The sequence below is a fragment of the Podarcis melisellensis genome (assembly GCF_964234715.1).
Source record: "Podarcis melisellensis genome assembly, chromosome: 4".
NCBI lineage: Eukaryota > Metazoa > Chordata > Lepidosauria > Squamata > Lacertidae > Podarcis > Podarcis melisellensis.
In genome coordinates this window covers 29,318,220-29,379,167 of record NC_138531.1, presented here as the reverse complement: position 1 = coordinate 29,379,167, position 60,948 = coordinate 29,318,220, and the positions used below count along the sequence as shown (strand labels likewise).

At 45.3% G+C, this 60,948-nt stretch overlaps 1 protein-coding gene and 2 long non-coding RNA genes across 5 annotated transcripts; 1 reads left to right on the top strand and 2 right to left on the bottom strand.

The window, feature by feature from the left end:
* Positions 1–1,053: 1,053 nt before the first annotated feature.
* On the bottom strand, positions 1,054–28,843 carry LOC309367863. 3 transcript variants are annotated; one of them, XR_014167391.1, is made up of 4 exons: positions 28,597–28,843; positions 28,307–28,445; positions 2,933–3,023; positions 1,054–1,768 (listed from the first exon to the last, which is right to left on the bottom strand). It is a non-coding gene; the product is annotated as an uncharacterized lncRNA (long non-coding RNA). The 3 variants fall into 3 exon arrangements; XR_014167392.1 differs by having other exon boundaries at positions 28,307–28,352; XR_014167390.1 differs by having other exon boundaries at positions 28,307–28,843.
* A 13,929-nt stretch (positions 28,844–42,772) lies between these two features.
* POU3F3 (POU class 3 homeobox 3) lies at positions 42,773–44,349 on the top strand. The gene has a single exon (XM_081907443.1). It carries the CDS (start codon positions 42,872–42,874, stop codon positions 44,237–44,239), a length of 1,368 nt encoding a protein of 455 aa, XP_081763569.1. The 5' UTR covers positions 42,773–42,871; the 3' UTR covers positions 44,240–44,349.
* An 8,590-nt stretch (positions 44,350–52,939) lies between these two features.
* LOC309368128 lies at positions 52,940–55,463 on the bottom strand. The gene is made up of 3 exons (XR_014167565.1): positions 55,199–55,463; positions 54,391–54,553; positions 52,940–53,332 (listed from the first exon to the last, which is right to left on the bottom strand). It is a non-coding gene; the product is annotated as an uncharacterized lncRNA (long non-coding RNA).
* Between the last annotated feature and the right edge of the window lie 5,485 nt (positions 55,464–60,948).

Genomic DNA, 60,948 nt, shown 5'->3' with positions numbered 1-60,948 from the left:
GCTTTTCAGCTGGGGAGTTGTTCTGTTCCAGTTTCACAGGTGTGCACAATAGCGTCACACTTTTGTGACAGTCTAAAAATAAGAGACTTACTTGGTAGCCCAATTCATCCAGCCCACTAAGGCTGCACTTAACCATGCACACATTTGATTTTGGGTTGTTGTTTTCAGAAAAATTTATTGATTTTCACAAAATTATAAACACACAAACATACAAACAGACAAACATAAATCATAACCTTATTAAAACTAATCTTATTAACATTGTTAAGTGACTTCCTCGTATCCCCCAATTGGATTTCAGTGCAAATCACTTTAATGGTTTTCCAAATCAAAATTCTTTTAAACTTAACATTTGATTTTGTTGATGCTTATGGGCTGCATGTTTTTAGTATTATATGGATTTGTTGTTGTTTATTTACTGGTTTTAAACTTACAAAATGTATAAGTTTATAATTTTTATTTTAAAATATTTCTTTTATACATTTTCTATTTCTGCAAGTTGCCTTGGGGCTTTTTGAAAAAGGTGACCAAAAATTTTAAATAACAATAATGTAATCCCCATTGAACACAAGAGGACCTGCACATAGGAATACACTGTAGAAACATGAATTATGCTTATCCCTGTGTTATGTAATGTTGCTGTTCCAGGTGATTAATGGGTTCTTGCCCTGAAGATTAAAGCATCTTCATACACACAATGAGTGGTATTTAAATACACTTTACTCAGACTTGCCGATCGAAAGGTCGGCGGTTCGAATCCCTGCGGCGGGGTGCGCTCCCGCTGCTCGGTCCCAGCGCCTGCCAACCTAGCAGTTTGAAAGCACCTCCGGGTGCAAGTAGATAAATAGGGACCGCTTACCAGCGGGAAGGTAAACGGCGTTTCCGTGTGCGGCTCTGGCTCGCCAGAGCAGCGATGTCACGCTGGCCACGTGACCCGGAAGTGTCTCCGGACAGCGCTGGCCCCTGGCCTCTTAAGTGAGATGGGCGCACAACCCCAGAGTCTGTCAAGACTGGCCCGTACGGGCAGGGGTACCTTTACCTTTACCTTTAGTCATGTTCAATGAGTCTACTCTGAGCAAAACTTAATTGATTATTCCCCAGTATGTTTGACAGACATGTTGTGAGCGCAATTATTCATACGCCTTCTACAAGACTTTCCATACGATTTTCCAAAACACATTTGGGATATTACTACCCAAAAAAAAAAGGACTTTATTAAATTGCATAGAAAGAATTTGGGCTGGAAGACTGAAACGCTGGCAGATTGAAATGACAAATATGAAGAAGAAAGACAAGAGTTAGGTAGGAGTTCAGAACTCTTGGCTAAAATTCAGGATTGGCCAATTATTTCCTCTCAATGCTGCATTCCAAAAATACGCAGGCCATAGCCAAAAATGATGCAACTTTGTGACAAGGAGGAGACGACTCATCACACAAGTGTGCCTATGAAAGGCCTTCTGGCTTCCGGCATCTAGTTTCATGCAAACATTTCTTGGATCTGCTTAAGACAGATAGTTGGAATCAGTTCTGGGTTTCCCAGAAGGCACAGCTCTTTTGAAAAACGAAGTACATATTATAGTGGAATTTAAGAATAAATTGCCCAGTTCCAGTTAGACTGAAAGTATATTCTCGATCAAGATTTTAATAATGCTTAAATGGAAATCATTGTCAATGGGACAGATCATAATTCTAATTACACCACAGGTAGCCTTACTTTTCCCCGTTCTTCTATTTCTGCAAGTCCATGAAGTTCATTGACACCAGGAACCTAAACATATAACAACGAAGTAAGTTTTTATTACCTTGGACCACAAGTGTATACTTATAATTCTGTACTAGACTGGGCACACACAGACATTTATTTTCAGGTACATGGGTTTACAATTGCAGTCAAAGTCTAGGTATTACTTCTAGGTGTGTCATTAGGTGTTATTTGCAACATTGCTGAATGCAATAGCCAAGCTAGACATAACACCAAGAAATTATTCCCCTTCTTTGCTTATTTGTTTTCCTGAAAAGGAGTCTTGGGGGTGGCTACAGACTAGAATGGAAGAGTCACCAGAGAATAGAAGATGACTGTTTGACTTCCTTCCATCCTGCCATTTTTACCCTCAAAATTGCACACATACAGTTATTTTTCCGCATGTGGGGGAAATGACATATTAAAAGTCACAAGAGAATACATAACCTATTTTCACATGCATCCATAGGAACAGTAATAACTGCCACTGAAGCAAAATGTATCTTTAGCAGTGACTCACAAGTACATTTTGTAAGCTATTAGAAATTTTAGTATATATGTCCTGTATTTTGTTTTGCCACTAGTTTCTGATGTTATTGATGTAACCCATCCTTTACCCTTTGGGGACAAGATGGGATATAAATCCAGAAAATTAATTGGTTAGTTAGTTAAGATGTATATCAAGTTTAGCCACACAATGGCAACAATAAAGTCTACTTATTGTTGCCACTTCCATATAAAAGGTTTCATTTGAACTTTCTGGCTTTTGACTCAGCATAAATTCTTTGGGCCTGTGCAGTAAATCATATACTACTTTCTGGACCTCAGTTACTCTGTACAATGTAAACACCAGTATTCTCCCTGACAATGTTAGACTTAAAAACCTTCATCTACTGCACAGAAGCTTATCTGAACTTCAAGGACACCGGTGATGATCTGGTTATCTGTGTCAGTTTCTTATCAAAGGAACAGTACTTTGGTTTAGCTTTGATGAGTAGAAGTGAATTTCCTTCTAATTTCTTAGTTATGTAACATATTCTGCTCTATAAAGAAAGCTCCCTTAATACATTTAACAGGGTCTTCTACACTTTGCCAAATATTCATATCCCCTCATGTTTAGGCAAATTCATCTTTCAAAAACAGAACAACTTAAAAAGAAAACATGTCTTAGAGAATGATCAAGATGCTCACACATAATGGATCCACCAACGAGGTTGTGAATGTTGAATAACTTTGGAACACACAGGACTTCTGAAACTTCAAAGACCCCATGATCAGAAACCTGGAACGAGTCTACAAGGAAACCATAGATCATTAACAGCTTTGATTGGAAGATATGGGTATTATAGGCAGAACTTTATCAATTTTGTAGGTCAAATATCAAACTAAAATGGCCTTGATTTCAGAGTTGCCATTCCTCTCCGTCGTGTCTTGTTTTAACCATTTACAAGTGTGCCATATCTCTATTTGGGAGGCAGTAGTTATCTGAGAGTGGCACTCAGATGCAATCAAGGGGGATCTCAGCTTCACTGAGCTCTCACATGACAGCTTGGATCATTTCGGATCCCTTCCAGCAGAGACAAAACAGCATCAAAAGCAGGAAGGCTTTTTCCCACCCTCTTATTTCCAAGGATGAAAACACAACATCATTAGTCAAATTTACTCTGAACTTCTGCCTCCTTGTGTTGATTTGTACTCAGGTTGAGTAAACATATATTTTCATCATGGTAAATAATGTAAAAAGCCTGTCAGTAACTTAATTGCTTAACGAATACTGCATTGTAGGGTGTAACCACTTTTTTTAAACTATAGTGCCGAAGTGAAGAGTCTCGCTTAATATATATATATATATATATATATATATATATATATATATATATATGAAAGAAAAGAAAAACACCCATTATATCTTGGCAATAAAGAAATCTGTTCCTTGTGGAAACTTTCGTTATTAGAAAATGTCAATCGCGTCTTCCCTCCCAGTTTTTGAAAAGCAAAAAAGAAAAGCCATCAAACAATTCCAAAGACAGACAAACATGAATTCTTTTTGTTGGTTGAAGATACTTTCTCTCATACTTATGCATTTTTGGAAAATTCAGTCTATGACAAGTGATGACTCCATAATAGGAATGAAGGGCATATGATAGGCTTGGAAGCCCTGACAGTAAAAACAGCAGGTGGCCTCAAAAAGTAAGAAACAAATTTTCATCTGCAGGAGGAAGTATTTTGCATTGCATGTACAAAGAATCTCCAGATATACCTGTAAAGATGACTTTTTTTGGCGGTGGGGGTAGTTCTTGCACATGTAAGGACTTGACTTGGGAAAGCCTTGAGGGGAAAGTTTTCTTCTTCAACATATATTCTTGTTACTGGTGAAAAGACTGTGAGAGGCAGGGCTGCATGCAATTCAATTTGTTTCTGTTCTGAGGCAAAAAAAAACCATCTACAGTGGTACCTCGGGTTAAATACTTAATTCGTTCTGGAGGTCCGTACTTAACCTGAAACTGTTCTTAACCTAAAGCACCACTTTAGCTAATGGGGCCTCCTGCTGCCGCCGCGCTGCCGTAGCACGATTTCTGTTCTCATCCTGAAGCAAAGTTCTTAACCTGAAGCACTATTTCCGGGTTAGCGGCGTCTGTAACCTGAAGCATATGTAACCTGAAGCGTATGTATCCCGAGGTACCACTGTAATCTGATAAGAACCTAAACTACTGAGACAAAAAAAGTGGAAGAGAGATTGTGGCCCAGCGGTAGACAATGTATGGCACATACAGAACATGTCAGATTCATTTCCTGGCTTCCTTTGATTTAAAAGGTATCTCAGGTAAGAGGGCAGGGGATGTGGGTAGCTGGAAAGCTAAATTGTGACATGATTTGTGTCTCCAATCGCCCTGGGACAAAATCTAAGAAGAGTGGATCCTTTGGGCATCTAAGCAAAAAGTTCCATGCAACCTCCGCAAGGTGATGATCCAAAGAATATGGGGACAAAAAGCAAATCTGCAGGGATCTTCAGGGAGAAAAATAGGCAAGAGGCCAGGAGAAAACATCTGCCTGGAGCCTTGAGAAGTTACTGCTAGCCAAATTCAACATGCCTGGGCTACATGGAATAGTGACCTGACTTGTACTAAGGACAGATGTTCATGTGGTACAACAGGTCAGCTACCTTTAAAATCTGTAGGTACTGATATTCCTGTTTATCACAGCATTCATTCACTATGACTGCCCAACATCATTTCCAATTCAAATGGCATTTATTACCTACCCACCAGAGCCAGAGCAATGCTTTACAACAGTGTGAAATTCAGCAAAGAAAAAATATCCATATATCAAATTTTAATTTTAATTTGTTTTAATTTCACTTGGCATATGAGGTGGCACCACTTTAAGCCATAGATCCCTAATAAATAAATCTAAATGAAATAAGTGTATCCTCACACACAGAAGGAAATGGACCCATCCTAACTTTCTCCCTCACATGTTAGTTATCTATTTGCATTGACTGCTTCTCTTAATGCAAGTTCCCTCCAGCATTTTGAGGAGGTACAGTCAATGCAGATTTAATCTCTCGGGTGAAAGTAAATGTTAAGCGGGAGAGATCCCTGACTGGAGACCTTGCTTTCCTTAAATGAAATGCAGTCACAGTGGACGGCCAATTTGATCAAAACAGCAGCAGGGTAAGGGGATGTCTAACCTTTTCCCCTGCATTGTTTTCCCCATCAAAATCTCTGTCTCTTTTATACACATAGCTGCTACCTCCCCAAGTTCTTTCCTTACAACAGAGAGAGGCATTTTGATCAGGAAAATTGTACATGGAAAGGGGTTAAACTCCCTCTCTCTCTCAAACTATATGAAAATAATGTATAGATGGTATGTTACACCAGTAAGGATGGCAAAAATGTATAAAACTGGGTCAAATACATGTTGGAAATGTAAAGAAAAAGAAGGTACTTTGTATCATATGTGGTGGGAATGTAGAGAAGTTTAAGAATTTTGAGAGATGATATATAATGAGTTGAAAAAGATGTTTAAAATGACCTTGAGGGGGGGGAACCAGAAGCATTTTTCTTAGGGATTTTAGGACAAAATCTGCCAAGAAAAACAAAGAACTTATTTATGTATGCTACAACAGCGGCAATAGTCTTGTTAGCACGAAGATGGAAGAATGAGGAAATCCCAACAAAAGAACAATGGCAAGAAAAACTGATGAGCTATGCGGAATTGGCAAAGCTGACATGCAAACTACGTGAGAAGGACAACAGTGACTTCAAGGAAGAATGGGAACTTCTTACAAATTATTTTAAAGGACAACAAAATGATTTGGATTCCTTGGCAGGTTTTGAATAAACATCCACATATTTATTAGTAGAACATACGGTGGATAAGGCAACAATATGTACAATTCTATAATATGCAGAGAAAATTATGTATAAACAAATCAGAGGAGTTGAGGGAAGTCTTGGGGGGGCTGGGAGAGGGAGGGGAGGGGAGGGAATAAAAATAGGGGGGAATGTAATTGGTGATGTTGATTGATAATTTGTGTTGTTAAAAGTTTTCAATAAAAATATTTTTCTTAAAAAAAAACCCTTTCTCTCTCTCACACACACACACACAAACACACACACCTATCAAGCTGCAACCATAAGAAGCTGCATAGTTTTTTAAGGAAGGAAGGGCAAGCAAGTGTGGGTGCAATAGGTAGTTTCACCATCTGTAAGGACTAGGCCATAGCATCCCTCTCTTAAAGCAATAGCATTACTTCCCAGCAGTCTTCAAATATAGATGTTCTTGCCTCACTTCACAGCATTTCTACCAAAATTCTGCATCCAAAATAAAATATAAAACCCAATAAATCCTACAAAGAGAAACTACAATTTTTCAAACTGGAACAGACTGGGCAAATGCTAGACCCTTCACTCTACTTTTCAGAATTTGGAATTTGGTGTTCTCACCTACTAGAATGAGTTGGAATTTAAGGGAAGGAATCTGAGTGGAAAAGGTCTATAAACACAGGGATCCCTGAACTGATGGCTTTGGTTAAGAGCCCTGCTGGGTTACAAAGCTGCACCCACAACTTATGGAAGATCTTTCACAGTAGTATGGCAGTGGTACTGCTAGCTATGTATGTCTTCTATCCAATGTAAATTAAAAATAAAAATTGTGGTCTCTTCCAATAATTGTTGCCCTGTATTTATTTGTGCACTGTCAACATTGGTACGTATAAATTAAAGGTTCAAGAATCAGGCTAATGGCTAAAGGTTCTGGATAAGATATCTGACTTGGACTAATGGAAGTTGCAGTCCAAAGCATACTGAGGGCCCCAAATTGGGAAAGGCTGTTCTTGCCACTGGGCTTTGCTTCAGATCTATGAAAGCCTGTCAGTGGAATGAACAGGTTTAACTTGAAATCCACAGAGTAACATCCAGACCTACACCTGTACATCGCATGCTCTCCATCTACACACTATACAAATTAGCTTGTTATTACATGGAAGCAAGCCCTATTTACCTCCACGGAACATTCATCTGAGCAAAGTGTTTACAGCGCCAGCTTTCTTTCTCCCTTGCCCACTCTAAACCCAGATTTATGTTTGCATATTTCACACACACACACAAAGATGCTCTTTGTGTGCCATTCTGCACGTGCGTAAATTGGGTGTGCATCTTTTGTAAGCTTCTAATGCAAGCATCGAACACAAAATGAAAAGCCTTTGGCAACTATTCCCTGGAGAGGAACCACAGAAATAAATTATTAAAAATCCATCCATGTTTAAGCAGCACAGGGAAGTGAGGAAACACACAATGCTTTAGGCTGATTTTTGCTTTCATTATTTTAGCGCCCAGATGATGGATTTTAAAAAGTATACTAGATCTCATTAGCTATTAAGTCAGATTCATTTGGGTGCCCACAAATCCAAATAAGATATGATACAATAGGCTTAACAGAGGCATATATGGACAGGAAAAAAATATGTGTTAAGCTACAAATTTCCTGTCTCGATCTGCTGTTACAAATTAAAATATGATTTCCCATTTATTTATTTCAAGTACTACATGACTTTAGGGGAATGTGATGGGGTAAGGACCTTTTTTAAAAATAAAAAAGGGAAGAAAAAGGAGTCATATATATCAGCTGGCTACATTTATATCCCACCTTTCCATCCAAAATGCAGCTAACAACAATAAAATCTACAATTAAATACATAAAAAAACAGATTGCTTTGTCATCATGCTCTGCTGCTAAAATTAACTGATCATCTGTATTACAATTCCTGCCCTCCCTTCCTTCCTTTGGGGTGTTGGTAGTGCTTCAATCTGAGCACGTGAAAGTGAGCACAACGTAACCTTCCTTGCAAACAACAGCAATCTCTACCTACTGGCATTGCAAGAGGGAAGTTTAGCCCTCCCAGACAACTTCTTTCCATACAAGTGATCAGAGTGTTGAACTGTAAGATAATACAGCAACAGCAACTACGGTACTCTCCTGAAAGGATGCTCCACCCTCCACTCACAGGCAGTGGCATAGCACTGGTTGTCAGCACCCGGGGCTGCATGGAGGGGTGGACGTGAGGGAGGGACGTCATTCCATGGAGGGTGAGGTCACATCCTGGTTTGCATGGAGATGCTGTTTTCAACAGAGCCCAGCAACAGAGCCCAGGAACAGAATCGTGCAGCTGTACTGAGACAGCACTGGGAGTTGAAATTTTGTGCCCCAAAAATTTTGCGCCCAGGGCAACCATCTGTGTGGGCCCCATATACACTACACCACTGCTCACAGGGAGCCAATGGAGTTGCTATGTGTCCCACAGCAGAGATCACTATAATATACAGGTCTTCTTTCAACACATGACTGCTGAACATAACAAAATGTGACACACACTTAGACACGCCGTCTGTTATTTACTAATGATAAAGCAACCCTGACTGGATGGAGGCCTGGGGGACTTAACAGTGCTGTTTCATGACCAATCGCCATAGGTTTAAAACTTACGACGAATGTTCCACCCTACCTATGTGCATGCAACATTTCTTGAGCAGTGACTTCATAGTTGGAAGTTACAGTGAAGGCCATTGCACACAGCCCATCTGCTCTGTGTGTGCGCATGTGCGTGCACACACATGTGCATGTGCACATGTTCTTTAAATCAGTAGAGTGATTCCAGCTCATCCTACCCAGCTGGCGCATGTGGAACTTGGAATTCTGCGTGCCACCCTTAGTGTGCTTTGGGTGTGATGATCAGTAGTCCTCCAATTTCTGCTTGTACAGAGTGGGTTGGAAAGCATTCACAAATGAGGAAGAGGAGCCAGTGGCGTAGCGTGGGGAGTGCAGGGGGGGCCGGCCGCACCGGGCGCAACATCTGGGGTTAGGGTTAGGGGGCGCAAATCCACGGGTTAGGGGGCGCAAATCCACGGGTTAGGGGGTGCTAATTACTTGCCTTGCCCCGGGTGCTGACAACCCACGCTACGCCACTGAGAGGAGCTAAGGAAAACTGCCACAGAGCAAAATGCCCTGTATCTAACATAACTTTCTTATGAACCGCCGCCACCACTAAGGGAGATTCTGCTGCAAGGGAGACTCGTTGCACCACTGCCACACGCCAAAAGCAGGAGCGATGGCCCAGGAAGTACACAATATTTTTCCCCCAAGCAGAGATATTTTCCCCCACATGAATTCGGAGCCACAGTATCTGTTTCCTTTTTTATTCCTGCTAAGCCACCTGAGCCAGCAGCATTAACATCCAGAACCTGTGAGTTACAGATCTCCAAATGTCATGATTCAGAGCGCTTAACAGCCACATCTGGAAGTGTCCACAATGTTTCTGTAATATTTCATCTAAATCTGCCATTTAAATCCACTGCTTTTTCGCCCTATCCTCAATGGAGATGGGGAACGTTTTTCTGTCTCCCCTTTGTGACACCTTTTTAAGTATTTCAAAAGATGTCAACATAAACTCCTTTAATCATCATCCTTTCGTTCTTTCCCCCATGCTAAACATACCTAATTCCTTCAACTTTCTTTTCTATTTCACTACCCTCACAGACCTTTTATCATGTTTGTGATCCTTCTCTGAATATTATTCCATTTTTCATCATTGTTTTTGAACTGTTGTGCAGAGAGATGAATATATTACACGATGCCAGGGACTACCAGCCGTGCTTGCATCTTAAGAACTCTTCCTGAGCCCTGGACTTACACTTCCCAGGACTAAAATTGACCTTTAATACAAACCTCCCCATAACCTGTTTGGGATGCTGGAAACATTTGAAGCAATAATGATTTTATAAACAGTGCTATATTTTTAATATATGTACTGTAGTTGCTATCATATAACTATAATACACCCTATTTGCCAAAGAATTGATGCTTTTGAATTATGGGCTGGAGGAGACTCTTGAGAGTCACATGAACTGCAAGAAGATCAAACCTATCCATTCTGAAGGAAATCAGCCCTGAGTGCTCACTGGAAGAACAGATTCTGAAGCTGAGACTCCAATCCTTTGGCCACCTCATGAGAAGAGAAGACTCCCTGGAAAAGACCCTGATGTTGGGAAAGATGGAGGGCACAAGGAGAAGGGGACGACAGAGGACGAGATGGTTGGACAGTGTTCTTGAAGCTACCAGCATGAGTTTGACCAAACTGCGGGAGGCTGTGGAAGATAGGAGTGCCTGGTGTGCTCTGGTCCATGGGGTCACGAAGAGTCGGACATGACTAAACGACTAAACCACAACAACATCAACAATACATCCTAAGCATCAAAAATAGTATTTTAAACTGTGCTCAGAATCAACAGCCAGTTTATAACCGTGACAATGTATGTTTCAGTCTGCCTGCTCCAAGGGTGGGCTGATGTGCATAGCTAGATGCTTATGTATATAGAAATGTGATTTTAAAAGTCTGAAAGATTAAGAAATTGGCACCATACTTACACAAGCAGCTCCCCAAAATATTTTTCTGACAGAGTTTATTCACTCTTGTTTTCATTGTAGTTTTATGTTTGGCTTGCAAATTGGTAAAGTGTGTCTTATTAAACACAAGACTTGGTTCCGCCTATCTTAATAAATGAATAAAAAGTTGTTGAAAACCAAATGAAAAATCCTGATTTCCCCTGTTTATGATGATCAAATGAGTCTTTCATATTGCATCTTATACTTCACCATTTTTCGCATTGTGAAAACAAGTTACAGATACCACAACTTAGTAAGTAATCAAAGACTTACTTCATATTTATTTTACCAAAAAAAAAAGTCATGCCACTTATCTTGTATTAACAGTTCTCTTAGGTAGCGAGCATAAGCTTACTTAATTACTACTGAAGAAGATTATGGATGAAATAAAGAAAAGATTTTCTCTTTTACCCCTCCCCATAAAAAACAAAACAAAGGACAAACCTGACACTCTTCCAACAGAAAACAGGACGTTCTGATCCCTTTTGCACATGCAAAAATGGAATAGTTAATTTTGCAAATTTGATAGGAACTGATTACTTGGAATTACTCTTAGTATCCATTTCAGGCCCTAAAAAGGGAATTCTTTGGGGTGGGGAGCTTAGGACTGAAAAGAAATGCTGGAGTCTTATTATTCCTTAAAATCAGCTATGCACGCACAACATCATTAACAAGTGTACAAAGTATGCATGCATGTATTTCGACTGATGTGATAGACAATAGTAGTTGTGGCCTGTCATACCATCCGTCTGCATATTAAACAGTCCCCAAGTACACATTGACACAGCAGACCTTAATAGCTTGGAAGCCGTAACAATCTATTGAGTCAATAATTGGCATGTTAAAGAGCATCTTGTACTCCATCAGTGTTTTAGCTAATTTGCTTATCTATCTATCTCCTCACCTACCTAAATACATCGTATAGCTAATTTAGAGCTTATACTTCAGCTTTATCCTTTTACACGTTGCACTTTTTGCCTTCGTGGAATATTTCTGAATAACAGGAGTACGCTGCATGAGGATTTATATATAAAAGGGGAGCTGTTCTAACAACTTATATCACACCTACCTTGCTAGTAGTCACATTTGAGCTTTGTCTAGGCATGCATCCAGGCCATTTCTATTTTGTGGGTGGGATTCAGTTGCATACAAGAAAATTCAGGTTGCGCCGTTAAAATGGATTTGGTGTTCTTGCACAACATAGCTGCTTCCCCCACAAAAAAACAACAACACAACCTGATCTTTTACAGAAATTAAAATGATGGGGAAATGCACTGGAAAGTGTGAGGAAATAGTTGTATGGTGTGACATGGTATAATCTCTGTGCAAGCAAATCAGAGTTGATGCTTAATAAACAGCCAACATCATACAGCCTTCCTGCAAACTTTGTGCAAACAAAAACCAGGATGAATTCTCAATAAACAGGTTGTATGGAAACGGGCAAGGAAAAGGTTTCCTTTTATCATTTTCCTCACAGCTGGGCACTTGGCCTGATCTAAAACTCTGGAAATCAATAAGACATATCCTGTTCACATACATAGAAAGCAAATGTGCTGCAGTGGCTACATGTATTGATTTAGCAGGTGGCAACCTCATTCAGACCCCAGATCATCCATGAAACTTGATCCGTAGCCTTTTGCAAGTCCTTTCTCAGCCTAACCTACGGAAATGAGCAGCCTAACCTACCTCAAAGGCTTAGTGTAAAGCAGAAATGAGCTCTTGGAGGAAAGGAAGGATGCCATTGGGTAAATGAAGCTCGTCTTGGATCAGTCTTGGAGGACTGTGGCTCGCTAATTATTAAATATACATCCCGATAAGAAGGTTAAGCAAATGAATTTTGTTTATCTTTTCTGAATATAACAAACAAGAGCTAAGCAATTTCTGCAATATTCAAATGTAAGGGGAAATAGCAGTATGATTTAAAAGGAAAGATAAACTAAATAGAGAAACTATATAGCATTAATATTAAAAAGAAAGAGTGTCATTCCCCAACACTGCACCATGTTCAAACTAGCACTTATTGTAATCACAAAACATATATATCCTGCTTGCCGGTTGCAGAAGAACACACACGCACCCTTCTCCTTTGCATTGCTTGGAATAAGAGCAGCAATAATATGGGTACTGCACAAATAGACACTATCACTTTTCACACATACATTTCAAATTGCTTTTTTAGGTGCATAGTCAACCTATTATGCACATTTTGCCAACAGGAAAATAATAATAATCTCGGATACATTTTGTGACTTGTCTGGAGCTCGGAGAAGTGTTATAAGGATCCTTCATATCTTGCTTGTGTTGATTTATATTGTGTGTGTGTGCAAAACGTTTATGTACATTTTCCCCAATTTACACCACCCTTTGTGAGGAAAGAATCAGATGTAAATGCTTAAATCTTTCCCCAAAAAAAGAAATTCACACCTCTCTCCCCTCTCTCTCTTTCTTTCTTTCTTTCTTTCTTTCTTTCTTTCTTTCTTTCTCTCTCTCTCTCATTAAAAGTAAAAGTAAAGGTACCCCTGACCATTAGGTCCAGTCGCAGATGACTCTGGGGTTGCACGCTCATCTCAGTCTATAGGCCGAGGAGCCGGCATTTGTCCACAGACAGCTTCCGCGTCATGTGGCCAGCATAACTAAGCCGCTTCTGGCAAACCAGAGCAGCGCACGGAAATGCTGTTTACCTTCCCGCCGGACTGGTACCTATTTATCTACTTGCACTTGACGTGCTTTTGAACTGCTAGGTGGGCAGGAGCTGGGACTGAACAATGGGAGCTTGTCCCATCGTGGGGATTCAAACCACCGACATTCTGATTGGCAAGCCCTAGGCTCTGTGGTTTAGACTACAGCACCACCCGCATCCCATTCACTCTCATTAAAGCTACCCACAAAAACTTTGCCCAAACATGAATCTTGCCAATACTCCAACTTTCCTGCTGTGTTTTTGGGCACAGTTGACTCTCCAAGTTTGTAATTTTGTCTGTTTTGCAAACTCCTGTCTTGAATCCCTTCACTGGACCCTCCACCTTAGCCTCCTTTGCTCATCATAGTGGTTTGTTAACCTAGCAGCAGGGATGGCAATAGGATTCTCTTGGCATTTAGCTCTGGGCAAGGGTGACCTCAGAAGCCTGGCAGGTTGGAAGTAGCAAGTGTTTTTAACCTGGCTGATGTCCTGCCTGAAATGAGAACATACTCCAGGGTCTCTTGGCCACAACACAGGACTCTCTTCCTCTTCCTCTTCCTCTTCCTCTTCCTCTTCCTCTCCCTCCCAGTGGCTTAGTCAGGTTATAGACAGCTTACAAAGATGGTGACACTCTTGGCCAACTGGATGCCAGTCAGTGTTGAGCAAGAATCCTGCTACATCTTGCTACTGCCAGTCATTTTCCTCCAGGCCCAGATATTGAACTCTAGCATGGCATGTGTAAATGACTGCTATTGTGCTGAACAGAAGATGACCACATTCTCAAGAATAATGATAGTTGTTTGGCGAAGGAGTATAAAACTCACTCTAACCTAAGGGATGAGTTGACTCAGGATTACTGCATTCATAACCCACCGCCCATACTTGGACATCTGCCATTATTTTACTTATTTAAGTTTGTTCATGTTTCTGTACATTTGTACAACCTCATCCTACTTGCCCTGGGAAGACAGTGGCTTGCGGTACATATTAAATGAAACAATAGGCAGTCTGCGGTATATTGGGTGTGCATTTAAATGCAGGGTAAAAGTAGTATACATGGGAGACAGCCTGGGGTGGAGGGCTACAAGGCCAATTTGTCCTTGTTGTGTCAGAAGCTGATGGGGATCCATGCAATCTACTTTTCCATGGAGGAATGCTTGCAGTTCTATTTTTCTACAGGGCTTCATCATGCCTTTGATATTGCAAACTAAGCACAGGCCATACCTATGAATGCAAAAAAAAAAGTATTAAAAATTAACACATTGTCTGCATAATCTACCTTGTGCTTGATATGCCCAAAATACCAGAAAGAAAGAATTCAGTGCATCCATAATGCAAAAAATAATAATACTCCTTTTTCCCATTTACCCATTGGGCTAAGTCTGAACTTCACTCATCAGTGAAGCAATATATGGCAGAAGCTTCCTGTACGAAGAAGGCAGGCAGGCAGGTGGAGGGTGTTTCAATTAAGGGCCAAACTAGGCATGGAGCAGAAGGCACATGATTCGGTTCTCCCATGGTTTGTTTCTTTAAGGGCCTTTTGGATCTTTAATTCAGCCTCTGGTACTGCCAGCTAGGACTGGGAAACGCTTATGTCTGAGACTCTGTAAGTCAATATAGACAATAGTGAGCCACATAGAACCATGTTGTGACTAGGAATAAGGCAGCTTACTGTACCTATGTTTTTAAAATGTAATAGAAGCTGCTGGGGGGTGGGGGGCTGAATCCAATTAGGTCTATGACATGCCTGTGCTATTAAAAAAATCCATTCAGAAAGCATTCACAAAACAATTATTCTCACTTATTTGTGCCATTTTGTCCAATAAACACCCTCTGCTTCCAAGCTGTTTGCCCCAATGAGAGAAACTTGGGTGTGCTCATGTGGTCCAAAAGGCAGATCAAGAATGCAACCAAGTTTTATGTTCTATGGATAGCTATGCCCATTGATAATATATGTGAAGGCAACTAGATTATGGTACCTGCCACCAGTTCCCCCCCCCCCAAAAAAAAAACCTTTCTGAAATGTTATTGTCTGCCATTAACATCAATAATCCCAGCTGTAGTAATATTATGGCAATTCCCCACCAACCAAATTAAGGGGAAGCTAAGTATAATGATTTTTTTTTCCCACTGGTGCTTTTGAGATTGATCGTGTGAGATATCAAAAGTCAAAGTTCTTCAGACAGCTATTAATATGAAAATTGGTGCTGCATATATTATGGTAAAGATGACAGATTATTTCTGGTCGGTATCTCTAATGCTATAATACCTGGTCAGTATTTAACCTGGTCAGGGGGATTCCTCTGGCTCACAGGCCCAACTAGACCCAGAAGGGATCCTAATTTGGCCAAAGGTCATTATTCCCCAGCTGCCCTACACGTGACATCATATGACCCCAGTTAGAGTGGGTATAGCCACTGCTCCAAAGGAGCAATCAAGAGTCTTAAATGCTCCTCTGCAAGTGGGAGTTACATCCAGGGCTTTTTCAGATGGTGCCCAATGCAAGTCTTGCTGGGACTGGCGCCACTCAGAAGCTCAACTTGGAGCTGATCACTTCAAAGGCCCTTTTCCTTTTCAGTCTATCTTGAATTCAAGCAGGTCTGCAAATGGCAAAGTTCCACTGCAATCATGATGCTGCCAAGTGATTGACAGGTACAGGTGCCCCCAGCCAGCTGTGTAAGTGGCCCATGGGGCTGGGTGAAATCAGCATCCAAACTGCTGCCCCAATCCTGTTCCCATCATCTAAAGGCAAAGGCAAATAGTTATGTCTGCAGTTATCATGCACAAGGGTCAAGGGCATGCAGTCTCCCATACTTTCTCCTTTGGCTTGACGAAGAGAAGATCAGATCCTTTTACTTCTTCTTTTAAAAAAAAATATTATAATAATAATAATGGAGTATTATGTTTAAATACAGGCCTTTTGCTTAAACATAACTATTGTTTAGGGAAACAAGTCAGCACCAGCAATCAAGGTTTGAAGTTAGCTTAAATTTGTACAGCTTTTGGACTTTGTGGCTATGTTTGCACATAGCACTAAACCATGATTTAGTGCAGAGGTGGATACCGTAACTTAGAATCATAGAATTGTAGAGTTGGGAGAGACCACTTGAGGCCTTTGGGACTTCAACTGGTTGCTCTTCCCTAGTCTAAGGTTACACACACAAACATGAAGCAGATGATGTGAGTCTCAGGCTGGTGAACTATCCTCTCCCCTTTCCTTCTCCCACAAAGCTGAGAGAAGGCTTTTGACAGAATTCATTTCACAATCCCAAAAAAAAACACACCCTGATTTGTCATTGCCTATGAACCAGCGATGGTGGTTTAAAACAAATTCTGATTAATTAAATAAGCCAGACAGCCACAAATCTCTGTTTGTTCTGATCTCTGGTTCAGGCGTAATGACAAGCCAGCTTTCATGGAAAGTGAAACGAACTCTTTCCTTCCTGCTCATGTTTAGTGTCACATGAGAAGTGGGGCAACAAGTAACTGTGGTTAGTTGAAAATGGAAACAAAAGCTTCTGATCTCCTCACAGCCACATAAGAGGAGGACAAAAAGAGCCTGATGTTTATGTATGCAATGCTAAACCTCAATTCAGAGATGCATCTAAACAGAGCCATTACTAAATGTGCTAAGAGTAGTTTCAACACACATTCCATTCATTCTGAGGCTCCCACCCCCAAGGAAAGACAATGTGTGCTCATACCACTTCTAACATGCTGGGAAGGTCTGTTCTCCCACTAATCTAGACTAATTTGGCAAATTTCTCAATTTCTCTTTCTGAAAAATGGAAATTCAAAATTACCTTACCCACGAAACTGTTGAGGATGGAAATGATAAAGAATATGAAATACTTTGCAATTAAAAGGGCTCAATGAATTAATAACTTGGATTCAACAACAAAAATATCCTTTGCTGTAAGAATTAAATGTGAGTTTTGGACCATGGCATAGCTATATGCTCTACAGAAAGCTTAACCAGACCTTTCTCTTTTGTAAAAAATATTGTTTATTGGTCTGCATTGTTTTCCATATCATGCTAAAACAGCTTTCATATTTCACCCTTCATTACAGTTTTCCATTGCATGTATTAGATAAGGCAAGGACAATTTTTGCTGCTGTTTATCTGTCGATCTATCTATCTATCCATCCATCCATGATCCAACTGTCCATTCTGTACTAATAATCATGGTCACTGCACATCCAGTCTGCTTCACAGGGTGATGAAAATGAGTTCTCTAGCATTACTGTAAAACGTACGTTTTAAGTGGGTTAATAAGGACCGGGAGACAGTTTCAACCAGCAGGTTATTTGCCTTCAATAAATTGATTCCTTCTTCCTTTACACACCCTGTGCATTGGGCAAGTGTAATTGAAGGCAGCCCAGGCTGGCTGACATCTGTTTCGTTACTAGATATACATTTGCCAAGAAGCTGGACAGCAATATCCATTTGGTATTCACAGAAAGTACTTGCAGAACAATAATGACAATAATTGCCTCTGATTCTTGTGTTTACAACATTGCCAAAGAATCATTAGGGCCTTATTTATAGATAATGCTTATTAATCACATGGATTTGAATTCTGGAATGTATTAGATTAATATTCTTTTGTAGCCTAGTTCTGCCCTAATGCTGTGAAAAGCGTTTGCTGAAGGCAATTCACCGGAATAACTTATGGGGGGAAAGTTAAATACAGCTGGTAATCTGCAGGTGACAGATAAAGAGCATAGGTGTGTGTGAGAGAGAGAGACTGTGTCTCAGTTAGTACATCAAATGGTTGGTGTGGAATTGTCTTTACAAAGGCCTTCCTCTCAGAAGTTTTCAGGAATAGCAACTGGTGCATAACACTGTGGCCAAACTGCTTTAAGCCCATGCCGTGGCTTTTTTTTATTTTTTAGAGTACAATTCAAATTGCTGCTCGTGGCTTCTAAAAGCCCTATAACATTTGGGACCGGGATATTGAAGGGATAACCTTATGCCACATGAACTTGTCTACCCACTAAGATTGTCAGTGGAGGTCCTATTCCAAGTGCATCTCTCAGAGAGAGGATGGAAGTATGATGGTAAAGGTAGGGGGTACTCAAACCCAATCTGGACTTTGACCATGTTTTGGTAAAGGTAAAGGTAAAGGGACCCCTGACCATTAGGTCCAGTCGTGGCTGACTGGGGTTGCAGCGCTCATCTCACTTTATTGGCTGAGGGAGCCGACGTACAGCTTCCAGGTCATGTGGCCAGCATGACTAAGCCACTTCTGGCGAACCAGATCAGCACATGGAAATGCCGTTTACCTTCCCGCCAGAGCGGCACCTATTTATCTACTTGCACTTAGACGTGCTTTCGAACTGCTAGGTTAGCAGGAGCAGGGACCGAGCAACGGGAGCTCACCCCGTCGTGGGGATTTGAACCACCGACCTTCTGATCAGCAAGTCCTAGGCTCTGTGGTTTAACCCACAGCGCCACCAGCAGTACCCCATCACATTTAAAGAAACAGTAGCATAACGAACTCTCGCAAAGGTTAAGGATGCAGCCCCTCCCCACTCCCATTGCTCAGAGGGGTGCAGCTGGCAGTGGTATGAGATGGGGGGCTGTGGCAGCAACTAGGTTTTGGAAATCCATCCCCCAGGAGATTCTTCCTCCCACTTTACAGGCTTTCTGATATTCAGTGGAAACTTATGCTTCATCAGTAGGGCTGGTTCTTCATTATTCATAGGTGGCCCAAGCTGGGAGGCAGCATCCCCCTAACTAGCCTGCTGTCCTCAGATGCTGTGGAGGATACTATCCCATTGCCAGTGCTGAAGTAAGTAGCAGTCAAGTTAGCATATATACGTATGTAGAATGGGAGAGTACCATCTTCTCCTTTCCCTCAGGCAGCAAAATGTCTTGAGCCAGCCCTGCTCATGAGGACTTTGATTGGCAGGGAATTTCCCCTCATTCATTATTTTGATATTTGGGTTTGTTTGGTATTTGTGTGTGCGTGCATTGGTTTTTTGTTTGTTATGTTAATTTATTTTTGTTACTTTCTGATTGATTATTGTACTGCCTCTGTGTGTGTTTTAATTTAATGTTTGCATGCTGCTTTGAAGGCCTTCGGTGGGAGGGAAGCTGTCAAACATATTTTTTTATATATATGAACTGTTCTAAAAGCTAAAGACTCCTTCACACATTTCATTCTTCCTAATCAGAGGGAGAGATTATAATGCAACATCATGAATCAAGTCTGCACCGGCACACAGAATGGACTGCTAACTCGTGCATCAGTTAAAGAAGTTCTTGCAGTGCACTTTGTACAGAAGTGTGTGCTTCTTTTTTGAATGTAGAACTTATCTCTGTGTTGGAAAAATATTATGTATAAAGCTGCTCTAACCACATTGGACTGGATTCAACTAACAAATCCAACTAGCAGAAGCCAGAACACAGACTTCCACTAGTGCATTGGGGCTTACCTCACTTTCCTTCCCCCTCCCCATTTGCCACAAACACACACCACATTTTCTCGGGGGGGGGGGGTGTCCAGGAGAACACACACTCCCCGAATAGTTTACCCAGAGAGGAGACGGAGTCTTGTTCCATCTGGCAAGCTGAAATTCTTGTGCTAATGAAACAATTGTCATAGCACTATGGTGAATTCCTCTCCTTATTAATTTCAAAGTCACATTGTGTCGCATTGAACTTAATCCCTTGTAAAGTGTGCATTACAGCCCTAGAAGCCCAAAACAAGGCTATATTCCATGAAATAAAAGCAGTCCAAGAAGCCTTAGATCATTTATGCAAGTGAAGCCCCACCAACTGCTACTCTGGGACTTCCCTATTTAGAACTATATGACTATTTTATTGTCGTGGACTGAACAATTCTATATAGCTAAGCCATGGATAGGCAAACTAAGGCCCAGGGGCCGGATCCAGCCCAATCACCTTCTAAATCCAGCACGCGGACGGTCTGGGAATCAGCGTGTTTTTACATGAGTAGAATGCGTCCTTTTTATTTAAAATGCATCTCTGGGTTATTTGTGGGGCATAGAAATTCATTCATTTTATTTTTTTTCAAAATATAGTCTGGGCCCCCACAAGGTCTGAGGGACTGTGGACCAGCCCCCTGCTGAAAAAGTTTGCTGACCTTTGCTCTAAGCAATCCCTGTTGAGTTAAAGCATTGTATAGGATTGTAGTCTTAATTGTTCTCTTATAGCCTGATCCTATACAGGGAGTAAGCCTCACTGCATTCCGTGGAACTTATCCCTGATAATGTTTACTTGGGAGGAGTAAGTGTCATTCAACTCAATAACATTTGCTGATAAGTAAACATGCACACAAACTTATTCTGTAAGAGAAGTGGGAAGATCATGTTATTTGTACATGTTATATTAGGATCTACTTTGAAGTTAGATGTGTAAATGTTAGACAGTCAGTGAGGTGTGGTGGTTAGAGTGTTAGACTAGGGCCTGGAAGACGAGATTAAAGTCCCGACAGGAACATGAAACTCACTGGGTGAGTCCCCAGCTCTCAGCCTAAACTCTCAGACAAAGTTGTTGTGATGATAATATAGAGAGGGGGAGAGAGTTGTGTATGCCAGCTACCATGAGCTACTTGGAGCACAGGTGAGCTACAGATCCAAGAAAAAATAAATATATTGACTCAAGCTATTCTTTTAAGGATGACTTATCTAATATGTTTATACATTTATAGGGTACATAGATGATATATATATAAATTATCCTGCATATATTATGGACTGTTTTGTTTTTAAAGTGGTCACTGGCAGAGATGTCAGAAGTTTCCAAATGTAGACGCATACGGTGTCACAGCTCATGGGCTCTACTTGTTAAAAGTCCCAAACATTAAAAAAATAAAATAAGCATTACAAAATATGCTTGAATAATATCAGTGTCTGTTGGAGTGGACACAGGATCAGATATATATATATATATCAGATATATATATATATATATATATATATATATATATATATATATATGGGCTTGAATTTGAAATCAGTCATTGTAACCGAGTGGCAATGGGCAAGTCAAGGCCTCTCAGAGAAATGGACATAGTAAGGCTCTGTTTCACAGGTTTGCTGTTAGGATAAGGTTTTTGCATACAAAAAGTGCTTGTTAAACTACTAGCCATAATGAGTAAGGGAAAAGAAATAAGGAGGAATTAAAGCTGTAACATGCAACAAGCAATCTGAATATCAGCTGTGTGAATTTAAATTTTCCTTTGTCACTGGTTCTTAATATGCTGGGGGGGGTCTCTAACACCAGTGCTACTGCAGAACCCGCCTTTCTTTTTTTCTTTTTTTGGTGTTAAGTCAGCGCCTGAAATTTGCATTTAAACAAATGACATAGAGAACAATGTACCATGTCTTTTTTTTTCTCTCCCCCGTGAGACTGTTCTTCAAGTATAATGTAAAGAACTGCTAACTTTAAAATTACATTTCTGTCTGCCTTTTTAACCTACTGTTGTGACAAGTAATAACTGACTTCTTTAACCAAAAGAATTTGGGAAGGGGGGAAAATTGTTCTAGACCTGATTCATCTTGTTTACAGTGAGTGCTTTATAATGAATGTTTCACCTGAGTAGTCAGTCACATTCCTTAAAAAAGAATAAAAATGCAAATCTTTCAAAATACAAACATCGAGGAGAAAAAGAAAATGTTGTTCAATGCTTTCCTTTTTAAACTCATGATGCCTGCGGAGGATGTTTGTTATTTACCATATGCCCTAAATGACATTAACTTATACCATACACCTGGTTTAAAATATGTTGACATGAACGTAAGATCGATTAATTGAGTATAAGTTGCTCACTGATAGTCTAAATGCCTATGACCAGAATAGCTCAGTTGCCCCGAGGGAAAGTTCAGTTGGCAGAGCATGAGATTCCTGATCTCAGGGCTGTGAGTTTGAACCCCACATTGAGCAAAGGATTTCTGCATTGCAGGGAGTTGGTCGAGATAATTCTCAGCATCACTTCCAACTCTATGATTCAGAATGGGGAGCCAGAGACCCTCCAAACATTATTGGACTCCATCTTGCTGTATCCCTGAACATTGGAGAAGCTGAGGCTGATGGGAACTGGGAGCCCAACAACATTGGAAGGACCATTGCTTCCCAATCCCTGACATACGACATGGTGATCTGCTATCCAAACTGGAGGTGCCCACTGGGGAAGTACAAGGCCCTGGGGCCCCAGTAGCTCTCTAGAATCTAGTCTCAGGACATAGTTTCATGAATGCATTCAGGCTTCCTAGGAATCCCAGCCATTTTGCTTAGAACAAAAATGAGCAGTGGCGTAGCGTGGGTTGTCAGCACCCGGGGCAAGGCAAGTAATTTGCGCCCCCTAACCCATGGATTTGCGCCCCCTAACCCTAACCCCCAGATGTTGCGCCCGGTGCGGCCGGCCCCCCTGCACCCCCCACGCTACGCCACTGAAAATGAGTTTGATGAAGACCTAGAGCACACAACTCAGAGTCAACTCTAGAAAACAACAGTGTGGAAATATTGTTTCTTGATTACTTTCACACTCTTCCGATGAAGGTGAACAGGTCTGAAATTTTAGCCATCCTTCAGGTCTGGGTCTGTATTTTCATATATCTAGCTAGCTAAGCAAAACTCCATAATGTCAGTAAATACTAGGTGATTAATTCACATATTGTATGTGGCACTGCCTCCACACACACACACACAAACCTTGTTTTTGACTATTAGCTTCCCACCCCCAGAACGCACTGACACAACTGATAAGTAAAATTAACTAAAAATAAAAAATCCCGCACAGTTGGAAGTTCCACTAGCAAGCGTTCTGTATTCATTTCTATGTATGTCACCAACATCATACAAATGAGATTGACCTTGCAATCAAAAAGAAGTGTTCAGGAGATAGGATGATATTAGCAATGCTCTTTCATTATGTGTAATGTTAGCTTTTTATTCTGAAATTGTTCAGACCAAATTGGTATCCCAGACCAAACAAACATTTACTTGAAAATCAGTGCAACTTGCTTCATGTCTTAGGCTGATCATCAGTTGTTATATTCCATCAATATGTACTTTCATTATTTAGAAGACAGGAACAAATCCTGACCTGTGTGTTTTTAGCTTTCCCATGTGAGTACATGTACATTACATTACAACATCCAGGTTTAAGGCCCTATATAAGGTTTGCCTGCCTTTTTCAGAAATTTTAAACTGCTTTACACCCCATTAAGATTGAAATCTTATATCTACTTATTTGGGAGTGAGTTCCATTGAACTGAATGCCTTACTTTTGAGTAAACATAGATAGTATCCATGGGGTAAGGGGAAGTCAAAGCTTACATGTGAATTCTTGAATAAAGACTTGTTCTTAAACGCAATATTAGAAACTGATCTCAAAAATAAAATACTTTCATGTATGCTGATTTTGAGTCATTCAAATTGTTAAAATTGGTGCTAGATGGGTTCTAAATGGTTTCTGCTTGCATGCATGAGATGAGCACTGGAATAAACAGCAAACCAATTTGTTTAAGTGAACCCACAGTGATCTTGCTACACTTCATTTTTTATATAGGGATTCTGAAAAATTAAGCAAATTCTCTGTAACTGGACAGCCTGACATAAAGTATACATCTACCGATTTATCTATCCTAAAATCCCAGGTTGTCAAAATTATTGCAGTAACATTACAACCACAAAATAGAGGCCACAGTAAAAGCGAGAGAAAGTTAACCATAGCAAAATCAAATGGAATGCATTTTCAAATGAAAACTATTTCTCTGAATATTGGTAACACTAGGCTCTGAAGGCTTCTCAAAGTAGAGAACTTCAAAGAGCTGGGCCTAAATACAGAACACACGATGGAATTATGGGACCTGCAGTTGTCCTCTTTCCCAAATCTTAGTGGTCAGGAGGAAAAACAGGCCTTAAGATACACAGGTTTGAAACCGTTGTAGGTTAAAACCAATACTTCGAAATGAATGCAGCTAGAAGAATCTGGCATAAAACAGAATGGGCTTCAAATAAATGATTTATTTCCTCATAGTGATATTTTAGTATCTGACAGTGCAAAGAAGACTAATTCAGCATGGATTTGTATGTGTGATGTGAGACAGAGTGTTACTTTTCAGAATCAAGTTTTCCCCATAAAAAAAAAAATACACAATATTTCAGTTACTGGGGAGGAATCTAAATATGACTGCTAAATTGATGTTTTATCTGTAAAAGGGCAAAATAATTGTGGATTTAATCTCCTAAATGTATAAAGTGATTGCTTCATCTCTCTCTCTCTCTCTCTCTCTCTCTGTGTGTGTGTGTGTGTGTGTGTATTCTAGATGCTAAAATTTTATAATTTGTACCTTCTTTTATTTAATAGGTTTAACATAAATGGCTCTTTTTGTTGTTCCTTAATAGGATTTTCCCTGAATATAATATTATATATAATTTTACCATTTATAAGAATTTAAATAACTTTTAAAAATCACAAATAAGATTCATATTCAAAACTGATATTATGTTTTACTAATGGACGTAATTGTATTTATACACACACATACATATAGATGCTGAGAAGCTACAGATATGGTACTGCAAAGAGTTTGTTTTCTCTTCCCTCATAGCTCTCCACTTTAATTCCAAATCTGATGAACAGGACATTTGTGAGCATACTCTTTGACGGAACCAAGAAATGTTTAAATACAGAATGTGTTTACATCCTGCTTGTAGGTTTAAAAATATAAAGAACATTTTTACTGTATGGAAAATATAATCTGCACTAACAAGCAAGAAAATGTGATGTCGCTAAATAGAACGCACACACACACACATACATATATATCTACAAGCTAAAACAAACCTTGTTCAAATGAATGGGATTAAATTAGTTTAAACCCAAATACACTACTTTAACTATGCTGTGGATCTGGCTGTATGTATTGGTGAAGTGCAAAATAAACCACTAAAATGCTTTTTTTTTTTTTTGTCTTTTTCTTTATCCGAATTCGATCATGTTTTTGCAGAAGCAAATATTTCTTACAGTGTGCCACATCATGTGATACTATCTTAGATTTGAGTCCTCTGCCTCCTTGCAGCAGGTCTTTGCACGTGTTCCCCTTTCTATTGTCGTTTCTGCTTGCTTCCTAAATAAAACCTTTACGTAAAGGAGACGAGTGCCCAGGGCCACTCTTGTAAATACTTTCTGTGAGCTTAACACCATGACACTGAGTTCCTAATGCTTTGACTAAACACACTCACTGACAAGGAAGACAAACCTCAAGTGAAATTCTATGCACACATACGTGGAATAAAAAAAAATCTGCAGTGTTTATTTTCCAGAAAATATGTTTAGGTCTGAGAAGCCAGATCATCAAGGCATGATTCTCTTAGACTTCAGCAGGATAAAGATAAGGCCCCAACTGTGACCCTATTGAAACACTGTGGCTGGAGTGCTGAGTGGAACCAAAAGTTTCTCTTCCAGCTCAAAGAAGTATCATGTTGCTTTTAACAGTTAAGTCCAGAGGAAACTAGTCCTACCTAATGAATACATACATAAAGGAGCTAGGCTTAAATCTACAAGACCAAGAAAGGCCAGAAAGTGATGCAAATGAACAGTGATATCATGAGTACACCTAATAAGAACACAAGGCCATCCCACTGGAATCAATGGCAAAATTCTGATTGCCTTATGGCTGTCAACGTTCTGGGTTTAACCTTTGTGCCATTTTGCTAGAAGCTCTTGCTCCGATCACTTTGCTTCTATAAGGTGCACTAAATAGTAATAATAATTGCAAATGCACTTTTTTAAACCTCATAACCCAGATCCACATTTTGCTGTGAAATACGTTAACAAAAAAGTGTTCTCTTCCTTTGTGCTGGTTGCAACATATGACAGCATATTAAGCAATGTATTGTATTGAGGCCACCACTTACTGAGGAATTTCAGTTAATTGGTTTATAGCCGTAATGTACAAAAATAATGTGCTGCACTATAAATATATTACATATAGGAAGAGGGGGAATATTGGATATTACACATAATAAGGTGTATTTATATAGGTAAGATAACATGTCATCCCTTTCTACATAAGTCTAATTATAAAATACATTAGATAATAGTTGTTACATTATGGATAGTATAAGAATGGATTGGAGTGTTGTGTTTGTGTTCATTGACTCCTCCAAATTCTTTTCCTTTTAGTGAAGTGTAAAATAAAATTAAGCATCACCACCCAACACAGATTTGGACATGCTTTTGGCTTATGCACCCCAAATTCTGTGCTGGATTGTTGCTAGTTTTTACTGCTTCTAATATTGTGTCATTCTTACTACATTTGACTTTCAAAGGCTTGCGGGTTTTTATTTAAAAAAAAAATCAAGACTGTGATACTAAGCCACTCAACTTGGAAATAAATTTCATTTAAATCAATGGGAACTACTCCCCAGTCAAAGTGTTAAGATCAAGGTGTCAAGATATGGTTCCATATATCTTTTAAAAATATGGCAAAATGCTGAATCAAACTGATGGAATCCAAAGTGAGGTATTTACAGATAAGAGAAAGGTAGCTAAAGTGGAGTGGGGTGAAGTTCTGATTAATTTTAAATACAATACATTTCAAATATTAATATTTCCCATGACTTATTCACTGGCTTCCATGTGTCATTTCAAGTTAGTTGCACTTCATATTTCAAAGGGAAAATATGGGGTTCCGCCCCCTCAGTACAACTGTTCTGTTAATTCATTTTGTAATATCTGTGTGGTTAAAGCAAACGGATCTGCACTAAATTACTTATGCCAGAACCATGCTGAATGTATCAGGATATGCAAGTTTACATTATTGTCTTATGCATTATTATTTTTTCTTCGCACCTATGTTTTCTAGCCTAACTGGGGGATCTGCTTATTTATTTATTTTACATGTGTTTGGGTGTAGAATGAAGTTGGGTATATGTTTTTTAAGCCTTCTGTAAGTTAGCAGCTCTATTTAAATTAGTCATAAATATGAAAATGCTAGCCTCATTCTCACTTATCTTACTAAATAAGCACCTTGTTGAATTCATTATTAAATTTCTACTACTACTCCTTAGTGACTGTGTGATTGCCTCAAAAATATAGCTGGAAAAACTCAGTGAGATGTTTCATATATCCTTGGTTACCGAGATCAGATCATTTTTTTTTTCTTGATGCCTGAAGGTAAATTACTTCAATATAATTTCTAAATAAATGAATAAGGACTAACTCTAAGATCAGACCCTGCTAGGATATATATGCAGCCAAACATAATTCAAATATGGCTAGCCTTAAGTGGAAAATGGTCCTAAAAAGGTTGAAAAGTTATGTTAACCAGTGAACAAGTGCCAGGAACTTTATGATAATTACTACCTGCCAAATTATTTGCTAATATACACTAGAAAAAAATGCATTGAATAAATTTATAATTAGACAATGGGAAAATTACAAATGCATTTTTTTAAAGTATTTTCCCTCAAAGGTGGCATGCAAATAGAATTACAAAACTGTGATCTGTTTCAATGCAGAACTATATTTAATGTGTAACAGGTAAGTCTTTGTCTATCCTTCCCTGTATTTTGGATTTTAAAACAAAATAATACACATTATATATACTTATCTGGAAGCAACTCACAAATTATTTTCATGATTGAAATAAATCACAGATTTATTGGTAGGTGACAGTAAATGCAGTATTTCCATATATGAGCTACAAAATGTTCTCCACATTTCTACCAAGTCTTCAAACGCCACAACTTTAAAATGCAGATATAGATATATAAAAAAAAAACTCTAGCATACCAACACAAAAATCAAATGTCTCCTTTTCCATTTAGTGTTTTTATGTCATTAAAACCTCACAAGCAAAGCAAATGTACAACAAGACAGAATAAATTGGGGGAAAGGGGGGTTGTTGGTTTAAAAAAAAAAACTTACTGAGCACACAGGAAATGAAGGATTTTCTTCCACAATGATACCAACCTTCTAGGTAGTTCCTGGGTTAACAGATCAGCCCCTGTCAAGGAGAAACTAGTGAAGTCTCCTTTGATATATATATAGAGAGAGAAATAGATGCCTGCAGTTGGGGATCGGGAGAGGAGGAGGATGGCTGGGAGGCGGGGGGGGGGAGAGAGAGTGCAGTCAAACTTGGGTACCAAATTTTAGGGAAGGGCTGCTTTTTAAAATGATGCGGGGTGGGGGGTGGGAGGAGATGGAGAGGGGGATCGTCGGGATCAGAGGAGCGCTTCCCACTCGCCTACCTCTCCCGGTCCATCTCCATCACCATCTCCACACGCGCGCGCGCGCACGCCCCTCTTCCGCCACTGATCCGCGCGCATCCTCTGCTCTAAAAGAGAGGCGCCAGGTGGCGGGGAGCAGGGAGCGGGGGGGGGGGAGGACGGGGACGCTAAGGCCACTTCTTCTTAATGATCCGTCATCAGCCGGGGTGACTCGCGCGCGGCGGCGGCGGCGGCGGCGAGCCGAGTTCCGGGGCTGCGCGCCTCGCGCTTCTGCCCAGCCCAGCCTTGCCTAGCCGACGGCCGGGGTTAGAGGCAGCGGCGGCAGGCAGAAGCGAGCGGCAAGAGCGGCGGCAGGATTCCTCGGCTGAGGCGGGAGCGGAGGGGCTGCGGAGCGGAGGCAGGCAGGCGGGCTAGTCGGTCCAATGGTCCGGCTGGATAGCGAGCGGAGAGAAGGCGGGAAGGGGAACGGCAGGCTGTGTGTGTGTGTGTGTGTGTGTGTGTGTGTGTGTGTGTGTGTGTGTGTTTTCTTTCCCCCCTTCCTTCTTTGGTTCCGCTCACCCTCCCTCAGGTAAAACGGAGACCCCCCCTCCCCTACCCTCAGACCTCCGTCTTTCCTGACGGGGGGGGGCACCGCCAGCACCACCCTCGACCCTGAGGAAACCAAGCTCGACGTCGGCGGCAGCGGCGGCTGGGGGTGGGGAGGGCAATGGAAGGGAAGGAGGCGTCCGAGGCAGCGCGCGCGCGCGTGTGGTGGTGGTGGGGTGTGTGGCGGAGAGGGAAGGTGGCGGAGAATTGAACTCTGGAAAGTAAACCAGCCCAAATGGGAGACTCAGGTTGGCCAATTGGTTGCGTCGTCGCTTTGGGCGGGAGGTGCGGGGTGGGGGGGGGGAGAGAGAGCGAGGGAAAGATGCGTTGGCAACATCGCGTGTGGGAATGTGGGGTGGCGGGAGGAGGGGGCTCCTCGCCTTTCCTGAGGCGGTGGGGGTGGGGTGGGGCTACCTGGCACGCCGCGCGCGCTAGTTTTCCCTCAGCGAGGTGTTTAGCTTGACTGGACTGGCGCTGTCTGTCGGGGGAAAGCTTATCTTCCCGCTTGCCTGCCTGCCTGCCTTCCTCGCTCTCCCGCCCGCTCGCTCGCTTCTGCCTCTCTTTCCCTCTCGCAGCCCAGAAGCCTCCAGCAAGGGTCAGGCAGAGCCCAGGAAAGCAATTAAAGGCGCATCTGCCGCTCTTGTTTGCCTTTCCGTCGTCCGAGGAGGTCCGGCTACTGCCAGCTCCCTGAGGGATGGACGGCTTCCCTCCCTGGAGGGACGGGGGTGGAGAGACTGAGAGAGAGAAAGCGGAGATTAAATCCAAAAGATTAAAGTGAAAGTCTGCCTTTCCTTCCCCCTCCCGTCAACACACACACACACACGAGGGAGACACGGTTTTTCATTTCTTTATTGTTTAAAGAGTTTCCAGCGAGAAGACTCCACAGCTCTCCACATTCACAGCCCGCGCTCCTCTAATGTCTGGTGTTCGCAGAGGACTAGTCTCTTGGCGCCCGCCGTCATTCCCCTCATCCACCTTCTGGCAACTTCGCTGCGAAGAAACGCCAGCGGCGAGGCGTCGGTCTGGGGCTAGCTAGCTTCGCTCTCGGCCTCAGGACACCGAAGGCAGGCGGAGGGGAAGGAAAAAAAATTAAAAAGAGGAAGAGGCCCGGCCTTTTCGCCGCCGCCATTGCCCCCTTCCACGGTGGCACCGATGGGAAACTTCGACTAAATAACAGCTGGGGAGAAGGGAAGCCTCACAGAGAAGGCTGAGGGGATGTTATTTCCCGCCGCTTTGGAAGTGGGAGCTCCGAGACGTGGAGACTAATTGGCCCCTGACAGCAGCCCTTCTATAGAGAGGCTCTGTGGAAATGAAGGCGGCCTGTGGCAGAAGCGCGCGGGTGGGTATCTGTCCGCGCAGGGCAAGCGCTATACCTTTAAAAGATTTGTGAGCCCCGAAGAAAAAATAAATAACAGAGAAGAAAAGGAAGGCAGGCAGGAGGAGCAGATTACTTTAAGCGTTCCGTTTGTCGGCGATCCAATTTTATTAGGATTTACTCTAATTTGCGCCGCGCATCCCTGGGGAAATAATGCCTTGATTAATGTAATCCTGCGCTGGGATCCCTCCACAAATGCCCTTCTCCCTGGAGAAGCCTCCTGTTTGACAAACAAAAAACAGAGCAGCAACTCTTGCAATCTGCACTCACCTTTAGGAGCTGGGCGGGGATTGCGGGCGGGGGGGGGGAATTGGGCGGGAGAGAAAAGTCGCCTCTTCAGACGCGGTGGCAACATTTTTAGAAGAGGCGGCGGGGGGGGGGGACCGCAATCCTGGCCTCCTGTTTGTGCGCACGCCCGTCAGCGCGCCCAGGCGGCAACCCCAAGAATTGTGCAGCCCCAGAACGGCTCTCTTCTTCTTCTTCTTCTTCTTCTTCTTCTTCTTCTTCTTCTTCTTCTTCTTCTTCTTCTTCTTCTTCTTCTCCTTCTCCTTCTCCTTCTCCTTCTCCTTCTCCCTCTACCCCCAACCACACACATATCCCATATCCCCTCGCATAACTCTATCGATGTCCCTTTTGTCACACACACACATCCTTCACACCATTAGTTGGTATGTGGGTGTCCCCAGCACCACCACAAGGTCCCTCAGCAAAACGATCTCAGCTCTCCTGGTCCAGAAATCAGCTACGGCCAATAATACTTCCTGCCCTGCTGCCAGAAGCAGTAGTCTGTGGTAGAATAGCCTTCCCGGCAGCCTGCTCCACTGGCAGTAGGGCGGGTGGGTGGAACAAAACCGGAGGTGGGGGGGGGCGTTCAGGTAAGCTGAGGAACCCGTTCCAGTTCCTCCTGTTATAACACACAGAAACGCGCACAGGTCCACTGGGGCTCCCTCAACTTTCCAGAACAAGCTCGGCTACCGCCTCCTACACTCGCCAGTCATGGTACAGGCTAGTCGCCACAAATCGGCCTGAGGAAAACATTGGGCTTTTGTTTTCTGAGGGAAAGCAAACCTTTCTGAGGCTGCCTTCCACGCGCTTCTTCACAGAAGCCGAGCGCCAGTTGGGGTTTTTGAAATCTACCCTCTCACTCCTTAAAAATTAAAAAAGAGGGGGGTGGACAGAGAAAAAAGAGGAAAAGCCCATTGGGGCCCAACCCACCCCGCTTTGAAAAGGCTATTCTGGTGAGCTGGGAGAAGCAGCGCGCGGTTGGCGTTCATGGCGCCGTGACAAAGCCTGAGGAAGACGAGCTCCCCTCACAAAATGAGGTCTCTCTCTCTCTCTCTCTCTCTCTCTCTCTCTCTCTCTGTGTGTGTGTGTGTGTGTGTGTGTGTGTGTAGAGTTGCCACCCTGTCCAAAGCAACTCCAGGAGCGTGTGGGGAGAAGGAGGCTGAAGAGAGAGGACTCCATCGACTCCACCAGGTGGTCTCACATTGTCCTTCTCGTCCAAATGGGCCTTTCCCGCCGATTTGGCCCCTGCCCCGCCGCTCTGCTCGCAGCGCCTCCGCGGCTGCGCCTTCGCCCTGCCCGCTGCCTCCTCTGCTCCAGGCCCCCTGCCATTTCTGAGCAGCTCGGCGGGGCTGGAGGGGAAAGTGGTGGCCATGAGGAAGAGGAGGAGGAGGAGGAAGAAGAAGAATCTGGCCTTGGGGGGTGGAGAGGAACGTGGAGAGGCAGCAGTGGCTGCTAGCCAGAGAAAGACCACAGTCCTGCGCCTCTCTCTGTAGAGAGGCAGAAGTTAAAAGCAATTCACACAGATTCATCTTAGCGGGGGGGGGGGGATGGACTAGATTCGCACCAATAGAAACATGTGCAACTGCAAAAAAAATATTTTAAAGAGAGAGCGCGCACCACGGTAAGGCCCTGCCATCTTCAGGAGGGTGGTTGTTGCCTACTCTGAGTAAAAGCGGGATTGGCTAGCCATTCTTAAATCAGAAATTCAGAAAGCCGCTTGCCACCTCAGGTTCCTTCCTTTCTCCCCAGCTAGTTAGCTGCAGAATAACAACGTTTTTGTTCCTGGCCAAACTTGAGAAGGGCAGGAATCCGCCAGAGAGGAAGAAACTCTTCTTTGATCCTAACTTTTTGTTGTTGTTCCATAGGTCTTCTTGGAGTTCACCAAATATGGTGGCTAGTTGTTGTTTTTCCTAGCAGCGTTTATATTACCCATTCCCTACCCCTTCTCGAACTGTATGTACATATATATGCATTTGGAGGGGAGAGGTCAGGCTGAGAATCGCAGCCTTGTCCTGCTTTCGACTGGGGTGGCGGCGGCGCTGGCAAGAGGCCCCCCGCCCCCCATCTCCTCCCCAGCCCAGCAGCAAAGGCTACAGCTCCTCTCGCCTTCCCGGAAGGCGAGCAGGCGGCCTGAGCGCGTTCCTGTGAAATTCCAAAAAGAGCAGCCTTTAGCTTGACCTACTGCAGTCTGAACCGAGATCCTCAGACAATAGGCAAGTTCAAATGTCAAATTAAAAAGAAAAGAAAAAGAAAATCTAATAATAATAAGCGGGGCTGCCTAACTTCATCGGCGCCTCTTTTCCAATGTGCCACACACAACAACAACAAAAATACAGCATTTCATAAGCCCCAAACTGCCATCGTTCTGCGCCTTGAAACAAAACAAAACAAAATCTGCAACTCACCCCACTATGTAATGCATATTAATGTTGCTTTTTCCTTTTAAAAAAAAACCAAAAACGTGGGGGAAGCCTATTGAGGTGGCAGCTCCGCAGCTCACAATGATCTCCAGCCTCTAAGAATTCAGGGTTGCAAATTCGCTGCTCTCCCTTCGCCCCCGCCCAGCCCGGCCCGTTTTAAGGAGACGGATACTTTCAGCCTCCTTTGTATCACGTTCCTACCTGGGCGATTAGAAACGCCCCACAACCACCTCCCTTCCGTGGGAGTGGGGTGTGGGGAGCTTCCTCGCCCTATGGATTTTTATTTTCATTATTTCATTTCTTTGGAAGCGCCGAAAGGTTCATTTCCATCTCGGGCCAGGCGAGCGCGCCCGCCCGCATTCAGCCAGTTTCAAAAGCCAAGAGGAGGAGATATTGTTCCATCTATTCGCCGGCTAACTTTTCCATTCCGCCCGGCACGTTTGAGGTGGCGGCTTCATCAACCCCCCCACCCCCACCCCACCCCCTTGCTCGCCTCTTCTTCCCCACCCCACCCCCACCCGCGTTTGCCTCCCAAGGACAATCGCATTGCGTAATGGCAAGGAGCGAGTATCCCCAAAAAGGTGCCTTTTCTTCTCCTCGAGCCACATTCGTGGCCTGCTCAGCTCCTGCCTTCCTACTTCTAATTTATTACACGACCCGAAAGGCTTTTGTTGGACGCCAAACAATAAACAAAGCTCAGCCTGGGGCTCTCACAATGAGATGTATGGATAAAAAGAGCAGGCCTGTTGTTTTCTTATGGTGCCTGACACTCTTTCAACGTAACAGGGATGTATTTTTTCTCTCTCTCTCTCGCGCACACACACACACCCTTGCCCCAACTCCCTCACCCACCCACCCCCACCTCCTTACTTCCCCCAGATTAGCAACTCTCATCCTCCTCCTAGTCCTAAACCATCATCGACCAGCCCGGCTACGAAGAACTATGAACTGTAAAGTTGGGGGAGTAGCATCCCAAAAGGCCCAGTCTAGGAAGCCTAACCGGACACAGGCGCAACTTGACCGTCACCATCATTCACTCCGAAAGAAGATACTTTTTAAATATTTTTTTTTAAAAAATAGGCATTTGAACACTAAGAAGGAACTTGGCTCTCCGAGGCTACTGGACACCTCGTGGTCCTTGCATTTAAGGCTGCAATCCTAACGTGCCAGCACAGAAGTAAATCCTGTTGAATTTCAATGGGGCTGACTCCCGAGTAGGTGGGATTACGATTGCAGTTTAAGTGGATGAATCCTCAGCACGGCAAATACCTGCTACCAATGTGAAAACGCTCCTCCTCTATTTATGTTGTAAATGAGTTTTACAACCGGGTAAAATAATAAATACATCATTTGTAGCATTGGTATTTTCTTGATTTTTTTTATAGGCTCTCTCTCCCTCTCTTTGTGTGTGTATGTGTGCGGCACATGCATAAGTAACTCCTGCCAAATGGACTTGTTGCTGTGGGGGTTTTTTTTTTCCTATTTTTCATTTTTTGCATCCAGGAGGTTCTGTTTGCTTTTACCCTCTTTTGATGTCGGCGGCCAGGAATAAGGCTGAAGGGTTATGGGTTCCTCCCCGCCACATATACATGAGAAAGTTTCACTCGAAGGCGGGGGGAAAGGAAGGAGAAAAGACAGATCAAGAACTAAGCTGGGACAGGATGGAAGGAGGGGAATGGGAGGGGTGGGGAGGAAAGGCCAATGTTTTCCAGATACCAGATATTAAAAACTGCTGCTCCGATCCAAAATCGCGTGTTCAGGCACTCATCAGCTGCATAATTAACAGCGATAAATGATGCTGGCGTTTGTGAAGAAAATTGCGTTCAGGAAACACACCACAATAGTCTGGGGTATTGTCGTCGCTTCCCTTGCCAGATCCGTCAGTGTGGAAACTTGTGTGAGCGACCCGAAGCGCAACTAACAAGCCCATCCAAGAATTTTGAAATTCGACTTGGTCACCTTCAGCCGGGGAAAGGGCTGGTGGGGAACTATCTCAGACTCTCCCCATTAAGGAAAGCAGAGCAACGTTCTTTCCTTTCCCTCCCGCCTTAGAAAGAGAGTGGTATGCAAACAGTACTTCTGAAACACCCTTTCATATATCCGCACAGCAATTCCCGTTTCTGTTCTCTTAAGGAACCGGGTGGCAGATTTGCAGCGCACTCCTGTAGTAGGAAGTGAGTCCCACTGAGTCTAATGGGGCTCACGCCCAGGGGAATGCGCGCAGGGTCTTAGCCTTAGCCGAGGCCAAGACACACAGAGAGAGAGTTCATGGTACATATTTCCTGTCAGGAACGCGGTGACCCTACCAAGTGTTGCAGGTGTCGAAAGACAGCCTGCAAGAAAGTTAACAGGAACAAAAGTCACGGAGAGACGGCGAGGGTCTCAGCAGCCCTTGCCCAAGAGCCGCTTTCTCCAACCACCTGCCCTCGCTCAAGCCACTGGAAGTGGGAGGGGAACGGGCAGAAGGAACCAGGAACCGGACAGCACGTTGACCTTCCAAGCTCCGAGTTTTTATGGGGGAGTATCTGAACCCCAATGAGATGGTGCAAACCGTGTGCTCTGGATCGGGGCAGCCTGCGAGACCCTTCTGTGGGTTTTGCATCTACTGCTCATCTTAGCAGTGCTGCTTTCCTCTCTATCCTCAGGGACAAGGGAGGAGCCTAGGAAAACTCTGGGCGCCTGATTCATTTGGGAGAATACTTCTCCAGGTACAGAATAGCAAATAAACGTTACAATGTGTTGGGAAAAGCCCCTTCGATGCCTTTCCCAGCTCTCCAGGGGGCCTTAAACTTCCTGGGTTTGGTAGAACCCTGCAGCACACCTCTTTCCACCAAACATGCCCGCTTCCTCTTCATTCTTTTACCTCTTAATGTTAAACTGGTTCCTTTTATTTAGGTGAAACTGAGATCTCGGTTAGCAGCGTGCTCCAAATCACCACCTTATAGCCAGTGACTGATGACTCTCTGAGAAGTTTCCCACAAGTTTCCCATTACTGCTCGGTTCCTGGGTTTCCCGTTGCTGGGGGTTATGACAGCTCTATATAAATTCTAGGTTTGGGTTATTTTATTTTATTTTTTAAAAAAATAACAACAACAAAAACCCTGCATATTACTCTCTTTTTTTCCAGCCTCCTTTCCCCTTCTTGCGGTCAGAGGAAGAGGGCAGGAAGACGAACGCCCTTGGTGCTTGAGATTACGCACAGACACGGACGTAGAAATATATATACACACACATATATATCAGAAGCTGGGGTACGCGGAACCTACCCTTTCCGCTGCTTCTAACAACTTTTTGCTAGACCTCAACAGCCGCTCAGCAAAAGTGTCTTCGACTTTCCCCCGCTCGAGAGCCGCGTCAGTGCGCCCCCTGCCGACCGGATTCGGCCCTGTCTCTCTCAGCTCGAGCACTTCGAAAGTTCTATTTTGTTCAGCAAACCGTATCTTATAAAATTAACGACAACCAATAAAATTAGCGTATATGTTACGACTGTAAAAGTCCAAAACAAAATAAAGTTAGTTTTAGTTGAAGCTGGGGGGGGGGGGGAGGAAGGTGGAGGGGGGAGGGAAAGCTCCGCTTTTTGGCTTCTCTTCTCCTTGGCTGGACCGAGGCCCTTTTATCTAAAGCCCAGTGCACAAACATATAGCTTAATGTGACTAGTGTTCTTCCTTTATTTCTTTCTCTATGGCAACCAATATGTTCCGCTCAGAAATGTTCCCCCATCAAGGAAACAAATGATCTTGAGCGAGCAGCTTTACGCGGCATCTGTTCCAATGGAGCACACAGAGTTAACCCCAGTCAAAAGGGAAGCTGAGCGCGTCAACAAGAAGGGGGAAATGAGCGGTGCTTCTCCACCCCCATCTGAAACCGACACCTCCCCACTTCGACGAGAGCCCTCTCGCCCATTTGCTATCGGCAGTTGCGCTATTATTATTATTATTAATAATAGCAATAACAGTTGTAATAAGAATCAGAAAAATCCGAGTCAGGGCTTGCGTTGCGAAGGGGGCTATCTGGAGATAACAAGGCTTGGGGGGGGAAAGAAACAAGATTTAAGAAGAGGGCAATACATGAATTCCCGTGGAAAAGAAAAGAAACAAAAAATGGGGAAAGGCGGCCCCGAACTGGATTTATAGAAAAGCGAGTGAAGTTCTCTAGGACACCCAAAGCCAGCCATCTCCAACACCAACAACAAAAACAGCACTGTTTAAAAATAAAATATGTGGCACAAGAAAAAGAGTTTTTTCTAGGTAGTTAGATGGAATCCAGCCTAGGGAAGAAAGGCTAAAAAGGGCCTGGGTTGTGGGGTGTTGTTTTTTTTCAGGGAGGCCGGGCGGGGGGGGGTGTCGCCTGTATCAGGGGCAAAGAGACAATGTGAATCCTGCTTCCTTCTAATACTCCGGCCCCAGCCTCCTTAGAGAATAAAATGAAGGGATGTCCTGGTTAGTTTTGATTGATTATACTCTTTCTGATGGACTTTCACTACAGAGCTGTAGATGTTGTGCTTAACCGCCTGTTCCCTAGTTACAACATTAACCCTCTCGGCGCATCACCGGCCGCTGGCCTTCTCCTCCTCCTCCTCCTCTTCCTCCAACCCCAGTTTTATTTTCCTCTGGGTCACAGCAGGTGCCTATAAGGGGGTCTCTCTCTGCCTTGCCTGGACCCCTTGGGCGCAGAAGGAGAGAGAGGGGGGACAATAACAACATCACAAACAACAACAACCACGCTCCAAGTCAACTTCCAATCTCTTTCCCCCCAGAAGAGTTACACACCAGTGCCACACCCCCCCCCAAAAAGTACAGCAGTAGCTACCGGCGAGGGGTGGCTTCAGTTCGCTAGAATGACTCCAGGTTAATGTTCCACTAAGGTGTCTGAGAGGAGAGTATCTGTCTTTGAAACAAAAACAAATTGAGGCGAGGAGGGAGTTTTGTTCCATCCAGGGAGTTTTCAGAGGTTCCCAGTCTTGCACCAAACACAAGAGCACCCAGGCGCGCTTTCAGAAGACATTTATGGAAAAGGAACGGAGGGAGAGGGAGAGAGAGAGTTAAAACAAGTGAAAAAGAGGGAGGAAAAGAGAAACGCAAACTTACCGAAAGGAGCCCCGAGACTTGGAGGATTTGTATTTTAAGTGCTTGGGGGTGTTTTTCGGCTATGAGATTAGTAGACGAGGAGAAAATTCGTCTTCTCAACTGCAGCGAAAAGATCCCGGGTAAGATTCTCCTTCGCACTGATTCCACTAAGCCCAGCTCTCCACTAGTCTATTATTTTCACCAAAATATATGAAAATTTATGCAAATGAAAATCAGCACTAACTGTTCTCCCCTTGTTATACTTTGGATTTCCACCCAACCCCCCCCCCCTCAGACAAAGCAATCACACTCTACAAGGAAAGGGGAGTGGGGGTGGGGAATGAATTGTTGAGGGATGAAGAAGATTAACTTTGAATTTTAAATAAATAAATAACACCCCCCCCCAAAAAAAATCCCCTCTAAACTCAACCAGGAAGATAGTTTGCTTAATGGGTAAACAATATTTTGGGGGGGAATTCCCCCCTAAACATTATTATTATTATTATTATTATTATTATTATTATTATTATTATTATTGTCGTTGTTGTTATTATTACTATTATTGAAGTGGGTCTGCAGAGGCGCTATCACGTTTCATCGGGCCACCTGAGACGGCTTTTGAAAGCGTGTACTGTGAAATTCATAGCAGTAATTTAGACAAAATCCTCACTGTATATTAATGAAAGACGGCCCCATGGCACCATTCCTATCCTCCCCATTCAGTGTAAACAAAACCACGAGACTCACTCGGTTTTTTGAGCCTGATCCAAGCAAAATCGGCTGGAAAAGAAAACATGGGGTTCTGGCACGGACTATTCAAACCGACTGCACCTGGAGATCTCCGATTTATTCAATGAAATCTGTGTTAGATCCCTTCATCTGTATGTGTATATCTAAAAGGCGGAAAAGTCTGGGAGACACAGGGGAACACAAAGGAGAAGAATTCTGGATGTTTAGGCTTTCAGTTACCAGAGCTCTTCAGATCTGTATACTTCACCTTAATGGTTTTTCTAAACCTACCTAAGATGGTATCTTTTACTGTACAAGCAGGAGCTGGACCGAGTCCTAAATAAATGCTAGCAGCCTCCAGCTAATCTGCCCATCACGCCAGCTCCGCATACCTTCCTCGCTAGCGGGGATATGTATGCAGTTCGTGCTGTACACTGAAATTCACCTAAGCTGGGTTCTTCTGTGGTGAAATTATGAACAGGAGGGAGGGGCGGGGGGCGTTGTGTTGCACATCTTAATGTAAACACGCCGGTGCATATTTTCACGGGGGAGAGAGAGAGAGAGAGACCCACGCGCGCACAGCTTATACACTCACAAATGTGGAAGGGGATCCACGCTCTGAGTGCCTGGCCACAGGCTGTATGTGTGTGTGTGTGTGTGTGTGTGTGTGTAAGCACAACAGCGCACAAACACGCAACCGTCATTAGCCAAGATGCGTTCCTTGAATGTCCGAATGGTGTTATTTCACTGGAATTCCCCGAGGAGTGTTTAATTTGCCCTTGTTTGGGTTGCCACTTTCTCTTTTTTCCTTGGTTCACTGAGGTTGCCTCTGTGCAGCGTTTCCGCTTGGTCGCATCGTTCTCTCTCTCTCTCTCTCTCTCTCTCTCTCTCTCTCTCTCTCTCTCTCTCTCTCCCTCCCTCCCTCCCTCCCTCCCTCCCTTTCTCGCTCTCTCTTCCGCCCACCTTAACTCTTTCGGCTGGACTAGCAATAATAAAATGTTTCATAGAGTCAAGTCTATATCCTACAAAATGCTGCCGGCGTCGGTGTTATTTTTATACACACACACACACACATATCATGATTGCATTTATACAGTGATAGGGAATAGAGCCATTTGGAAAGGCATTGCGTTGTTTGAAATGAACCACCCCCCCAAAAAAAAATATTAAAAAATAAGAACCGTGGGATTAACGTAATTTAAAAGAGACAAATGGTTAAAAGGAGCTTTCTGGGTATTCTTGAAAGGTAAGGCATCCTTTTGCTTGGAGAGGCCTCGGAGCGCTGCGTGCATCCATACTCCCTCAGCTGGGGGATGGAGAGAGAGAGAGATGAGGGGCATTGTACTTCCCATAAGATGCGGAATAACCGAGGCTGTAAAACAAAGAAGTGTGGGGCCGGTTGCCTGCAACGAGGAGGAGGAGAGCCGGCCGCCTGAGCCTCTCTGTCCGGCGCAGGCTTTTCAGTGGGAACTGCCATGGCTTAAGGAGGGCTGCTGGCGATTGCAGCTTTGTGCCTCTGGGAAGCGGGGGGGGGGGGGGACAGATGCAGAAACAGGCACATGAAACAGGGGAGAAAGGGGAGGGAGGGAAAACTTTGGAAGATACCAGGGAGAGCGCTCCGGGTTTGTTGTTTCTTTCTTCCTTTCTTCAGATTGGGGGCTTTGTGAATGCAGGCAGCCCCCGTGTGCCACGGCTGGTTGCAGATAATACGGCTTAAGCGCGCCCATAAGAGGAATCATATGCATGCAAGTAAAAATAAGCACAGTGTTAGATAGTGGGTTTTCCTCTCTTCCGCCCCCCCCAAACACACACACACACACACACTCCTTTCTTCCCTTCCCCCCTCTTTCTCTCATCCCTCCCCCCTCCTTTCTCCCGCCTCCCTCTTCTCAGCTCAATGCCGGGAGAACTCAGATTTATTCACTGGGCTCTAAGAGTTAAGATGTTGTGAGTAGGAAGGAGAGAGAGAGAGAGAGAGAGAGAGAGAGAGAGAGAGAGAGAGAGAGAGAGAGAGAGAGAGAGAGAGAGAGAGAGAGAGAGAGAGAGAGAGAGAGACCAAAGGAGGGGTGGTGATGGAGAGAAGAGAAGGGGGGCAGGGCAGTTTTCCAAGCCTCCACGACACTTTGCCTAAATTAAAAAGCAACCAATCGGAACGGCCGGAAGGGGGGCCTCGCGTCCTGAGCCAGTCATCGCGGGCCTGCCAATCACTCAGCGGGTAGCCAATCAGCGGGGGCCCTCGCGCTCGACTTCCTTGTATTTGGGAAAGTGTGGTGGTGCGCGCGCTCTCGGCGGAGGGTAAACATTCGACAGTCCCCGCTCTGTGAGGGAGGGACAGAGAGAGAGCTGTCAGAGGGAGAGAAAGAGAAGGAGAGGAGGAGGAGGAAGGGGGGAGGAGGAGGAGGAGGAGGAAGGGGGGAGAAAGAGGAGGAGGAGGCGGCGGCGGCAGCAGCAGCGAGGGAAGAGCAGAGCAGAGCAGAGCGGCTTGTACTCCAGCACCAGCAGAAGAGCACGCTTCACGAGCCTGGCAGCCAACTTCCCCCGCGGAGTTCGCGGCTCAAGGATACCATCTCTGCGCGCCCACCCTCACGCGGCTCCCCTGCGCCCAGGCGCTTCCTCCTCCTCCCGGAGACGACCGCTGGATCTTCGTCACCCTCGTCATCCCTTTCGAATTACAGAGAACTCTGCGATTTTAAACTTTTCTTGGCGAGAGGAGAGAGAGGGAAGGGTGACCAAAGAGATATTGTCGAACTTGCTTTCTTTTATCATGTGAGGAGGAGGAGGACGACGACGACGACGACTGGGGCGACAACCCACACCCACCAAGCCATCCCTTCCCCAAAGAGGAAAAGCGGGGGGGGGGGGGAGAGAAGGGGAAAGGAAGCGACATGTCTTCTCCAGATTCCCGCAAGAAGGTGGCCCGAGCAGGACTCTTGTTTCCAAGGGACCCGGGCGCATCGGCCGGGCGTCAACTCTGAGGCGATGCGTCGCCCGCAGCTCCGTCGCCTCGTCCGCCGCCGCCTTCGCCAGCATCGCCAGAAGTTTTCTTAGGACATAAACAAAACTTGCGCGCGCGAGAGAGAGAGAGAGGAGAGAGAGGGGGGACGAAAGCCAGAGGAAGAAAGAAAGAAACAGAAGCGCCGCGAAAGAGAGAGACCGAGAGACAGTGTGTGCGAGGGGACGTGCGTGAGGGGCGAAAGAAAGGAGCCCACACGCACTCATTCACCCCATACAAAGCCTTACAGGAGGGGGAGAAGGGGGAGAAGAGAAACTTTCTCTGTGAGGGGAAAGAAAACAGCAGCGGCAGCAGCAACAACAACAACCCAGAAACTGTGAGGGGAGAAAATATGCTCCTGAGGGAGTGAAGGAGGGGAGCCAAAAGGGGAGTTGTTGTTGCCGACCTCGCTCCCTCCCTCCCCTCGGCGGTTCCCGCTCTTTTTTTTTTCCTCCTTTCCTCCCTCTTTCTACCAATATCTAGGGAGAGGGATTCAGTAATGTCTTTCTCGCCGCTGAGGCAACCCCGAACAGGTGAATCGCAATAAGGGGCCGGCGAAGGAGGAGAAGCGGCCGCGCGTGTGTGTCTGTCTGCGTGTGGCGAGTGTTTCCCCTCAGAGGAGCCGCGAGCCCAGGAGGAGCGGCGGCGGCGGCGCGCGCACCCGCGCGCACGGAGCCCGCCTCGGGGCCGGCCGGCCGGCGGGCCGGGCAGGCTGAGGAGAGCTGAGGAAACAGCCGAGCCGGGCGGGATTCTGGTGGCGCGCTACTGGGCTGCGGCGGCGGCGGCAGCAGCGGCGGCGGCTTGTGGCGAGCGCAGTGGAGGGGTCGACAGGAAAGCGTCGGCGATGGCTACGGCGGCGTCTAACCCTTACCTGGCCACCAACAGCATCCTGTCGGCGGGCTCCATCGTGCACTCGGACGGCGGCGGCGGCATGCAGCCGGGCAGCGTGGCCGTCACGTCGGTGTCGGGCGGCGGCTACCGCGGCGACCCTTCGTCCGTCAAGATGGTCCAGAGCGACTTCATGCAGGGCGCCATGGCGGCCAGCAACGGCGGCCATATGCTGAGCCACGCGCACCAGTGGGTCACCGCGCTGCCCCACGCCGCCGCCGCCGCCGCAGCTGCCGCCGCCGCCGCCGTGGAAGCCGGCTCTCCCTGGGCCAGCAGCCCGGTCGGCATGACGGGGAGCCCGCAGCAGCAGCAACAGCAGCAGCAGCAGCAGCAACAGCAGCAGCAGCAGCAGCCCGACGTGAAGGGAGGCGGCGGCGGAGGCGGCGGGCGGGACGACCTGCACTCGGGCGCGGCGCTGCACCACCGGCCGCCGCACCTGGGCCCGCCGCACCAGGGCCACTGGGGCGCCGGCGCCGGCGCGCACCTGCCCTCCATGGCCAGCCAGCAGCAGCAGCAGCCTCTGCTGTACTCGCAGCCCGGCGGCTTCACGGTCAACGGCATGCTGAGCCCTCCGCCGGGCAGCCAGAGCCTGGTGCACCCGGGCTTGGTGCGGGGAGACACGCCCGAGCTGGGAGAGCACCCCGGCCATCACCACCACCACCATCACCACCCGCACCCGCACCCGCACCACGGGGGAGGCGGCGGCGGCGGAGGCGGAGGCGGGGGCGGCGGCCTGAACAGCCACGACCCGCACTCGGACGAGGACACGCCGACCTCGGACGACCTGGAGCAGTTCGCCAAGCAGTTCAAGCAGCGTCGGATCAAGCTGGGCTTCACGCAGGCCGACGTGGGCTTGGCGCTGGGCACCCTGTACGGCAACGTCTTCTCGCAGACCACCATCTGCCGCTTCGAGGCTCTGCAGCTGAGCTTCAAGAACATGTGCAAGCTGAAACCTTTGTTGAACAAGTGGCTGGAGGAAGCCGACTCGTCGACGGGCAGCCCCACCAGCATCGACAAGATCGCGGCTCAGGGCCGCAAGAGGAAGAAGCGGACCTCCATCGAGGTGAGTGTCAAGGGGGCCTTGGAGAGCCACTTCTTGAAATGCCCCAAGCCCTCGGCGCAGGAGATTACGAACCTAGCGGACAGCCTGCAGCTGGAGAAGGAGGTGGTCAGGGTTTGGTTTTGCAACCGCAGGCAGAAAGAGAAGCGCATGACCCCCCCGGGGATCCAGCAGCAGACGCCCGACGACGTCTACTCGCAGGTCGGCAACGTGAACTCCGATACGCCGCCGCCCCACCACGGACTCCAGGCGAGCGTGCAGTGAGGGGGGTGGGGGGTGGTGGGGAGGTGGAGGGGGAACGGACAACAAAACAAAACAAAAAAAGACAGTCGCCATCATCACCATCAACGACAGCAACGCCACAAATTTTAAATTTAAAAAAAAGTGAGAAAGGGATTCTTAGGGAGAAGACAGAGGGGCAGGCAGGCAGGCAGGCAGAGGGAGAGGTGAGCAAGGCGGTGGGGGGGGGGAGAGAGAAGGGGTGGGGGAGGGGAGGGGGAGAAGGAAGGCGAAGACGCACACAAGGACACCGGCACGCACCTACAGCCCAGACCCAGGCTCCCTGGCTTGCTTTATTTTAAACACACATATCTGGAACACTTAGCCTTCTTCATTGCAGAGAGATAGTTGGAGATCCTTCCTTGCTACGGCGAGAAAGGGAGCGTTGTGGAGACCCAAACGCGCGCACACACACACACACACACAAACAAACAAACAAACAAACACACACACAACCCCCCCAACCCCGGATGTTGTTCCTTTCTGTAGCGACTCCACAACACCAGATCTAAATTATGCCCGGTTGTTATCGTGGTGGCAGCGATCGTACAGCACCCAGCTTCTTCTGCGCTCCCATCTCTCTCTCTCTCTCTCTCTCTCTCTCTCTCTCTCTCTCTCTCTCTCTCTCTCTCTCTCTCTCTCTCTTCTCCTCCTTCCCCGAGCCTCACCCCCCGCACCCACCACGAGCCCATTTAAAAGGACTTTCATGCGAGGTTCACCGAAACTTTTCTCTCTATTTCACCCCCCCCGCCACACACACACTTTTTAAATAAAATACGTAAAATGGAAATGTCAAAAGAGGGTAGGCCTCAAGCAGGAGAAAAACAACGCTAGGATATGTTCTTTGAGTTCCAGAGCTATTGGGAGGGGGTGGTCGTTTGTTTGTTTGTTTGTTTGTTTGTTTGTTTGCCCAAACTACGTTAATTTGGTTCAGGGAAGGAGTCTACTTTCGAAGGAGAAGCATTATTTTGAAAACAATAACGAAAGAGAAAAACCGGTAGCTTTTTTGCTAGGTTTAGGGAAAGGAGGGGGGGAGGAATAACGCACGCAGCACTAAATGAAAAGCCAAGCAGACTGGATAGAAGAAGGGGGGAATAAACAAATTTATATATTATAATCTAGAGAAAGAGAGCGAGCGAGAGAAAGATGGGAGGAGGGGGAATAAAGAAAGAAAGAACCGCCCGCAAATAGAAGGATGACCCTGAAAAGAAAGAGGTTGGAGGGAGGGGCTCCTACCCGGAGGGGGGGGAGAGAAGCAAAGCGAGGTTGTTGGTCCTTAAAACTTGGAGCTCCGTAGAAGGATTTTGCATGAATTAAGGGAAACAGCGACATAAAGGGAATAATTCAGGGCTGTTCCTGATGGCTGCCAATCATCCTGGAAGATTAATTTTAAAAAGTTCACTGCTAATATTTTTTTTATTAATATTTTTTATTTCTGGACTAATTCAGATAAAGGGATTTAAAAGGAACTGGGCATCTGCAGCTGCACTTATCTGAACTTCTCTCTCCTAAATCCGTTGCCAACTTGATTAAGCGGGTGCTGTGGAAGTGATTATATAACACTGCCATTTCCTCGCAGTGTTTTTGGTAGGTTTTAATAAACAGACTTTTCAACAAACAAACAAAAAGAAAAAAAGAGAAAAAAGACAGCAATAGAGAAATGTTTAGATCCGTTGTTGATCTAAAAAAAAATTTGCTTTATATTTTCATTAAATGACTTCTTTTAATATTTTATTCAGAATACCTATGAACTGCTGCAAAACGGTAATTTATTTTTTCCCCAGATCTTGTATTACGTGTTTTTTTCAGACGAGCACAAATTTAAAAAAATGAAATGAAAAAAAAAATACGGACAGCTATTAGGTAATAAGGGTATCTTTTGATGTGATAATTTGATTGTAATTTAATTTGAGTAGTGATTCCGTAAGAGCTGATTGAGAAAATAAATTTGTTAGAATGAAATAGTCTTTGTCTGATGCATACGAAATTGTGTCGAGTTAAGTTTTCTTAAGAAATACTGAAAACCTTCCAAACGAGAGACTCAACGATAGAACCAACCTGCGTTCTGTATAGTCTGTTTGTGGTGTGTGTTTTTAACAGGGAACGGAGGAGAAACCCCCCCCCCTCCATTTACTATTGGCCAGGCTAGCTTTTTTAGAAGTAGGTCAACTCCTTATAAATGCATATATAGTTCCACGGTATTTTTAGATCAATGTATTGAGAGTGTGTAATGGGATTATAAACCAAGACTTTAGAACAGAAGGCCATTGTCTGACTCCTCATTTAAGTTGCAACCCTAGCTCAGTAGATATCTCCTATCAGGTGATATAAGCGATCATCTGCAACAGTTTAACTCCCCCGTCCCTTTTCCAAAATATAATGCATAGGATGCTTTTTTTAAAAAAAAGACTGTATGTTATTTGGAAACATTTTATATGTGTAACTTTTTATTTAATATAAACGCTATAATTTAAGAAAAGGTACTTCTAAATGTGTGTGTTGCTGTGCGTACAGAAAAAGAAGGAAGTACTCACGAGTTTTAGCCAGGGTTCTGGTAGTTTGCCATTGTTGTGTTGTTGCTTTAGGGATGCGTGCAGGATGTGGAATGGGCGCAGGTGTTAAGTGCTTGCCCTTAACTCTATACAGCAGCCATACCAGTTATAATAAACGTGAGCGTTGGCGAAGCTAAGGATATCAGTAGCTGCACTACTGAGAACTAGGTTACCATAACTGTTTGTTATTGTTATAGCCATTGACGTATACATAGCAGAGGAGTCAGGAGAGGTTTGAAAAGTTCAAACCCACCTTTGGAAATCTGCATTTGAGTTGTGGTACCCAGATAAGAGAGCTAGTCCCACGGCGCGCACTGTGTAGAAACAGAAAAATATGGAGTGGGAGGTGGAAGCTGCTGAAGAAGAACATAAGGTTTCAATCGAGCGTTAGTTCCTTTCCTTTCACTTGATGTGTGGTATAATAGTTTAGAACCAGGAAATAATATTAACTCCTTTTCAATAAGTCTCAATTTTAGGTCAAGTCAAAGCCAGCTAAACAGCCGAGTCCTAAAATGCATTGTTTTTAATCCAAATTAAACCACAAGCATAGGCAACAAAGAGGGGGCGGGAGACAGGAGTGTGGGACGCTAGTGCAGAATTTTACCTCTTTTAGGTGGTCCAGAGGAAGGGGGCACCGAAAATGGGGGGGGGAGAGAAAGAGAGAGAACTAGGGTCCAACAATTTCATTGCTCGCGAGGGAAATAAGAAAAAACAGGCTTTTCAGTAGGGAGGCCACGAAGTTGCTTATACTTGTTGGGAAATATCAGCATAGGAGATAGAATCCTATTTTTCACACTAGAGGATTGAGTGGCGTGGGGTGTTGTTGTTGTTTTAAAAAAATCAGGACAGAGATCTGTTTACATGTCTTAGTTGTTGTTGTTTGGTTAATGGGTTGGGATGAGAACAAAGGGGTTAAGAGTGAGCCTCAAGCTCTTTTCTGTTAGAAAGGTAATATTTGCAACTGCTTTGTAAGGTCAGTCGCTTTTTCGGAAGCAGGTATTTTTTGCAAAATATGCCCATCTCTGCATCCTTATAAGGCAGAAAGGTGAATCTACCAAGGTGATTTGCTATTCTTCTCTCCTCCCGCCCCCCACGTCTTCAAATTGAACCCTCTGAATGTGTATAGGAGCTTCAGGGTTACAAGGCCACGGGACGCATAAACGAGAGGCTTTAGTGAAGGGTTATATAATATGTAAATAATGAAAATAACGTTCTATATTACCAAATCTCTAAATTACCCTAAGCACTGTATTCACGTGTAAATCCAGTATTCTGTGGTTGGTGGGTCCCTTTAAGCTTTCCCCCACATTCCTCCTCTCTGAAAAGGAGAGAGGAGTAAAGAAAAAAAAATATTTTGAAAAGTTGTATTTAACCAGTCCGCGTGATTCTGAAATATAATAATTTACGTTCCCTTTTCTGAAGCCTTTTCCTACCTCTTCTCCCCCTCCCCCAATTTCTCGAGTTGCCTAGTTGACTTCTAATCACAACCGCGTTCAAATCCCTAGGCAATAAATAATTTCCAAGTGTATTTAAACTAGTCATTCCACTGTTGTTGACCGCATTTTTTTAAAAAAAATATTAAGCAACAAGCTCCACCACGCATTTTAAATCACAGCGGCTTGCCTTTAAAGAAAGAAAAAGGAAAATAGTTTCCATGTAGCGTTTTCATATTGCTATGGTCTGAACTTGTTTTGTATGAACATTTTTCAACTGAACCTTTAAAGAACAATCGGCTCTAATAAGAAATGCAGTATATATTATTGATAGTTCTATCAATAAGTGTCATATTTTCCTTAAGTTTAACACTGATATTTGTTTTTTTTAAGAGTATATATTTGTAAAATATTTATCCTGTCAAAAGCAACAATATATTGTTGTATTTATTGGTTTATTTTTGTAATAAATGATCAGCACCTTCAAGCTAAAGACAAAAGGACATTTTTATATCTTCATAGAGATTGTGAGCGTGTGTGTGTGTGTGTGTAGCGCGCACACTCTCACACACGCGCACCTTTTAAGACGCAGACATATTTGCATATAAATAGAAGAAAAATAAATCTGCGAGTGGCAGCTTTTAGCGATAAAGCGGGGAGCTCCTTGGACGCTAGCAGTTGAGTTTGCATGGAGTTCCAGGGTGATTAATCAAACTCTAAAATGGATGCAACAAGTCTTGGCCTTGGCTGCAGGCTTGGAATGAATTATTTAGGATATGGACCAAATTTCACAAGTCCCAGCCTCTGGCTGTTTCAAGGAAATTGGTCTAGGGTGGCAAGATGGGAAGGCGAAAAGGAACCAAAGTGCGGCGGGTGGGTGGAGGGAGGGCGGCTGGGGAAAGCTAGACAAATATTTGCCCTTTACTGTTTAGGGGGGGTGCTTAAAACTGGGTGCAAGTTTCAAGTTAGCGCAAGGGAAGATCTCCTTGGTGGTGTTGATGTCTCAGCTGCAGGAAGATGTGGTGTTGACTGACAGGCAGTCTTCAGCTAGCCAGTCAGCCGCTGACAACTTGACCCAGAGTGACACAAACTCCCTTTTTCCTAGCCTGCCAGATTAATGGATGTGAGGCTGGAGGGTGCGCGCGCGCGCGCCTGTTTCGGGCAGAAGTGGCGGGGTGGTGTTTTTTGGGGGGACGGGACGGACAGACGGCGACACGCAATCCATAGTTCTCTAAAATCCATGGACTCCTACCAGGGGTGGGTTGTTGGGCCACTTGAGCCTGTGGGGGGTGTGTGAAATGGGGGTCGTTAATGCTGCAGTTATATATGTATACACAATCACCTGGGAGTAAGCGCCATTGAAATAGGGTTTATTTCTAGCTGGACGTGAGAAGGATTGCTCTGTGAAGGTTTTCCTGGTTGCGTTCCATGGGCAGCGTTGCTCCTCCAGAGACGAAGCCCGGCTCTTTGGCCGGCTCCTTTTGCCTCTGCAAGCCAGTCCTGCCCCCCCCCCCTCTAACCCTTGGTCATTGCAGTGACGTCACGACTCCCCATTCTCCTTCCGTCCAGGGGCTTGAGAGACTCCCAGCGCAATCCTATGCAGGTCTGCGCAGGTAAGCGCCTAGAGGATGGCAGCCTAAAGGAAACCAGGGCGGAGGCTGCCGCCTCCTCTAGGGACGGGGAGAATGAAGGGAAGGAATAGCAATTGCCAGGGCAGATCTTTCATTAATAATGATGATGAAATCCTTACAAGGAAGCGAACGCCTTTGAACTTTGTGGATTCGCTTCCTGGTAAATACTGCATGCTTTCAGGTGTAAGCCGTTTCTTAAAACCCTACAGTTAAGGCGGAGCAGTGAGCTTCATTGAAAAGGAGAGCAGGTCTTCTTCCTGGGGTGTTAAAACCCAAACACTCATCGCTGTTTAACAAGGCGGCGTGGTTCACAGATGTCAGTCTAAGTCTGCTGCAACCCTACAAGAACTTACAAGCCAGCCTCACTGAACTCCTCTGATTTGCACTCCGGCGCTGGGTGGCGAGAGGTGGTTGGCTACTTTCCCGAGTGTTTAATGCTCTTTTGTAGTCACAGCATGGAAGGTTAAAGAGGGTGTAAAAGGTCAAATATTCTCGTTCCTTCAATGCCAGGTTATGGACGTCAGTGTCATTCTAAAGAGCTTTCCTGTTGGTGAATAGGCGCCATGGGTGGCGCTCACTCTGGATTGATGGATCCGGCGCAAAGATTGAACGGGTCTTCCTTCTTTCAGCCCAATATCCAAGGCGTCTTGTGTTTAGGCTACAGAATTGGGTTAGATCTCTTTTGCCGGGAGGACTGTGCAACCCTCCGGTTGTGTTTTAAGTATTTCAGTGGAAATGCCTGCGTGTGTGTGTGTGTGTGTGTGTGTGTGTGAGAGAGAGAGAGAGAGAGAGAGAGAGAGAGAGAGAGAGAGAGAGAGAGAGAGAGGAAATACCCTGCGCAGTTTGAGTAATGTGTGGCTAAGATCAGGTGGATGAATGGGCTTGCTTGGAAGTGCAATGGGCCTTGGCGCGCGCGTTAAGAAGCAGGGAGGGAGGGAGACAGAGAGAAGGGTGGGGAGGGGGTGTGGGGATCTCAAGGAAGGAGGAGAAGAGAGGAAGTGCTGAGGACCCAGCGGCCATCTGGACTCAGGATGGGGGGGGGGTGTGCGCGCGCGCTTTGGGTACTGGATTGTGAAGAAAGCTCTCCCCGCTGTCCCCCGAGGTGGCGAGCAATGAGCTCATTCTGCATGGGGTCTAGGGGGGTGTGTGTGTGTGTGTAGTGGGGGGGGGGCACGGTGCATTATTTCCCCCTCCCTGCTTCTGCCTGGCTGGCTTGCTGGCCAGAAGTAGCAGCTGCTGCCCTCTCCCACAAGTTGTTCTGCTCGTGGCGACCATTCAGCCAAACGCAGGATCCTTTTCTCAGAGATTTAAATTTCGCGGATGAATTACCATAAACGGGTTGCTTAGCAACTAAATTGAAGCCGGGCTAAGAACATGCAAGCCTCTCCTATTCCTCCCCACCCCCACCCCCTTTTTTTGTATTCTCATTAATAAAAGAGCCACTCTCTGACACAGCAACCTGACTTTGGATCACTGCAACTTCTGTAAAAGCCACCGGTGAATACAAGCCGGCTGCACCATTTAATTACAGATCAGAATGGCTTGAAATGGGATGTTTTTGTTAATGTATCTGCCTAAACAGGCTTTGAGTTGCGGGACGGGGGACTGCGTTTGTGTTTAAAAGGTTTTTTCCAGAGGAGTCATAATCTACTATGTGGAATGGGGATGGATACTAGGGTGGCAGTGACAGATGAAACTTTTCTCTTGGCTAATATCCAAACTTGTCTCCATCTCACCACCACTTCCACCCCGTTTCTCTCTCCCTAATATTAGAAATCGGTAGAATATTTGGATGCATAGGGATCCTGTAACAGTTGTGTAGGATTCACTGAAGAAAGCAAGAGTCTTTGCACACCTACAAAAGCTTGTGGGATGGACTGCAGCAGCCCCCAAATGCACCAAAGCTTTAAAGTGTGGTGGGATTTCCTCCCAACTCCGAGATTTTTATTTTTAGTTTTTTAGTTTTAAGCATCACTGACGACGCGTTCCTTTCAGTTATTCCTTGCAATGGTTCGGTTGTTTTTCATCGAATGCATAGTTGACAATCTGCCTTGCCATTTCTTTTTCCATTCCTATCAATGTGTACAACTTTGTTTTAAAAGCTTTGGGCTCATTTTCTCTGCCCTTTTTGAGAGAGAGAGAGACAACTGCTTTCAACTTTTACGCCAGCGAGGGGTGGGGTTGTAAACTTGAGTCCCTCCCTTGCAAAGAGCTCGACTTTCCCTCGCAGGTAATTAACCTACTTCTAGCTCAGTATTCTTTTATAACGGCTTTTCAACTCATCCGGATGGGTCCATACAGAGGGTAGGTCCTTGGGCTAACACAGGTTAAAAGAAAACCAGCAGTTGCCCATTTCCTTCTGGCACAGGCTGTCATAAAAACAGGAGGAAAATGGATGAGTTTTAGCAGGCATCCCCAAACTCGGCCCTCCAGCTGTCTTGGGACTACAACTCCCATCATCCCTAGCTAACAGGACCAGTGGTCAGGGATGATGGGAGTTGTAGTCCCTAAACAGCTGGAGGGCCGAGTTTGGGGGTGCCTGATTTTAGGAACGTTATCAGTAGTTCTACCGTACTGAGGAGAGATGTAGGTACGTTCGTCCCTTCCTCTCTCTACGCTGGAGGGACAGAAAATGAGCTTGGGGGCAGTGAAAAGGAAGGCCGCTGCTCTGGGAAATCCTTTTGCGTGTAGAAGATCCCAGATCCAATCCCTGGAGTCTCCAGTTAGGACTGGGAAAGACTCCCTGGCCTGACATATGTGGAGTCCCTTAGGAGAAAGCATGCGTTGGGAATGAAGGGCAGACTCTTTAAAACCAAGATAATTTTACCACCCTTTTGAGACTGTAGGACCAGAGAAGAATATACAGCAGAGTCACGGGCGTAGCCAGGATTTTTGTTGGGAGGGGCAGGCCTCTTGTGGGGGGGGGGGGCAGAACCTCAGTTAGCTATGCATTTTTCTTTATTTATATTTATTTAAGGGGGCAGCTGCCCCTCCTTGCACCCCCCCCCCGCTTAGCTACGCCCATGAGCAGAGTTACAATCCGGGATGCAGTTGGAGAGAACTCCGCCCGAGTTTTAACTGATTTTAATCTTAGAACAGATTGCTTGGGCGGAACGAGCCACAACTGAGTGGGGTGGGCGTGGGGGGGGGTCTAACTCCCAAGCGTTTAGAATGGATGTGTAAACCCATAATCCACTTCTCTCCGCCACCATCCCCACATCCCAGTGTTTGAGTCTGCAGTTAGATGTCCAGAGTTCTCAGAAACTTTGCATCAGCGCCAATCCTTCACACGCGCCTCAGTAAGCGCATGGTAGGATTGCGACCAGATTCTCCCCACCGCCGTGGTCCTAAATTGCACTAGTCCCCCTCTGGATGTGTATATAAAACAGCTGAGATCTGAAGCAAGTGTTGGAGGAAAAAAGCTGTTTCTGTTGCCGTAGACTTGGGCCTCAGTTCTGCACTCTGATAAAATAAAATAAAATAAAAATAAATAAAAAGTAGTGATCTTTAAGCTGCTAAATGACGAGCAGAGGTTACAGTCTTAGACCACAGTGGGATGTTTTTCTTAAGTGTGCTTGGAAAGTTTCGGCTGCCAAATGCACAGGTCTGGGTGGTGTGGGATGATTTATGCACAAAAAGGTTCCCTGCTCTGTGAAACGAGGTTCTGGAGTCTCAGGACGGCGCCCTTCGTGAGACCTGAGCGCGCTTCCTTACCTCGATTTCATTTCATCGCGTTTTTAATTTATTTTTAAAGAGTTCTTTCACTCCACCCTCTCATGCAGCAGCTTGAGAAAGGACTGCGCTTGGAAACCAGCTCCCTAGATGCAAGTCCGGTCAAGAAAGCACACAGTTTCTCTGTGGCATATTTATTTAATTTTTTTGCTCACCTTAAGTACTCGGCTCCTCTGCAAGCCCGGGGAACCCACGGCTGTTCCCTGTGTGGGATGCAAAAGGAAAGTCCAGCCAAAGTTCACCCGCAGAATTGCATGTCCCTTTAGGAAAAGGGCGCGCGGGGGGCGCGCGCGCAATGGGGAGAAGCATTATTTCCATAAACGATAAGTAAGGGATAAGGTAATGCTTAAATATATATACAGTATAGGAGAGAACTTAAGGATTTTTTGTTGGGGGGGGGGAATATTATTGTACCTCGTGTCTAGGGCTAACCTTTTCCAATTGAAATGGAATTATTTAAAGAGGGGAAGCAGAGAGAGGAGCGGGAGGGAACCGCAGAGCTGCTATATTTACGTCCCCCAAACCAACATTCAAACAACTTGAGGCTCTCGGGCTGACAGCACGTTTCTATGTACAGTAACCTTTTTGTTATTCGTTCTGGAAAGCCTGGCTGCCGGGGCTGCTGCTGCCAGCGGTTCCACAGACCTCCTTCCTCCAACCCAGCGGAGAACAGTTGAGTGTTTGCTCAGGAGCTCCGAGCTTCACGTCGAGCTAGAGAGAAGGCGGAGGCATGAAAAGAAAAAGAGAGGTGGAGGGGAGAGGGAAAAAAAGTGAGGGGGGGTCCTCACCTGGAAAGTTTCAGCTGCATCAAGCTGAGCGCTTCTCTCTAGGAGGCCGTTTGTGAAGAAAAGTTGGAGGCAGCGTTTAATCTCATTGTTTCAAGCCCCTCTTGAGTTGTGTGGATCAAAGCTTGCCAAGGGAGCTAGAGGCGCGGGGACGCCATAAACCCTCCTGTGCGGGCGATAGCTATGTGCATACAATATATAGTTCTCGCGCGCAAGGCTCCCTGACCTGCAGGGGAATTGCCACCGCCGGCGCATTTGCCACCACAACACCCAAGGCATTTCGGGGAGAGTTGAGCCGGAGATCTTCCCGGCGGACTGCCGAGGATTAGAATCCACGTCCTATCATTCCACATTGCCATTGTGGTTTATGGGCCCGGAGTCTAGAATCCACCCAGGCTGATTTCAAGAGGGTTAGTTTCCCAACAGTGTTTAGACTCGGATTCCAAGACAGTCCCACTGTTCAGCTTGTTAAGTTTTGTGGTTGTTGCTGCTGCTCTTGTCGTTGCAGCAAAGAGTTTTGTGGTACCTTAAAGCGGAGCACATTTTATTGTGGCCTAAGCTTCGGCAGATTAGATCCCACTTCATCAAATCGGGGTTTGTGTGTGTGTGTTTAGTAAACTCTACTTCGATGCATTTCCCTTTCTGTCTTGCGAGTATTCAGAACTCTTATGAAGGACATTAAATCAATAAACGAAAATTGGCCCCTAAACCCAGCGAGGAATGTCCCCACAAAATTAGAAAGAGGAGGGAGAGCCTCCTAGAATTCTTTCAAACAAGCAGGCCAGGGGACACGACTCTTCTGCACGTTTACCTGAGAGTAAGCCCCATTTTGATTCACGGCCTCTCACTTTACAGGCAGAGATCCTCCAGGTCACCCGCTCTAATGGGTAGCCGAACCCAACATGAAATGTGAAGCTTTCCAAGATATCTGCTGGGCCTCCTGCTGCCCCACCATCTCAGACTTCCCGCATCTTTGCCCGCTTGCTCCCAGCTACCCCTCCTTTGTGCTCCGTGGGTCACCACTTACCTATAGTGACGAATGCATGCTGATTTGGAGGGTGACTGGCGTGGGGAGGGAGAGACCCATATATGTACTTCGCATTTTCTTCAGTCTATAAATATCTATAACAGTCTAGAGTGACAGGCTCTCCTATGAAACGTACCATTTTTAATATTATTATTGTTATTATTATTATCAATTGGAGATATCGAAGAACTGGACTGGGGAGAGTTGAAATGTCCTGAGTAGCGGGAAGGGAGGAAGCAAATAAATTAATCAATAGCCCTGCCTCTCCCCCTTCTCCTCAGCACTGTTGCATTACAGTGGTACCTCGGGTTACGTACTTAATTCGTTCCGGAGGTCCGTTCTTAACCTGAAACTGTTCTTAACCACTTTAGCTAATGGGGCCTCCTGCTGCTGCCGCTCCGCCGGAACACAATTTCTGTTCTCATCCTGAAGCAAAGTTCTTAACCTGAAGCACTATTTCTGGGTTAGCGGAGTCTGTAACCTGAAGCGTATGTAACCCGAGGTACCACTGTATTGTGATAGAGTCTTTGCAATCGCCTGAACTCTCTTCTCGGTAAACAGGCGTTGAGCTTGGCTGCAAAGTAGACTGTTTTGATGGCTTGGGAGGCAGGTCATTGGAGCCAGGTTTATATTTTGCCACTTCATCCCTCTTTTTTTCTCTTAAAAAGAAAGAAAGAAAAGTATCATGCATGTTCCGGGGCGTAACGCCGGGTGTCTTCGGGACTCAGGGTGAATGGTTCTGAGCTTCAGGTTGGAGACGAGGGATGCCGAGAGAGGTCAGTGCTGACCTTCAAGTGTGGGACCTGGTGGGTGTGTCCGTGCCCCTTAAGCCTAACCCCGGGGAGCGCGACCTCTGGAAACAATCTCTGCCACTTTTCTTGCCTAGCTTTGAACCGTGACTGACCTGTGTTTCCTTACGGGGATGTGCCCTTAAGAGAGGAGCAGCAGCAGCCCAGTCGAAACCCCAGCACAATCCCTCCCAATTTTGCTAGCTTCCAGCGACAGCCCCCCCCCCTCTCTCTACGTGCTGCGCAGCAAGCTTTTCGGTCTTTGGGTACAGTGGCGTAGCGTGGGTTGTCAGCACCCGGGGCAAGGCAAGTAATTTGCGCCCCCTAACCCATGGATTTTAGCACTCGAGCCAGGTAGGGGCAGAGAGCTGCGAGTGCAAGTGCGCCCCCCCCCATGTTGCGCCCGGTGCGGCCCCCCCCCTGCACCCCCACGCTACGCCACTGTTTGGGTAGCAAGCCCTGTCCCAAGGAGGAGGAGGAAAGCAATTTCCAGAAAGGCAGGGTAGCAAAAAACAAATAACACTAAAAAACAACAACCCACAAAGACAACCTTGTAGTGTAGCGCAGTAACGACCAACAAATTTATTACCCGTTTTGCAAAGCGGTTGAGAGAGAAAACTGTGTGGATTGGGTGGAGGATAGAGACTCCTAGGCAGGAAGGAGAATGGTTGAATTGACTGAGAGCCTGGCGGTGGCGCGAGGATAATGTCTGGAGCCCCCACAAGGAACCAGCATCCACAGTAGTCAATGGTCTTCAACTAAGGGCACAAAGCAAGCCACACACATAAATAGGGAATCGGGTTTGCATACAAGAAGGAGTTAATACAGAGCGTAGCTTATTAGCCTTCCTGGGGTCCCCCCTCTTTCTAGATCTTTATTTATCAGAGGCCTGAGGTTAAGGACACATGCTGGGACCGAACGACTGTATTTCTAGGGAAAGGGGTTCTCCCCAGAGCTAAACTTCACACAGTGTGGTTTGGGTATTAGTCGTCGGCTTTCCCGTTTCGGGCTGACGGGCCAAAAGATCTGGCCCTTAGCTTTCTCCGCAACCTGTCATCTTCCAGACTAGAGGATCCCGGCATTATTACGCGTCTAACACTGCTAAGGAGGAAATAAGGTGTGTGTCTTTGGGTGGGGAGATCTGTCCTGCTGTCTCATAAAAACAAGGGCGGGGGCGTTTCCCTTGACGAGAAATCGCTCGGATGTCTGGAGAGGGAAAGCGGAAAGCAGCTGTGAAGAACGGAAGCCACAATTAAGCATCAGGCTGCTTGTGGTGGCGCCTTCAAATGTACACGTTTACTCGTGAGTAAGTCCTTTCAGTCAACCTCTGGAAAGGCTGCAATCTGAGGTCAACTCACCTAGGAGTAAGTCCCATCTGAACTCAATGAAACTTCCTGCTAGGCTTATATATCCCCCCATATGACTTTGGTAAGAAGGTCCCACTCAGTCGATCCAAGGAGACTTAGGTCAGGCATTCAATAAAAGTGGTTGTATGTTTCCTGCCCTCCGTCCCGTTTTCTCTCCATCCTAATCCAATCCCGAGACTCCTTCCTAGGTGGGCCTATGTATGGGCAGCGACGCTGGTACAGTATGGTCTGCTCACTCTATTAGACTCCTGTAGATTGGGCAGCCCCTGAAAATCCCTGTATGGATCCCCCTATGGGTTCAACCCAAAGCCCATGTCGGCCAGATTGTCCAATGAAACGTGAGGAATCTGGCTATTGACTGGCTGGGATGTGCCAGGAGCTCTGGTGGTTTCTCCCCAGGGATTGCCTCCTGATCTTCTTGCACATGGGGGCAGGAAGACCACAATTTTGTAAAACCTTGCAGAAGAATGAGTCCTCAGCTCTGACCTTCTCGCGAAATTTCAAGCTAGGAAATGGTTGGCTTCTGCCCTGATGCTCTTCCTAATCTCTGACTGTTCCTGGAGGAGAAGATTCCAGAGCTGTGCAGTCCTCCATTGTGAGACGACAGGAGGCGAACCAACACAACTAACCAAAGAGGAAACGGAAGCCGGGGTTGCGATGGAGGTTAGAAAGATGCGATTGCAGTTGCTAGGCAGGGATTTGGGCTGTAGATCAAACGACAGGAGCGTTTCGCGAGCGCCCTTTGACTTCCGATGAGCTGTGATCCGAAATCAATTCTCTCTGCCGGTTGTCTGCACGCCCACTGGACGCCTCGCGCGCCTGGCACAAGTCTGCGCCCGAGAAGTGCAAATTCTAGTTGTTGTTTTTTTTTATTATTATTATTATTATTATTATTATTATTATTATTATTATTATTATTATTATTATTCCAGTTTTGGCCACTACTCTATTGCCAGCATGGCAAATGGTTATAGCAAAGCCTCATCGGGAGATAACTCATGTGTGTGATTAAGGATGTTCGGCAACTCCAACACCAGGAAAAGCTGCGCTGCCAGGAACTTGTCTAGTTGTCCTCGCTTGGAATAACTTCTTTTGTTTTCTTGATTAGTTCATTCCGCAGCTTTTCTGATCATCATTTCTCTGTCCAAAAAAAAAAAAAAAGAGGGAGAAAGGAGGTTTCCTAATATGTAGCCTAGAATCATCGAGGGGCCTGGAATGGGGAGGTTATAATCTCTCAGTTCAGTTTAATAAAGAATTATATCCTGCACCACCAATGGACTTCAGGGAGCAAAAGAAAGGCTTCGGCTTCCCACCTTTTCTTGCCCGCCTGCCCTCCTGCCACACCACAATCTCTCATCACGCTCCTTTTCTGCCCTCGCTGCTTGCTGTTACAGGCACCAGTTTAGCTCCTCTGATCATTGTGCCACCCAGCTCCATGGAAATCGACCATAGTTTGTGTGGGAATGTTAAGGAAGGTAGGAGAGGATATATTATTTTGATATTATCCCTCCTCACTCGCGCTAGTGAGTGAACAGCAGAGCACATTCCCTTTGCAACTTATTGGAAGCAAGTTGAAGCTTCGTTAGAATCATTTAATGAAGCAATCCAGTCTGGATTGCCCAGTCTGGATTGTTCCTGGTAAGTTTTCCCCTTTATTCCCCTCTTAAAATAATAATAATAACACAACACGGTCATCTTTAAAAGGATAAAGTTTTACTCACATTCAGTTCACAGCAGTAATCTGAAGGCAGGCTTTTGTGTTGTGGTTACAGTGAAAAGAAGTCTGAGCTGCATCTCGGACTTTCTGCTTGTGGGCTCCATCCTATGTGAAGGTTGAGCCATGCGCTAGCTAAGAGCCAGGACAGAGAGAGTCCAAGAGTAAGAAAGTAAGAGTAAGAGTTCAAGAGATGGTTGCGTGGCCAGCCCTTTTATCTGGTCAGCTAGGGTCACGCCTCTCTACCTGGTCACACAAAGGGGGGGAGGAAGCTCCAGAGCAGGTGTGACAGGAAGTCTTCCCTGTCTGTACCCACATTCCTCCGTGTGTCCATTCTAGGAAACAGGAAAATGTTGTACTTGACTGCTCTAGGAATAAGACACCCCACAGTTTGGCCTTGACTTTCTAAAGGAGATGGGGGGGGGGGTCTCCCACTTACTCTAGCTATCAGGCCAATGGCTAAAAACGGGTCTAGGGGAAGGGGGCGGCCCTGGACTCCCGCCTTGTCCATTTCTTCGCCGGGCCAAGTCTTCTGATTTCCCTCCCCTAGACTTTCCATCTTCGTTTGGGCGTGCACGTATTTCTGAGTTTTCCTCAGAGCGATGGCAATTTCCCCTCTTCTCCTTGAATATTTGCGTCTCGGATGAAGTGCTTGTTGCTCTGAACAATCATACAAATGACATCTCTCCCCTGCATTGAAGAAAAATAAAAGATTTTTTTGTAAAAAAAAACAATAATTTTGAACGAGTTTAATTTTGTTTTTTGTTGTTTTGTTTTGTTTTTTAAAAGCAGGCTGCAAGCGCGCACGTTTCTCGGACGCAATCCCCACTGAACTCCTTGGGACTTGCTTTACAAGCAGGCATAGGATCGGGTTGCGCGTCATCCACAAGCTTCTCATCTAACCTCTCAGGTGTTAGTTGCTCTGCTCCCAGCTTCACTAGCTCCCGCTTGCTTTTCAAAGTACTGAAGAAGAAACCCTCAGGTAGTAAGTTCTGCTGTGGCAAAGTTTGACTTGACTGTCACGCTCCTGGCGCTAGGGAAATACTAGCGCCACTTGGGAGCGCTGCCTATAGGCTGAAGTCCCTCCCGCCACCCTATGAACTAAGCCCCATTGAGCCCAGTGGGACTTACTTCCGCGTAAATGTGCAAAAGATCGCGCTGTTAGCCTGCATCCCTAAGCCTACTTAGGGTGCAAGCATGTCCCGTTGGGTTCCGTATCCATCACTGATGGTGCCGAAAGGTTGCGCTCCCCACGCGCATTTGCAGGAGAAGTAATCCTGTTTAACTCAGGGACGCTTACTGCCGCGTAAACAAGTCACCCCAATCCCAGTGACGAAGAGACCATGCCTTGCTTCCTAAAGAATAAGAACATGCCTTTTTGAGAAGAACACTGGATGGGTTGTATGTGGCAGCTCTCTGTCTCTCCTGCCCGCCCGCCCCCACCCCCAAAATATCGTAGCTCTCAGGGCAATTGGGAACGATCTCCTTTCCAAGTTCCACTGAACTCCGGCCACATCTGATAATAATGTTTTGTCAATAGCCTTCTTGGCCTGGCCGGTCTCTTTCTTTCTCCCTCTCCCTTCCAAAAGGAGGGGTTTATTTTTACAGGAACCTTCTTTTTTCCTTAAGAGAAAAAGAAACCGCTGGCTGCATATAGCATCAAAA

Coding starts and splice junctions, on each gene's coding strand:
- POU3F3 (XM_081907443.1), top strand. CDS start 42,872: ATGGCTACGGCGGCGTCTAACCCTTACCTGGCCACCAACAGCATCCTG.